The following is a 71886-nucleotide window of genomic DNA, read 5'->3' on the forward strand; positions in this document are numbered from 1 at the left end:
CACACAAGCATATAGGGAATGCTATAGGGATGTAAGCTCAGGCAGGAGAGTGCTGTAATGCCCTCTGCAACCCATTTTAGGTGAGCAAACGTACAGCTGCTGCAAGACAATAAAACAGATGCTGTTAGGGAGCAGGTTCAGCTTTCCATCTCCAAAGATGTCAGGAGCTGGCATGAAGGCAGGCCTACCTCCATAGAGGCATACATTCATAATTAAGGCAGACCCATAAAGTCTTTTAAGACATCTTTTCTCTTCCAATACTGTGCTCATATCACTTATATGACCACACAGAACTTTCTGGTTATTGCACAAAGAGAGGGCAGCTGCTCTGGAAAAGAAAACTTGCAGGTGCTGTATCCAACTGGAGGCTGGGTCTTGTTTTGTACTCAAAATCTGTAGTACTACAGCCTGCATGGAAGAATCTCCCATCCTAAAGGGATGCAACAAAAGGTCTTTGCTTGTAGTATCTCCCCAGGGACATTAAAGGAAAGGACAGATTTGAACTAACTAGTCTTGTTTCACCATCTGATGGGAATCCCAAACAAATAATGTATTCTCTGATATTTCCTCCAAGTTTGCAATCTGCAATGGGACTAATAATACCCCTTGTAGCAAAATACTGGGAGATTCTGAGGTGAAAAACACTGTGTAAGTTCAAAGTACTTATACAATCAGTAATTCTATACTATGATAGACTCCTTACTTCAATCAAGTGCACGTTAAAAAATAATTATGTTCTCTAAAGATAATTTCCCAGAGACTATCCTTGAAATCAGAGGATTCAGATACAGAGTACTTAACTAGATTGCAGGAATGCATGCCATTTCTAGTCCCGTAATTAGGCAACAGAGCAGATATAATCGCTTCATCACTGTAATGACAGCTGCTATATGAAGCCCAAAAGCATAGAAAGAAATAGGTTACTGCACTGGTACCTCAGAATACTTTCAAGCATGACTGCTGGTAGAGCTGTATACTTTGACTTTTTTGTCTGCTATTTAGATTTTTCCCTTATTTGCAGCTTGAGCTCAATAACATGTCAAGGAGGTGTGACTGCTGCTGGCCAGACCCGTGCTGGGAGGGGAAAGCAGCCACACCAGCAGTGCTGGAGACTTCCTTGTCTCAAGCAGAATGGGAAGCTTTGCTGTATTTATAACATGAGGTTCCAGTTAGCTTAATTTTATCAGTTGAATGGTTTTTCTACAGAACTTGACTCCTCCATAAACACATTATTAAATGCATGCACATTTAATAACCACGGAACATGCAGGCACAGAGCATGGCTTTGGCCTACAGCACTGTCACAGTCTCTAGGGAAGGACTTCCACAGAATACACAATACCCACAGCCTTGTAAATTATGGATTAAATTTTGCTTTCGCTGATTTAATTTAGGTTTAATGAAAACGGAATTTGTTTGCATTTGAAAGAATGGCAAAAGCTAATGTAAATACCAGAGGAACAATGGGATGGGTACCAGGCCCCACGTGAGGCACCTGCCCAGCCTTACAGATCTGTTAACAACCTCAGCTTTTAAATAAGCTTGTATTTCTGCTGTATTTCAGCCATGCTTCCCGACGTGCCCTTGGGCATGCCAAGAGCTTTACTTTGGTTTATTCTGTCAAAAAATATTAACCATCAAGATGTCCTTAAAGGAATTCATTTTAACCCATGAGTTAGGCTCTTGAGTATGAACTTCTTGTGTACAAAGCTAACCTTTACCGGTTGGTTGTTTCCTGTGGTGATTTACAGAGTTCATTATTTTACCACCGTCCTGACAAGCTTGTGCCAACTTATTAGATGTGAGTTGTCAAAACTAAGGATCCACTCATTTTTTAGAATTCACCCATTTCATGATGTTTCATAGAATCATAGAATAGTTAGGGTTGGAAAGGACCTTAAGATCATCTAGTTCCAAGCCCCCTGCCATGGGCAGGGACACCTCACACTAAACCATGTCACCCAAGGCTCTGTCCAACCTGGCCTTGAACACCACCAGGGATGGAGGATTCACAACTGCCCTGGGCAACCCATTCCAGGGCCTCACCACCCTTACAGTAAAGAACTTCTTCCTTATATTCAATCTAAACTTCCCCTGTTTAAGTTTTAACCCATTACCCCTTGTCCTGTCACTGCAGTCCCTAATGAAGAGTCCCTCCCCAGCATCCTTATAGGTCCCCTTCACGATTCCACTTTTCCTCCAGGATACATTATTGTTGGATTACAATAAGGTCAGTATGTGTAACCTGGATACTTGCAGGTTAGCGTCTAATTTCATATACAGTCAGGTGAATGAGCACATTGATTTTTAGAGGTACTGAGTTTCCTCATCTCCCATGGATTTAAGCAGCAATGAGAGATGCTCATCTCAACTTTGAATGCTTCTAATTAATGATATGGACTTAGATATATAATATTTGGAACCCAAACTGTGAATTAAGCTTTCATATTATTTTCTTTTATATATGTATCTTTCAATCTATCCGTTTTAACAGAGGAGAATTCAATTACTGGGCTCTGCACTAGCAGGCCAGTCCAGGATCAAATAAATTATCTTCAGTATAATTCAATTCAGAAAACTTATCAATTATTTCATGTTCCTAGACACTTCCCATCTTCCATAGCTATACCTTCTGCTGGGAGTAGGAGTTGCAAGTTGCCAGGACAATTTCTGGCAACCCAACATAACAGGTACTATCCTTCAAAACGCTGAGCAAGCCTCTAAAGTTACTCTATACAAATGGAATAGCGAAAGAATACCCTTTTCTGGGGAGAAGAAGAGAGGATCTTCTCTGTGTTGCAACACAACTCTGCACCATGGTTATGACAAAGTCTGAATTTACTCATTTCAGAAAGATTAAAGTTTTATGATCTCCTCAGACCACATAAATTAATCTATAACACTATAAACTGATGGCAACAGCAACGCCTTAGAAGCAATTAAACAAAAGAGCACTTTGTTACACATACTTCTAAAGTGTGTTAAATGAAGCTTTTACAATCACTACAGGCATCTATCATACTTGCAAATCATCTTGTTTTAGTCACTGCTATTTCCTTAGCCTCATGCAAGAAGTCTGAAACCTTTGTATTGCAGTAAAACAGTTGTTCTGACTGAAGAAAAGGGTTAGAGCAGATGATCAGAAGGTAAGGAGAAAGGGCACAACTACCTGGTTCATTGCATGAATTCTGAATGTAAAAGAGGAAGAGCAGAGGAGAACTCCTTTTAGTAAACCAGTATTAGTTATCGTAGTTGTGCACCCCTTTTTGGCCAGGAAACTAACATCTCATGATCACAGAGTCACAGACATGCACACAGGATTTCACAGCCCTCAAGAACCAATTGTCTCAACATGCAGAGTTGGAGGCGGCCGAACACGTTTAAACACAGTTACTGCTATCAGCGTTCACGAAATCTGTGACAAGTGTGGGCAGTTCTATTCAGAGTATCGTGCAAGACCAGTCATGTACACATCATACATTACGCGTCGTACTCAGTGATGTTTCTTCTTGCTCAGCTGCTAGGCAAAATATCCTTAGCTAGTGTCACAGAATGAACGTCAGGACTCTGCTAGCAGCAGCAGCAGGCTTTTAACATGGCAGTAGATTTCCAATAAGCCTTTATTATTGTCTGATAGCAAATGCTGGCATGGCAGGGTAGAGAAACCACAGATACTTGTTGAAATCTTTATTTCCAAGAAGAAAGTTGCAGTGGGAATTGCAATAGCTCATTGCACCACCCTGGAAGAGTCCATCCACCTCTGTGGGGCCCATGGTATGTTTGGGTTTGAACCACCCTCAGCCCAAGTAGGCACCAGCACTGTCTTCGTGCTTGCAAAACCAGTGCAATACTTCTTGAGCCCCCAGTCTCTGAGAAGCCTTGGTGGGAAGAGAAACTCGCTGCCTGCTTCCTAAAAAAGGGCCGGTACTGCCCCCTCCTGTGAGCACTCCCATAGGTTAGGCACTGCCTCATCAACACTAAGCTACCGGGCCCTATGCAGCAAAGGGACACAAAGTCTTCTTTGAAAAAAACCAAACCAGGATAAAAATAACAGCCCCAAAGTCTATGTGCATTTGTCCTGGCATTGTAGTTCAACTAGGACAAGATTTAGATGTAGTACTGAGGTGCAAAAATAGCCATTGCCTACACCCAGTGCTTTCTCATCACTCTTGGCCATTCTTGAAGGGCTGTCAGAGACTTCAAAGATGCTCAAGGTCACTCTCTGGCAGCAAGAATCTTCTTTGCAGAACACAGGTTTTTTCTCCTTCAGCTGGCTTTCCGCTCCTGCTCTCTTTTATTCTCCTCTCTTCACACAAGCACTAACACGTAAGTTCAAACATGCCAGTGACGGATGTACTAAAATAGAGGTGAAGAGAACTCTGAGCACCTCCAGCTCCTCCTGTCAGGCTTGTCACGTCAGCCATGAATCCCCCCACCACAGGCACAGCTACCTCTGACTGCAGAGACTGCTTTCCCCTGGGCGGTAGCCACATATTTGCCCAAGGGTAAAATATTTGAGTGAGTAATCATCCAAATTTAATGACCCTGTCATCAGCTTCGTGCCAGGTGCAAGACTTGTGCTTGGAATCTCTCATAGGCTTCACTGAGATTTGGAAGCAAAAGACAACAGTCAAGCCAACCAAGCCCCACTTCCAATAAAGTGCCCCCCAAACCAAACAGCATTCAGAAACTATGCACGCAGGAGCTTGCCAAATGCTCACGCACGTGATAATTTAGTCAAACAAAGAAGTATTTGGTATCTTTTTGATCGAAGCTCACTTTTATTATGTAGGTACCTTTTTTTGTTGCATACCCACAGTTTCCATCAGACAGTGTAAGTTAGTCAATAAACGTAACATTTTGAAAGGCAGCTGAGAAGAGAATTTTACAGACGCTGGAAGAACATTGCACTTCAGAGTGTAGTTCTGAAAATGAATGTGGCTGTGGACACATTTTCGGCAGCTGGAATGTAAGCTAAAGAACATTTGGAAGTTGCAAGTCTGAACAAAAGAAGGATGGGAACGGTGTTACCACAAACAGAGAAAGGCACAGGGCTGTTTCAGAGGAAAGAGGATCCATTTTGACTAGATAAAACTGCATTGAAAGGCATCCAAGAAGAGAACTCGCCAGTTCTAGATAGACAAGAGGAAGAAAATTAATGGATCTGAAATGCAAAAGCAAATTCCTGATTCTTTGCTATATCTGAAACTAGATAAAGGAATGAGATTGTAAGTGAAAAGGATAAAGAGTAAGGCCTAGGAGGAGTAAATAAGGTAAACTTACAAGAAATCATAAAAACTAGAAGATGCTGGCCACAAACATTCAAGGTTTCACAGCATAACACGGCAAACAGAACCAACAGTGCTAAAAAATCAGACAGATACTAAGACAGAGAGTGGAGAAAGCTGAAACACTGAAAGTGCAAACTAAAACATTTGTGAGAGGTGCTATTCTTTTTGTGGAGCTGTGTTAACATATGCTAATTTATTCATTTTTTTCCCCAAAATTCTATAAAAATAATTACCTTGGTTTTAAGAATGTGCATGACAAGGTCAGAATAAAATTATCTGTACAGCAGGAAAGGCCTGTCTTTGAAGAGGTAAAATGAATGGTGCAACAGAATGTGTTGAATGAATGACCATTAACTGTCAGTCAGCCTGACATGTTTTGTCTTAAAGACACAAAATAGTTTCTTCTTATTCCCTACAACAGTATCATCTGACCACATGCACTATGTAACACACTTTATTTAGTGATTTGGGGGAAGGTTGATCGTCAGTTTAACAGAAATCACAGAATCATAGAATAGTTAGGGTTGGAAAGGACCTTAAGATCATCTAGTTCCAACCCCCCTGCCATGGGCAGGGACACCTCACACTAAACCATATCACCCCAGGCTCTGTCCAACCTGGCCTTGAACACCACCAGGGATGGAGCATTCACAACTGCCCTGGGCAACCCATTCCAGTGCCTCACCGCCCTTACAGTAAAGAACTTCTTCCTTATATCCAATCCAAATTTCCCCTGTTTAAAACCCATTACCCCTTGTCCTATCACTACAGTCCCTAATGAAGAGTCCCTCCCCAGCATCCCTATAGGCCCCCTTCAGATCCTGGAAGGCTGCTATGAGGTCTCCACGCAGCCTTCTCTTCTCCAGGCTGAACAGCCCCAACTTTCTCAGCCTATCTTCATACGGGAGGTGCTCCAGTCCCCTGATCATCCTCATGGCCCTCCTCTGGACTTGTTCCAACAGTTCCATGTCCTTTTTATGTTGAGGACACCAGAACTGCACACAATACTCCAGGTGAGGTCTCACAAGAGCAGAGGGGCAGGATCACCTCCTTCAGCCTGCTGGTCACGCTCCTTTTGATGCAGCCCAGGATACGGTTGGCTTTCTGGGCTGCGAGCGCAGACTGAAGCCGGCTCATGTTCATTTTCTCATCAACCAGCACCCCCTGGGACTGCTCTGACCCAGGTGCAGGACCTTGCACCTAGCCTTGCTGAACTTCATAAGGTTGGCATTGGCCTACCTCACAAGCATTTCAAGTCCCTCTGGATGGCATCCCTTCCCTACAGCATGTCGACTGTACCACACAGCTTGGCATCATCAGCAAACTCACTGAGTGCACATTCCCTCTCACAGACATGTCTAACCGAGTAGAAGTGAATTGCAAATATTTGTTTTTCTGCTTTGGGGTATGATGCCTTGCACATGGGGCTGGATGGGGAGTCAAGCTCCTGACTTGGAATCCAACCCCACATCCTGTGTCCATCTGAAATGTCTGTGGGGCTGCACATGAGGCTCTGCAAGGTTTATTCACAGGAGGAAGTATTGAAAGAGAAGCCCTTGGCTTAATGATCTTGGGCAGCTAGCTCTTTCCATGGCTTCACTCTCATACTGGGATGATATGGCTCTCATCCTAGCAGGGTGTGAGGATGCAATTAAATTACTGTTTGCACAGTGCTTCACATTAGAACAACCCTAGTGAAAAGGAAAAGGTGGTACAAGCACCAAAACAGGAATCTTGTGCATGCAAAGATGGTAATTTGAAAACCACAGCTCTACATCTGTGTCATCTGCTTGTTTGGCCTGACATTTAGGAGATCCAGTAGAGGAACTTAGAGAGCGAACACCTGAAGAAGCTGGTGGCAGAGTTACTATGAGAGCTTCCCAGCAGCCATTCCCACTCAGTGGATGGCCAGGCAAACTGCCACCAGGCCTGCACACTCCAGCATCCTCACTCTTGTCATACCCCATGCTAGTTGTGCATTGTGCGGGGTGGAACCAAGGACTGCGGTCTCCAATTGTCAGCTGCAATGCCGTCTTGCTTCTGGTTTGCTCTTTATTAAGAGCTGGGGTCTTTTCCAAGCCAATAAGCTCATACAATGCTTTCTAGAGATCAGCATGGAAACAACAAGCTGCAGCAAACCACCTGTGCATCGAACTGCCCTTTGCATCTGAAAAGCGTGTCTTGCCCCAGCTGGAAACGCTGCAACCTCCGGCACGAACGGCAGCATTTTCAGCATATACATTCTGAATGACGAAACAGGAAATTGGGTAACATGATGATGCCAGACTTTCCGTGGCCATTTCGGGGGAAACGTCACCAAAATGCGGCCCGTCTGCCAGGATGGGTTCTCCCATGGGCAAGCGGTAGCATAAAGAGGGACAGAAAAAACGGTGGGTTTGTTGTAAAACGAGTAAACCCCTGGTTGCGATAAAAGGTGCTGAACCGGGCAGGGACGGGAGCCGGGGGTCCCCTGCCCGGGCCACGTCCTTCCGGGCGCCCGTACGGAGGCGGCTCCGTGGCCCTCTGCTCCCCGGGGGGCACCGGGCGGCCTCAGCCCCAGCCGCGGCCCCGCCACGGCGGCGCGCCCCGCATGCTCCCGCCTGCCCGCCTGCCCACCTCCACATGCACACACCCGCGGCGGGAGGAGGAGCCGCATCCTCCTCGCTGTCTCCGTTTCGCCAGTTTAATTCCCCCTCGTCCTCGCCCCTTTTTCTTTAATTTTTATCTATATTTCCTTTTATTTCACTTCATTCTTACCATTGAAATTATTTGCCGGGCTCTCCGGCCGGCTCCTCCCGAGAGGGTGGATTATTCCTCGGGGGATCCCCGCTGCTCCAGAGGAAGGTAAGAAGCAGCTGATGCAATCGTAGGGGGGAAACGGTGCCGCGGCTCCCCGCGCAGCCTTTGTCTGCGCGCCGCGGCCGCGCAGCGCCGACCGAGCTCGCCGCGGCCGCGCTTTGTCTCCGCCGTGTGCGCAGTTTCGTGTGTCCACCGGCCCCCTAAAACGTGCTTCCGAGCCCCCGGGCGCTGCCTATTTCAGACCTAAAAATGCGCGCAGCGGGACGGGGAAGGGACAGGACCGGACGGGACGGGGAGCGCAGCGGCAGCGCTGCGGCGGGGCGGGAGCGGGCGGTGGGACGGCGCCGGCCATGCGGCATCTCGCCGCGGCGGAGGATTTGGGGGCCCGCCGGGATGCTGCCGTAGCCAGGCGCTGCGGCTGGAAAACCCAACGGCAAAGCCCAAACCACGGCACCCGGCAGCTGCGGGCTTTCGGTGGCAGCGCCGAAATACCCTGATAGTAATAAACGCGGTGCAAGCGCCGGGCCTCGTGTGCCGCAGCCTCTGCAAGATGTGCGGCCGCGGGCGCAGCCCTGGCTCGCTGGGAAACGGTCCTGCCTCCCGCGGCAATCGAGCGCTGCCATAGGGACAGGGGAAGTTCTACGGTATTCAGAAAATGCAGGCTGGGCCCACGGCGCGCAGGCGTGTGTGTGTGTGTGTCCGTCTGTCTGTCCGTCTGTCTGTCTGTCTGTCTCGTGTGTCTGCGTGTGTGTGCGTTTGCCCGTAAACGCATAGTAGCAGCTGAACCGCCCGGTTTTGGTGAGCCGAAGGCGAGAACAAAAAGGCGCAGGTTCGGGTGCCTGGGGAGGCATTCGCTCACGTGTACGTGCGCCCAGCTTGCTCTCTGGCCGAGGGCTTGTCCCGCTGTTTTGCAGAGTTTGTAGTACAACCTGTAGCAAGGATGTACGTCCTTGTGAGAGGAGGACATGTGTAAACCCGTGCTTTGTTGACGTGACATTGGGAGGACCCAAATAAACCCCGTGTTTGGCAGCTGGTTTTGTGGAAGGCAAAGCTACTGTCTGTTTGAGCCTGCACACGCATGTCCTTCAGCTATTCATGGACTGCTTTGAGGCCTTTCTGCTAACCTCTGTTCCTAATGGTAGTAACCTGTGCTTTGTGGTGCTTCATTCACCATTAGGTTTGTTTGGGTTTTACATGTGCTTGAAAGGCAAAATAACGCAGAGCAGCTGTTCTTCTAAAAGTAAAGTATTAGAAAAAGATCCCTGTTGATAGAGAAAATACGTTCTGGAAAGGAAATGAAAAAAGACATTCTGAGTCTAAGTGTCTTAAATCAGAAGTAAAAACAGCTACAGGGGGAGAAAGAAAGCATCCTTCCATCTAACTTACTTCACTTGCCACCAAAGCACCAACTTTGTTTAAAAAGCCTGTAAAAGGAAATTCCATCTGTTGCTGAAGGACACAGAGTATCAATGGTCAGAGCCCCCTGAATTTGTGCTGAAATCCACTGGCAAAACCTGTTTGAAAAGTGGGAATTGCCATATTGCTGGTGAGCAGAGGCCTTCTGCCACGGCTCAGTGGAAATTCACTGACAAAAATGGGATCTGCTTCGCTGTTGTGCAGAATGACTCTTATTTGACTTTGACTTTTTGGAAGGCTTTTTTTCTCTTTGAGAGGCACCATAGGGAGAGCACTTCACTGAAGCACGCTGCAGCATGCTCTGCCTTGTCACTTCAGACTCTTTGTGCTGTGGTTGGACCAATGGGGCTCTCTGGCCCAGGTGAAGACAGGAGACATGTTGGCAGCGAGCACCATGCTCCACATACCCCTGTGCAGAGGATTATGCTCCAAGTTGTTCGAGGCTTTTTGCAGGATGCTGTAGAACACGGAGGATCCATTGTCCTTCGTATCCAAACCCTGCTTTTTACAAGGGTTTTAAAGGATGGAAGGGGAGTCAGGGTTCTCTCAGCTGCTCTGCTTGCAGGATGCTCATCCTGGGTCTCTGTTTTACATTTTCTTGGTGTTTTCTGGTTTTGGGGTTTGTTCTTTACCAGGGGAAGAGTGGTGACTGAGCAGAACTAGGACCGTCCTTCCTCTCTTGCTCTCCCCCATCTTCTTCTCAGCTTGCCTATTCCTGTAGAAACATGCTTAGCGCATAGTCTAACAATAACTACTGCTTTAAAAGTGTGTATTATGAAGGCAGAAGAGATTTTGTGGGAATATTTAAATATTCTAAGCCAGAATTCCGTTTCCTTTCAGATAGGTATTTATTGTTGTGACCAGTCCAAGAAGCTTAAGCAGCAGATCTTGGGAAAAATGGCAGCTTTTTCCATGTTATAAGTGTTTCAGGGCCCTTTTGCAATTAACTCTCATAATACTTGTGTAATCTTATCAAGTAAATATCACTCTGAGTCTCTTAAGGTCAAGAAAACTGAAGCAAAGAAATTACTTGTAAACTGGGGCAGAAGAAGTGAGATACATATGAACTTGTGCAAAGGGTTCTTCCTCCTGTAGTACAAACTTTGTTTTAAATAAGGGTTTCAGAGCTGCTATTTAGCCCATACACATCTGGACAGTCTGTTCCATTGCTGTAACCTATAAGCCCGACTCATGGCACTTCCACTTTCTCTGGAAGACAAGAGTTCGTTCATTTGTGGCTCTGTATTCCGGAATCTCTTCAGCAAAACCAAGACTGTTGAGAGGATTTCACAGAGAAACATAATTAGGAAAAAATGTGACTATATTCTTGTGCCAAATGCCTTCCCTAAATTGACTGGGATGGGCTCAAAACAAAAATGTACTTAAAACCATTTTCCTTTATGGCTCATCTTTATGTGTTTTGCCTAAAGTAATGAATCACTGGGTGAATCAGGCTGGGATTTTATGGTTTCTTATTTGCCTGCCTTTGATCAGCTGAGTAGCCTGTCGAGACTTAATTTGGGACTGTCTTCCCTTTCTTTGTCAGCATGGAAGGGCAGCGTGGATGGGGAGTAATGGGACAGAGCATTTTTCCTGTTGCAGCGCAAGGTCACGCAGTACCTAGAGAAAGGTTGAGAATTTGTGCTCATGGCTTATTTTTCACAGCATCCTTTTCTAAGCTTCCTTCTCAAGACTTGTGCCACTTGGTTGTTTCCCCCCTTCCTTATCCCTTAACTGTTTCCATCCCATGGGAGCTATGTGTGAGGAGCCTGGAAATGAACAGTAATGGCTTGCAGCCACCAAGCACACAGCTGCAGCAGCTGGAAGGAAGGCTCACATTGCCAGCGGGCAGCATGGGTGCATGCCAGCACCTCGGTGGTTCCCCATGACCCCCTGGAGCCCACCGGTGGCCGTGGGGCCAGGGTGAATCCGCTTCCTTCCACCACTTCCTTCCACCATCAGTCGGCTGCAGCCTGCTGCAGAGGGACAGCACCGGGGAGCTGGAGGCAATGACATTTCAAACACTGCAGATGTTTGCTCAGGGGATGTGAGTCAGTCTTTAATTTCCAAGCTTTTTGTTATCTCAGTGGCTCTTCTCTAATCTCTCCATTTTGTCCTTCCTGTAGATGGGGAGTAAATCGGGAGGTTTACATTCCAGATGTCAGGTGTCACTAAATGCTGAACAAAAAGGAGGTAGTTGCATCCCTGCCTCCAACGTGATACTGTTACATATAAAGCCTGTTACTGCTTTTTATCATTTAAGTGAATAGCCTGTACACAGAGTTTCAGGCTCAGCGTTTCATTATTTATATCCATACTCTCTTACTGGCCATATTGCTCTTCTTTGGAAGAACTTTCAAAAGTATAAGCAAAGAAAGGCGTATCACACCTCAGGCTTTGCAGGAATAAAATCAGCTTGTGTGAAACTCAAGCGCTGGATTCTGATGACTCGTAACAGACCAGGAGGAATTCTTGGCAAAACTCCCTTGGAGATAAAGTTGAGTCATATTTCAACTTTTAAGCAAATTATCTTGAATTCCATAGTTAAAATTGCGTAGCGTGTCTTGGATATTTGCCATCCCCGTGACTGTTCGACTGCAGGAAGAACATAGTGAATGAAATGCCTGGTTAGTGTGCAAGGGCACATGACAGAAAACGTACCCAGAGACAGGTGAGGTGGTGTCCAACCCAGTCACTTATCCAGGTGCCTCTCACATACTGGGTCAGCTTTTGGGCCGCCATGTGTCTTCGTATGGCACTTTTTTAACGATGTCATTTACAGGATATGGAAAAGGCTGGCCTGTGAATTAAGCCATCACCATTACCACCAGGAGTGATGATGTTACTATTAAAAACGCAACTTCTAGCAAAGTGTTTGCTGAGATTACACCTCTTCTGGGTACTGCCCAAAAGGGATTTGTGCTTGAGCCAGCAGAAAACATGAAGTTAGATTGTCTGTATTGCTGTGTTTTCTTGAATACAAACTTTTTGAGCCCCTTAAACTGCTGGCATAGAATTTTAACAGTCCAGAAAACTGGAGTTGCAGAGATTTATTGGTTTTGTTGATGTTTCAGTCAGCAACAGAGAAAATTACCCCAGTTCTTGGAATGTGTTTTAATGGCTTGTGAAGGTCTCAGTGTCCTTGAGAAAACTAAACTCTTTTTATCTTCTTGTGTCATCTCACAGTCTTCCTCCTGAAGTCAGTGACCAGTTGTGATCTTTCCCATATTCCGTAAGAAGCACACAATGAATAAATTATCCATAATGGGTTTTACAAGACATGTCATGGGATGTTTAAAGCCAAGCTCCTAGGCCAGAGCAGTGCTTTTTTTACTAAACAGAGGGGCTGGATCAGCTACCAAACACAGACCTCTGGGGTTCCTTTAGAAGGATCACTAGCACTTTCCTGGTTTTCTGTCAGGGTGATCCCTGCTTCAGGAAGGAATGTTTGCTCATCCAAGTAGAAGTGTTTGAAATAAGAGCAAGATTCTTATTCATTTACTGTTTATGTGTCTGGAGGGAAAGGTTTGATGGCAGGTCTCTGGAAGTTTTCATTTTAGGAGGTTTAAAGCTGGGCAGAGTAGCAGGCACAGTGACTGGGAGTGATTGGGATTGTTGCAGTCACTCCTCAGATGATTATTTACTTCTTTTCAATGTGAATTAGGAATAAAGCTCAGCCTGGGAACTTTTGCCAACATAGCACTTTTATTTTCGTTTATTTCATGACATTTCTTGAATGAAAAGGCCTTAAAAGTGCAAGTATTACCTTGCTGCTTCCAATATAGCTCAGCAGCAGCATATGATGAATCTTTATTAGTTGAAGCAATTTTTTTTCCTTCCCACAGTATTAGCAGTGCTTACACTTGATATGGTGACTTCCTTAGCTCAGCTATCCCAGGGTGGAAGCTCCCTTTTGGGAGCAAGGCCAGGACAGATTGCCCTCTGGCAGCACCATGCTCCTCTGTAAAGGCCGGATGATGAGCTTGAAGTGGATACTTCACTTGTAGGGGATAAAGCTGGTTGACATGAACCTTACCCTTTTGGACCATGAATTTTATGTAGATGCTGAGATTTGTCTCACCCAGGAACTTCAAATTTAAAACAGGTAATTTGGTATGAAATTTGTGTAACCACCTGTATTCCACTGACTATGGAGGGGGCTTGGTGTGATCAGCCATGACAAAGGGTTTGCTGTCTGTATATCTAAGGTAAAGTTACCTTTGCAAAAATAAAAGAGATTTGCATAGTGGGTTTTTTCCAGGTATCACACTTCTATCACCCTTTCCCTCTGAATCTGCAAGCACTTCACAAACTGAGTGCTATTGTCACTGTTTCATCTTAATTTTACAGATAGAGGTGCTAAGGACAAGTTTATTATCTTTTGCCAAAGATTTGCAATGAGTTTGTGCCATGACAGTAAAAGTTTCAGTCCCAAGCCCCACTGCTCTCTCTGTTCACCCTCCTCATGTTTTGACACTGAGATCAGCTTTGCTTATGCTTGGAAATACAATGCATTATTTCACTCAATTTTTTTTTTTGTTGTTCCAGGGTTTTGGTTGGTGTTTTTTTAGTAAATCACTTAACCTGAGGCAGATTGAAAGATGTGTTCGCTTCAGGAGGAACTTGTCTGCCTGAAACCCAGAATTTGATGGAATGATTGCTGATGCTTCAGCTGGCACTGCTAGCACCAACATTTCACTCTGTCTTACAGAATCATAGACTGGTTTGGATTGGAAGGGACCTTAAAGATCATGTAGTTCAAACCCCCTGCCAAGGGCAGGGTCGCCTTCCACTAGACCAGGTTGCTCAAACCCCTGTCCAACCTGGCCTTGAGCACTGCCAGGGATGGAGCAGCCACAGCTTCTCTGGGTAACATCTTCCAGTGTTCCACCATCCTCACAGTAATGAACTTCTTCCTAATATCTAATGTAAATCTACCCTCTTCAAGTATAAAGCCGCTCCCCTTGTCACTACTTGCCCATGTAAAAAGTCTCCATTCAGTCAGTTTTCTGTGGGATCAGAGTTTGGGTTAAAACAGAAGAAGGTTGTCACTTTTGCACAGCAAAGATTCCTTGTGAACAAAGCAGCGAGCCGTTTTCCTGCCAGTCCGGCCTTGCAGCATTACAGCTTCAGAGGGGCAGAATGGCAGAGCAGGATCTGCACGTCAGTGAGCTGTGAAGTTTGCTCTCCAGCACCCTGTTTACCTCACAAGAGGGCTCATTTCAGCACTTGCTTTTGAAACACTTAATGGGGAATTTATTAAGCACAGGCAATGTCAGGGCAGTTCTGAAAACGCTCCTGGGGGACCAGGGGGGAAGCTTCTCTGCTTGGATCTTAGACGACCCTTTCCTTGGGTGTTTAAATGCAGGGGGATACAGATCTCGGAGCAGAGATTGTTAAGGAATTGTTTATTTTAGGAACTCATGGTCACAAAAACCGTAAGGATTCAGCAGACTCAGTTCTTCCCACCTCAGCAGTCGCCATCTCCTGTGGCTTTATCCTTTTATAAGAAGATCGTGCTTCTCTTCCAAAATAGGTAGACTATTTTATCCCTGCAGCCTCTGGGAAGACTGTTCCAGAATGTCACTGCTAAGGCCACCCTCTGCTTGCCAGTCTGCTTTTATTTATCAGCGGCCTGGATCCTTTTTGTTTCTCTTGTGCTGACATTTTAATACCCGAGCAGTCGCTCCCCTGGTATCTGTAGTGGAAATCTCTTCCGTAGAGCAGCTGAAAAGGTCCCAGCTCACATCCCCCCCAACACCATCCTCTCACCAGGCCAGACCAGCCCCTGTCTGCCGCTGTAACCACATGCTTACTTGCTCCTTCAGTAGAAAAGAGCAGGTCCTGCCGTACTGTAAGCCTCGAGGCTAGCTTTTAAACCTGAAATTTGGCCACTTAGGGCTCTTGAGGAGATGTTAAGAGCGCATGTAAACTTTAAAACTGCATTTCTGAGACAGTGTTTGAGGGAAAAAACTGCTCATTTGCAAAGCCCTTTTCTGTGCAGTGGGGATGCGGTATAAACCAGAAGTATTGGGTCCCGTAAACTTCATTTGAAACAGGCAAGATAGCATAACTGAACAAGTGAGCTGCTTCCCTTTGCCTTGACATAAGACCTGCAAGAGCTGGGGATGCTCCTGCTTCTCTGGTTCCATGTGAGCAGTCTGATGCGTTTGAGGTAGCCCTGAGAATTAAAAGATATTCCCAGATTAATCTGGCATCTGAGCGCTCACCACGTACCCCAGGGTGAATAGCTGTTTGGCAGTATTGCAGGAATTCATTCTCAACATGGGAACCGGGAGAGTTGTGGTGCAGGAGCTTGGTTGTGAATAACAGCCTGTTGCCTCAGCACCACGCTGGAGTTGTAGCTCAGCTGAGGGTGGTTGGGCTCTGGAAAATACTGTTTTTCAGTTGATTTGCATTGCTGATGAGGAAGTATGTCACCATAGCAGGCTTGCCTGATCTCCCTTTGGTGGTGTTCCTGGTGATTTATGAAACACATCAATCAGAGGAGAGATCGCCTGATCTCCAGGTAATAACTGCTGGACACTAGATACACATTACTCTCTATTCCTGTGATACACGAGCTTAGGGATTTGCTTTGGTTTGGTCTGTTTCCACCCTTGTTCAGGATAAGCTTCACCATACGCAAAGCATCCTACGCACATCCTCTTTACCAAAACCCTTAACATATTCAAATACCTGGAATACAGATATTAGTAGAACAGAGTACTGGGACAACTCTCTCGTTCTGTTCCATCCACTTAGAACAGCATGGACACAATATATTTGATATTTTTAAGTAAGAATGGAGAATATACAGAAGACAAATACCAAATACCGAAATGGGACTTAGACAATCAAATCATTTTTATTCCTTAATTTGTAGGCGGTTGATCTTTTTTTCCTGAAACAAAGAGGACTCATTTGCTCATTAGTTTATAAATACAAGTACCCCCTTCAGCAGCAGGTTGTGGGACCATGTGAAATTGTAAGGTTAGTGAAGTTGATCTCATTGAGTATAAGGTTACTACTGTTCCGCAATGCGTTTAGGTTATAAGCTGAAGTCCATCTAATGATAAAAATTGGTTGGTGAGGATGGTCCCTCTTGTCCAGTTTTCACTGCCTTATTCTGGTAACACTGCCTGCTGTTGGTGGTATACATCTCGTGGGTTTTCTTCTTGTGTCTTATATAGGTTGTTGACGCTGTGGCTGCAGTTTACTCACCAGATACCAACCAAACACTAATATTTGGAGAAACACTTGGATCGGTACAGTTACTCACTCAGGATGCCTTTCAAAGCTGGATTAGAGCTGACTGAATTGCAGAACATGACTGTTCCCGAAGATGATAACATCAGCAACGATTCAAATGATTTCACAGAGGTGGAAAATGGCCAGATAAATAGGTGAGTATTTTTCCATGGACACTGCCTGTGCTAAGAAACACACTGTTTAAAAACAGCATTCTAATATATATGTCTTGAATTATTCATTACCAAGTCATGCTCTGTTTGAAGATGTAATTTGAATTTCATATGTGACATCTGTTGGGCATAGGCTGCAACAGCAGATAAAGCAAACAGAGTGGCAATTTATTCATCGTTTTGAATCTCTCAAATTAGTCTTAATAAAATGCACAAACATATAGTGTAGCAAAAAGCCAACATTTTGAAATGTCTGCTTGCACACAGCAAAGGACTGATAATAATTAGTATAATTAGACCCATGGCACAATCTGGGGCAAATCTCTTTTGTTGACCTTTGATCTCCGATATGACAGTTTTGACCTGCCTGGCCACCTCCATGCATCCAAGCTCCTGTAGATTTTACAAGCTCCTGGCTGGCAGCACATGTAGTCCTGGTCCATGTTTGCAGTTTGGCAAGTTAAACTGGGCAGTGGCTGCCGCTCCCTGGGGCAGGGATGGCAAGAAGATGGTAAAACAGAGACTTGCACCTAACTCATGTCAAGTTTAAAAAACGCACCTATTTGTCAGTATTGGTGAAAATCACTAGGTTTGTTTAAATTACTGGGATGTTGACTTTTCCTATAAGCTGTACAGTCATTTCCAACAAGCAGCCTGTTCCACCCATGGGTCATTCTTCAGGCCTTTCCACCAGCCACCAGCAGGTGCTGAAGTGTCCTGTTTACAGCAGAGACCTGCTGGCAGACCCTGATTGGGTTTTGCAAGCCGTAAAATGAGAAGATGTTTTTCGATCAAACTTCCTATTCAGTTATTGCAAACCAAGGTGGAGCCTGTGCCTGCATGGGGACCCAGCCATGCCCAGCACTGGTGCTGCTGAGAAGCCTCTGCTGGCACATCCCCCTGCTCCTTTACTGCTGGGCTGCCACTGCCTGGCTTTATGGTCTTTAAAAATCTCTTCTTTGGCCTTTTGTTCCTTTTGGCAGCACCTCTTCTGGATAAACTCACTTTATGATGTAAGAACAAAGTTAAGAGCTGTTTTTTCCCAAGTGAGGGTAGAGTCATAGGACTCTTGTGGCCATACAGGTGGATAGGGAGCAGCAATAAGCACCTGCTTATTCCTTATGTCCATACCATGCATGCAGCAAAACCAGTTGGCCATACCCTGGGACTGAGTGGGGGGCCCTGGCTGGTGACATGGGTGACCCCCCCAGCAAGAGGGTGCCAGCCTGTGTTCCCCATTGCCTGCTATGGGGAAGTGCTGAGGCGGCCGCCAGCCGTGTGGTGTGGCAGTGGGACCACAGCGCAGCTGCACTAGTGCAGATTAGAGCTGGTCAGGAATTTTCTGATGCAACTGCTTTGATGGAAAGTGCCAAAGTGAAACGCAAACCACTTCTATTAAAGAAAAAAATACCCTTCAACTTTGCCAAAACAAAACAGTTCCAGTACGAACCTGCTCGCTTCCCTGCTGGCTCACTTCACAAAGCGAGATGCTCAGGGGCTGACAGTGGTGAATTCTCTCCCTGGAGCCTGCCGAGGATTTATATCCTCGAGAGAAGGAGTGGCTGCAGCGGGCTGGCTGCACCTCGCCTCCCCAGCTTGTTGGCTGGTGCCACCAGTAACTGTTATGGGGAAAAACCCTGCTAACACTTCATCTCTCAGTGAATGTTTATGGAGGGTGGGGAGGGAGCGTGCCGTGTGTGCCTGATCCTCTGTGGTCACAATGAACTTTGTGGAGTTAGGGCGTAGTAAGCGTGGTAAGGTCTGGGTTGGGTCCACACTGCCTACAAAGGGAAGAAGAAAAGTGGGTGAGGAAAGGGTGTCAGAAACTCATAGGGAGAATTTCTGACTACTGCTGTGGCTATTAGGGCAGATGAATATATTCCAGAGTTTTCCATTCCTTTCTGGGTAACTTTTTTCCTCTGCAGAGCATCATTTGGTTGTAGGATGTAGTCCATTAAGGTTGCCTGTTATCCCTCTGCCAGGGTGCTCACTGGGCAGCTACTTACTCCTGCATCCCGCGCATGAGTATTTTGCCCTATATACATTCTGGTGTCTCCATATTCCCCTCCATGTCTAAAACAAGAGTTTCAAGGCAGCTCACACTGACCACAGCTTTCAGCACAGCATCACATTGGCACTGAAGCAGCCCCATCAGCATTCCCTGGGTCTGAGCCACCCATGGCAACCGCCCTGTGCAAGCACCTTCTCACCAGTATGGATGATGAGCAGGCAGACAGACCCTGCTCTGTACTCCATGCCAAATGCATCCTGAAAGGGTGTGGTTATTCCCTTTCCATAACTACTTTGGCAAACACCTTATCTCCATGGAATAAGAGGTTAATGGATGTATGGAAGAACACATTTTGGCATATGGTGCAAGGTCTTGTGAAACTTCGAAGTCCATCACGATCCATGGGAATTTTTCCGTTGATTTCACTTGAGCTTTAGATTAGATCTGTAATTTTCAACCAACTTTTTGTGGTTGTTGTTTCGACCTGTTTGATTTTACACTCCCTATGCCATTTTAAACATCCTTTTTTTTCTCACAGTGCATCATTTTTCAAGCTCAATATAGAGCAGATCTTTTGGAGAGGAAATATCAGGTAGAGGCTGATTTCAGGTCTGGTTGTAAATTCCAAATATTTCTTGATTTTGGAAAAGAAGTCTCTATATTTGTTTGGATTTACATCCTTTTCTGGGCCTAAATATGCAGTTATATATGCAGTTGTATGTAGGAAGGGGATGTAGATTGGAAGGGGCTATACTGGGGGGGGGGATGTTGGTTCTTTGTATGAAGATACTAATTTCTTCTGAGGATGTCAATAAAGAGACTTGCAACAAATCCGGGCACGGATTTGGTGACTTTTAACCATGTATCCTGGCTATAAAACTTTGCCATCTTTGCACATAACTGTAAACCAGCATTTAGATGACCTGCTCCTTATCCGTAACTATGCTGATGCCTTTCAGGAAGCTGATGGCTGAATGCCTGTCTTGGTTTATAGCTGCTAGTAAGTTTTCAGCCCTCCTTGTTCAGTTAACAAAGTTGTTAGACCAGATATGGTCCAGATTTCATGGTGTAAATTAGGCCAAGGCTTCTGCATTTCTTGTTCCTGCCTGCCCCGGAAATCTTTGCTGTTGCTCAGGTTAGCGCTCAGTTAAGAAGCTGCCTAAGGGTGAAGTCCTGTCATCTTGGCAAAACTAGCTTTCCCTGACAAATGTTGAATGCATTGTCAAATATCACTTTAATTTATTATCTTTAAACATATCTGAGATGGCTGAATGGCTTTTGGCTAACTCTGCTTTGCCAAAATGGTTAGCTTGGGGATATCCCTTTAATGAAACATTTCTCATTTAAGTCCTCTAATACATTAATCTTGGAAACCGTAGTTAAGCGTGCTCCTATTAAAACCGCTTTATCAGTAAGACTAAGTTTCTGGTTTGCACTAAATCAAGCCAGGAGAAGAATTAGATGAAGAAATTCTTTCCAAGCCAACCATGGGGCTTCCTGCATCGCAAGGATGAGCTAGGGTGTTCTATTAATGTCTCCGAAAAGTTTTGTGTAAGTTGTTCATACTCAACTGTGATGTGGGAAAGCAGAAACATATAAGAACAGGTTATATCTTACAATGCTGATGAGTAAAGCGTGTGAAATGAAGACAACAAACAGCACAAATGGATTTCATGCTTGTCGGGGAGCCACAAGGCTTTGATGGCGCAGACAATCCTACTGTGCATTTCCACAGCACCTGTCACAGTGGCCTCTGGTCCTCGGGAAGGCCAGGAGAGGCTGGAGTAAACAGTCATTTCACTTCATTTGTGTCATATTTATAAAGATCAAATGTACAATGTTCTGTGACAGTGAATAGCTTGTTTCCTAAGCACATCTATTGAGCAGAGCAAATGCGTGTCATGGTTTAAGTAGAAATTCCAGTATTCCAACATGTGTTACTTTTCATATGCTATAGGGGGGAAAAACCCACCCTGAAATGAAAAAAAAAAGTTTCTAAAAAAGCAAAATCTTGGGAAAAATTGTTTCAGATGAATCCATTGGATTACCTTTGCCCTGTTTTATTTAACTTCAGTAATACATTCTGTTTATGGAAAACTTAGTCTGTCATTCGCTGCATGTGTGCCACCTACCAAGCATAGTCCCGAGGCAACCTTCTTGTCCAGACTTGCAGGTTAAGTTGCCTGCAGTAGCAAATGCAGCACAGACTTCAGACCAGGCAGACCCCACATCGTGCACCTCTGCAGCACTGCAGTGAGCAAGCACCCTGGGGCTGGGAAACAAACCATGCAAAAGCTGGGTGCAATGCTATGTACCTCATGATTTGGGAGCAGAGTAGCCACATTTGTGTGTCTAACTTTGCTCTCCCATACGCATCACACAGCATAGGTAGAGAAAAATGTGCAGTGTGGCATGGTAAATGTGGGGTGGATGGAGAGCCCCGCTTGGAATAGAGGATGAGATGCTGGACAACAAGACCAGTCTATTTTAATGTAGGACTAACACAGAAGAAGGTACTTTGGATCGATCTATCAAATCAAACTGGTTTCCTTAAAATCCCATCCAGAAGGTAAAAATGTGTTTGCTGGCCACAGAAGATACCAATTCTGTCTACTGGGTCAAAAGTCTTCTAATGGGAAGTCCCACAGTTGCTTTATATTCAGTCAGTATTACTCAGTTGTCTTGTATCATGTGTTAACAATAATTTTCATCAAACTTTAATACCAGGAGACATTATATAATAATAGTATTTACAAATGTGTTATTTCTGTAATTATTAAGGGGGCTGGAGAGGGATGAGGAGAAGGGGGGGAGGGAGGCAGACAAGTTACTTCTCTCTGAAGTCTGACAAAATCTAAAATGACACATGGTCTCTGTAAATGACAGAAGAAGTCCACAGATGTTCCCAGCAGCCCTTACAGATCCAAAAGAGACAAAACTCTTCTCTGTGCTCCTGCCTGTACAAATTGCCTGCGGGGTGTTTCGAGAGAGTTGGAATGTCTGTTTCAAACCTTTCACACTCTGCTGCCCGCGTTCAAGAGATGGGCTTTAAACAGACATGAAATAGGAAAGCACATGCTCTGAATCAGGTTGAGATTTTATTCTGTGAGGATGAAATACCTACACAGTGAGCTTTGGAAAGTTAATTTTGGATCAGTGTTAGAAGTGGTTGGTTTTCACTTCTTAAAACCCTGGGGGAGGTTCAGCCATCTATTCCAACTGTGTTAGGGCTGGTAAATGTGGCACAGTGTCTACATTTTGTAGCAAATTAGTTGCTGAATTTAGTGGTTTAAAAAATACAGGGGAATCCTGTAGTTGTTTTTATTGCTATGAAGGAAGTCAAAGCAGACCAGTGGCCAGGAGTCAAAGTTACAACCAACCCATCAGAGATAGTCCATACATTTTGCCACCTGTGCCTGGATTTAAGGGATAAACTCAAAATGCATGTGGAGTATACAAAATGGTGAAGACACAGAGCCCAGTGTGTCAGCTGTGGAAGCTAAGTCAGCAGCATTACAACTGCAGCATACACTTGGAAGCTGTGCTAGTATTCATCACTAGTAACTAGGTCACAGCTGGGGTAGTAGGGAAGCTTGGTAGAGCTCTCTCTGTATGAGTTTGCAGTTACATTACGAGGCTGAATACTGCTGGATGTACTCAGTGATGCAGAGTCTTGAGTCACAGTTTGAACTGTTCACCCCTGGCCAGTAGATATTCCCAGCGGAGGGAAAGGACCAGTGGAGCTGCTCTTTGTGTTCAGCGTATTGTTTGTCTGTTTTAATTTAAGAGCCACCTCAATTCACCTACAGCAAGAAAGGTCTCCGACACTTGGTGACAGCCCCTGGTTAGGTATGAAACATGTACAATGGCTGACGCATTAGCCAGTGCAGCCTAAAACCATCTGTGGATTAGCAAAGATGCCAGGGACTTAATTGTACATAAACATTCAAAAGATGAAAAGCTGAAAGAATGCTTTATACAAACTAAAATATTTGCTGAGAAAAGATCTGTGAGAAAGTAACAGCTCATCCAAACCAGTATTGTCATAAATCCCAAAGATACCAACAGAGTCGCAGGAGGCAAATCTTGTTCTGGTGACAGTAAGTCCCTGATTGTGGATAAATCAAGGACACAGGACAAGAAAAGGGTGCAGAGAAAAAAAAACCCTGTTTATTCCATGTTTCCATCACAGAAGTGTATCGTTTTGCAGTATAGTGAATTCAATCAAGTAGCCCTGAGCTGGGCACCGGCAGAGCACATTGCCTGGTTCAGGATGGTCCAGGCAGTGCTGGCTGCGTGCGGCACCTCTTCCTCCTCTTAACTCCAGCCACACTGACCCTGCGGTGGCAATTCAGGTATTCGCAGGGTGCTGCAGTGCCACCCAATACAGAGGGAACATTTAGGGTCTGTCAGGGATCCTTGGCAGCATGATGATAGCACTAAATGGTAGTTACAATTAAAGCTTTATTTCCTCAGGATATTATGATTTCTGTAGCTCAGAAATTATTATTAGAATGGCACAGGATTCTACCAGCAGAATCAATTAACTTAAATGGTTTCTAATCACCTGGATTCTATGCAGATCAGATCAAATCTTAATACATGGTTTGCTGTATCACTGTAACAACCATAACCTGGACTTGTAAAACGTACAGAAGGATACAAGTCACTCCCTCAGTCCTCTGAGTAGCCAGAGGACGGTGGTGGTGTACCTGACCACTGCGGGTCCTGGGTGTCACTGCCCAGCAGCAGCTCCCATCCAAGTTCCCCACGCAGGACTTGTACCTGCTTGGTTTTACAGACAGTATAGAATCTGGGTGCTGTTACAGTCCCCTGTTCTGTGAGGGGGTCATCACCACTGCCCAGTGGGGTTGCCTTGGGACATTCAAGGCTGGCAAGGAAGGAAGTTATCAGACTGGAGCCCAGGAGTTTTGAGGCTGATAGGGAGGGGAAGAAGACATCTGTTTGGTTTGTCTGCTTGGTTCACAGGACCTTCAGGGACTGATTATGAGGGAAAGGGAGTGAATACATGACCCACTCGGTCACAGAATGGCTGTTTGCCTTATGAAATGGCGTTAGTAATGCTAAGCACATGAGCAGGGGTTGGGAGCAGGGGATACCTGTCATGCACACCTCTGCAGGACACTTGGAGAAGTATCTCCTATTAATGTCTCTGCAAGTAGATTTCTTTCCCATCCACAAAGCTGGTGCTGTTGCTTTGCTGAACCTTCTAAAAGACTTACTCTGTATATATATATTTATTCTGATCTTATGCTCATGTTACCTTTATTGATGCCCAACATACACTGGTATCAGTGAAGCCTAATCTGGCTCATTAAATAATTATGAGTCTGACCTCCTTTCACATACAGTTTTTATATGTTGCGTATTTTGGAATCACATGCTGCTCACGGAATTAATGTGTTCACATTTCCTAAACACTTGCTGGAAATAAATCCTCTGGCTTCTTTCAGCAAGTTTATTTCGGATCGCGAAAGCAGAAGAAGTCTCACAAACAGCCACTTGGAGAAGAAGAAATGTGATGAATATGTAAGTCTTGCTGTTCTTTTCCCTGTCAAAGTGAACTCTATGTTGTGTGTATGAAGGGCCTTTAGACGCGGTCTTCGGAAGCTCTGGGCACACACAATTATAACAAACTCAAGTTCCTGTAGGAGCAGTCTGTGCTCAGCACTTTTAAATAGATAAATAAATAAGTAAAAATAACCCAAACAAACATTTTGGTCAAGTTGAGGCAAGGGAATCCCTCTGGCCTGTGTTAGGCAGAAATCCTAGTGGGTCCTTATGGCCTTACAATATATAAATCAAGCACCTAAGATGTTTCACAGGCATAGCAAAAGATGGGGTTTAAAACTGAAACTGTAGTATGAGTTGTATATTGCCTCCACCATTTATGTCAGCTTTCAGCAGTCAGAGTGCAGCTGTGACGGTGTTCAGAGTTGCTTTTTCCACTTTCAAACCAATTTTTATTAAGTCATTTCCGTAGCAGTAGTTACTTGTATCTGATACACTGCAATATATGTGGAGTTTGAAGCACAGATGCATTTATTTCCCTGCTCCATTCCAAGCTGTTGCTGACATGTCGGTCTTTACTTCTCCAGATTCCAGGAACTACTTCTCTGGGGATGTCTGTCTTCAACCTCAGCAACGCGATTATGGGCAGTGGGATTTTGGGTCTCTCTTTTGCCTTGGCCAACACAGGAATTCTCCTTTTTCTGTAAGTATTTACTTGGTGAGTAGCTGATCTCTGTGCAGTTTCACTGCATTCAAAGAACATGTGTGCTGCCATCAAGTGGAGGGATTTACACTCCATCTGTAATCAAATACAACATTCAAGCCTGCAAGGGTTAGCTACAAGCTTTGGACTTTTTTTAGTCAAATCTTTTTTGGGGAAAAGCTACTACTTGTAATGCTGGAGCAAATCAAGTCCATGTTATTTTCTACCTGACCCTAGCCAGGGATTTTTCCTATGATCCATAAGCTACGCGTACATCAGAAATATTCAGTAGCAATACTTGCAATTGGATAGTACCTAGTTCTTAGTCATGTCACAGGTTCTCCAGAGCTTTCATCAAAGCATGATGCAATAACTAATTTTTTGAAACCAAGAAAAAGAATGAAAGAATGTTTATATTCGTTTATATGTTCCGTATAATATTTTCATCTCACTCCCACGGTTTCTTCAGTTTCTTATGTGAGAGTCTTTGAGAGCAAGCATAAACATAGCCAAGATTTTAGTATAAAAAAGAATTGAGATGGAGTACTTAACTCCAGCAAAAAAGAGGCATTCTGTAAAGGAGAATTGTATAGTTTAAGAATGAAATGTTGCCAGTGGATGAGTAAGATGGTGTTTGTGTTATTCTGGATCGCGGTATGATACGCTTCATTGTGAAAAGTGATTGTTAAGAAATCAGTTGGGAATTGTGTGCAGGTTTCCATGATAAATGTTCATTGAGGGAAGAAATGCAGCTATTTACAATCTTTGAGAAGTGTTCAACACAGTTATGGAGTTTACAGCTTACTTTTACGAGGTGTCATTTCTTGAATGGCAAATCTAAAAACCTAGAACTTTTGCTTTCTTCAGGGTTTGGGAAATATGAGCCCTGTCTATAGCAGAGTAGATGGCCAAAGTGGTACATATAGCCATCTGCTCTGGGGTTTTGTGCCCGGACAGCTACATCCGTGCTGCTAGTTTACAGTTTGCTGTGGTTGGGTGACATCCAGGAATAATCCAAGGCCTTAATCCATTTACATTAAGAATGTACAAAGTCTCATAATCATGGTGTCACTAAGCTAGGCTATAAAGTAGCTGGACTCTAATTTAGGTCTTTCTCATGCAAAGCAGCTGAGTTGATTTTATTTTTGCTGCTTTTTCTTACCCAGTGCACTAACCTGTATGTGATATTCCCTATGATGCTCTTGACAAGCACACACAGACCGATGGTGGCAAAAACTGCTGTAACCAGGAAATAAAAGTTCTTTCTTTTCAGCCATGTTACCTCTTCTGTGATAATAGTGTCTCAGCCAAGGAGCACCCTCAGCTTCTCCTTCCTGCTTCAGTTTTCTATAATCTCACCCTCATCTCATTCTTCCAGCAGTTTTTCATGAGAGTGAAGTGAAATGTGTTTGCTCTAAACAATGTAAAAGGCAGTTTCTTTCAAGTGAAATAGATCAGACCAGTGATGCGAACACCAGAGGAACTTCTAGCATTGTGTGATGGTGACTGGGCTTCTCTTGGGCTGAGTAGTGAGTGTGTAGATCTGTACCACCACATTGTTCAAAAAACTGCCAACCCTGAATGTAGAGATTTTATACAGTAAACAACAGCATTATTCTCTACATAATTAACTGTGTGTATTAAAAAATGCATAATTGTTTTTGTTAGCTTTGTAATGCCTTTAGATCTGTTGGCCTGGAGGTAGACCAGCCTGCTGAGATCAAAGGTAAGGAAGCTAGCAGGACCTAACTGACCATTGTAGCAGAGCTTTCCCCTTTGAAGCCTGGGGATACAGGATCCCAATGTGGTGTCTGCAGTTACGCATGAAAGTTGAACTCCTTCAAATGTTCTTTTATCATGTGACAATCTCAAGAGTTAAAACTAGTCCATTGGTGGTACATTTTTTCTCACACACATTTAGTGTATCTTTCTCATAAATGTATAGTTCTGTTGTCGCTATCACAGGTAGATCTTAGAACCATTTCTGCATTACAGGTGATTAGATTCCTAGCAATACTTTCATTTCTGCACATTAGAAAGCACTTAAATGCATTGTTCTTGAGTAGCACAGATGGGGAAGGTTTCTGTGTTGCTTTGTCTAGTATTGGCTTGCACCATCCGTGACAAGCAGAGGTGGAAAAATTAAAGGAGCATTTTCAGCACTAACAAAGCATACGCAGCCTGATTTCCTCTCACACTTTTTAGGCTCCTGCAGTGTGAATTATGTGCTGCCATGCATACCTGGATCGGATCAGATCCTATACTCTTGGCATAAGATATGCAAAATAAATATGGCAATGAGTATATACTCTCATATCCTATTTGCATAACTTGGTGCCATAGCAAAGTGTCATGATTTCAAGGCAAAACAAACGTGGTAGGAACTTGATCCCAGTACTGTTGATATCTACACCCTAGCCAAAGAAGAGCATCATTTCCTGTATGCAAAAGGAGAGAACACTTCGCTGCAGAACGATGGCACGAAAGGCTTGGGAAGTTGGGGATAGGCCAGGCCAGGCAGCGATGGCAGGAGCACTCCTTGCTGCCTGTGGTTTCATCTTGGAGAGCTAGGACCAGAGTGGTGGATTGTGCTGCAGAGACATATGGGCCAGCCGAGTGCAAGATCAGCTTGCCATGCCATGGCACTGCACATGGTCTGAAAAGCCCTGCTGAGGTACAGGACCTTGTTAGATGAGGTGCAGTATGAGACTACAATCAAAGTTTCACACTGCATTCTGCAGCTGCTTCTGCTAGGGTTGGCTGGAAGCAGCCATAAAGCCACAGCCAACTCCTCCAGAGGTGTAGGGCAGACCAGACCCTCTAGGAGGTTGTACAGTGGCAAACGCCGTGCTCTTCCACACTGTTCTGCACCCCATACCTTGTGTGGTTCAGAGCTGTTCTGTGCAATAGGGCAGGTGACTGCACAAGCCTCACAGGTCTTCTGCCTCTAAAGCCTGGGACTGGACAAGAAGGCTGGGGACAGCACAACCAGTTTCAGCTGAGCTGGTAATAGGGCAGCTGGGAGCAAACAACAGTGCCATTGCAGAACAGTTTGTTCTTCACAGCACTGTATGAATCCCCTGCCCTATACTGTTTATTCTGGATCTGCTGGGAGGAGGTGAGTTTTGCATGTGCTGTTCTCTTGCATAGCTGCCAGCACTTCTTTAAAAGTGGGCAGAATGAAAAGTACAGGAGTGCTTTGGGGCCTGCAGTGCGAGCTCCCCTGCTTCTGTTTTGAATTTGTGCAGAGCGAGTGGCATGGACATTATCATTCCTTTCCAAGGGGCAGTTCTGGCGAGAACATTCCTGTCCATACCACAGCCCTAACACAAACAAGGTTTTTATACAGCGCTAATGGAAATGCCAAGTGTCCCTGCAAGAACCCTATGGGGAGCTAAGGACAACAGATCAGATAAATACCTGGCTGCTTGGGAGTGTTATTTTTACCGCTGCAGAAGCTCCATGAGCTCAGTGCCTGAAAAACGGGAGCTTTTAACATGGAAGTAAACTCGGTGCTGGCATGCGGAGCAGGAGCCATTTGGGGCTGGGGTGAGTCAGCCCAGCCCAGAGCATAGGGGAGCTGTGAGCACCATGCCTGCAGGCAGGCAGGCAGGGGTGTAACAGCTCTGCAGGGAACACAAAAAATGAAGCAGAGTGACCTCAGCCAGTGCAATCTCCCTTCCCTTCTCCACCTTCTGCAGGAGAAACACCCTTTGGGCTGTACAAAGAGTTGTTGTTACTGTCAACCATCGCTCTTTGTTGGCAAAAGAGCAGTTCCTCCTATCGCCTCTTTATGTTTCTCCCTTCTCTGGCCCCACGAAACTTGTGGGTCATTATTTGGCTCTAAAGTATTTCTAGTCTAAGCTAATAAAAAAGTGGGGGGAGGAGGCTTCTTATCCTGTTCTTTCCTATGAAAAAGATGTGTTGCTGCCTATCTATAGCAGCAGCTTGTTTTCTGTTAAATCTTAGGCTTGTTTTTCTTGGTGTCCTGAGAGTAGTTGTCATAATAAAGGGAGGAATTGCCAGCAGATTGTCTGAATGCTCTTCACACACATCATGAAAACATCATCAGGTCTTTGTGTGTCAGAGTGTAGGAGAGGAAAACACACATGGTGCTTGGCTCCAAGACACAGAGCGATGAGCAAATGTGGTTTCATGCACTTAGCCCCCGGCTCTGACTAATTATCATTTGTGCCAGCAAGTTCCCTACACAAACAATTTGGTCATTACTTCCTCCAGTTCTTCTACATGAAGTCAGTTTGTGGATCACAGCAGACCAGGAGTGGCATTAGTGAGGGAACACCAGTTGCCACCTGGACAAAGGATAAGCCTTTGGTTTCTGCCTTTATTCCCAAGGGAAGCCAGATGAGCCTTAACTCCCCTCTTCTTCCCCCTGCTTGTGCACTGGGAGGCACTAAAAAGCTATTTAGGCACCCTTTTGATAACACATGAAACATGCCCTGGGAACAGATGCTTCCATTTGGTATGGAAGTTCTTAAATAGACAACTTTCCTTCTAAATTTTTACCTGCTTCCAGAAAAAAAAAGCTTTAGAGTAGGTGGTGAGGGACATACCTGGCTCATCGCTGCTCTGACTGAATCTTAATTCCTATCTGATAATACATCTTTATTTCTGCTTCTTTCAGTATAGGGAGATATAACTCACTGACAGGCTGCTCTGCTGTCTGACATGTGTGCAGGGCTTTCTGCTTGCACTGTGCTGTGGTGAAACTGCGAACAGTATGTGAATCACGTGTATTTTTAGGGCTTTTTGCATTGTCAGAAGAGTGAAAAAAAGTATCTTGGAATCAACGGGAATGTGACCTGACGTGAAATACTGCAGTGTTAGGGCTCAGCTCTTAGAGTAAGCTTTATTTTCTATTCTTTTGTAGGCTGCTCTTGGTTTCAGTGACACTGCTGTCTATTTATTCAATACATCTCCTGTTGGTGTGTTCAAAGGAAACAGGTAATTTAAGATGTTATTATACTATTTCAGTAGACTTGTAAAGAACAAGAGATAAAAAGTGCTCATATAAGGCCGGGTGCTTTGTGTAAGATGGAATTTCCATCGCTTTGCTGACACAGTGGAAAAGCCTAACACATTTTGTGTCAGAAGTCCAGAATTAACAAGAATTTATGACATGTCAATGGAGAACAGCATGTGACCGTCACTACAGAGGGAAGAACTTACTACAAGTGAATTTTGCTACCATGAAATGTTGTCTTCAGTGAGCTAGAAAGAACAGCTCACAGTTTCTTTGCATTACAAAACCAATTGCAAATGAAATGTTATGAATTTTTGCCTATGGTGAAGCTTACTGGAAATACAGTTTGTCCTTAATGGTTAGCATGAAATTCCTGATAAGCCTTTGTGGTATAGTGGGAGGTTTCCTACAACATAAAAGGGAACTGTTCCTCCAGAGAGAAGTGTATCTGTAGGCAAAATACATTCTAAACACAGAAATAGGAAGTAACCTACGGTGTTGCGTGTCACTGTGCTCAGAAATCTGGGAGACTCTTCCCTTGTGAAACAGTATCTGAAGCTAGACTTTTAAAATTATCTGTGCACAAGAGCACTGTAATATTTTACTATGTAATTTGGACACACATGAGTTACTGTAATAGCAGGTATTATGCAGCATAGGTTGCAACAGCCTGTTTAAATTAGGTGCCTATGCCTAATCGTGGACATTAGTGCCCTCTTAGTTCTCAGAATCTAAACCCTGTTTCTATGCTGCTGTTACATTTAAGCTCGAACCTTCTGTTTATACAAGTTTCAAAGCAGAAATGTCAGCTGTAAGGAAATACGGAGAAAACCAAACAATGGGATGCATTTTAGAAATCATCGTTACAGCGCAGCATCTGCAGTATTTCTCTCTTTCTGTTCTCATCTTCACAGTGTCCAGTTGTTTTCTCAGCCTAAATCACAGCGAAGCAGGAAAACATTTAAGACAAACTAATTAATAGAGTGGTTTCTCAAGCTTGACAGATACTGAAAAGTTTTAGTTATAATTTACACCTCTCCCTGCTCTTACCAAAAACATACCACACTGAGAATTTGCAAGTTAAGGCTTCCTCATTAGAAGTTGTAAATCATCCTGTAAACAGTGGCTGCCCTCATTTGGATCATTTAGTCAAAGCAAGCAAATTGCAGAATTGCAGTTACTGTGCCTGCTTTGGCCAGGCTACCAGTGCTGACTTGTGGATCTTACTGTACCAAGTTCTGTCTGGAGAGGAGGCTTTCTGCGTCACTGTCACTGGGGGCACAAACCTAATATCCCCACATGGGGATACCAGAACTTAACATGTTACTGAGGTATAGACAGACTCATTAAAGAGGTGTAAAAGCTTCGCTAAGAGCTTCAGTTTCAGAAGTGCCTGGTAGCCAATGATAACATTTACAGACGTCAAGACAACATTCCTACATAAGTTTCAGCCCTAGTAATTACGAGAGAGCTCTATTTACTTGCAAAAGGCAGATATGGCTGCACAGATGGATGGTTTTTTGAAGAGGAAGCAAAAGAGTTTCAACCGAGCAGTTGTCACCAGTGTATTTGTTACCTTTCTCCTTCATTCTTTAAATGCAGGCTGCATGGTGTATGAAAAGCTGGGTGAGCAAGTCTTCGGTACCCCAGGGAAAATGCTTGTCTTTGGATCTACATCTCTCCAGAACATTGGAGGTAAAGGAGATGAGGGACATTGAAAAACAAAACCCAGAAATGTCTTAATTTTACAGCTACCAACCAGTCAGGTTCCTCCTTCTCTCGGCGATGTCTTGGGATCTTCATGCTCCTCAATATCGCTGTGGCTAATGCTTTGCATGCAGCCTTTTCAATATGCTGTATTAGTGGATGATCAGTAGTTTATGGTCAGTTATAGTTTGGGGTCTTCTGTCATCAGACACGGATATGGGAAAAGGTTCAGGATGCTTCTCTGTACTTGTTCCACAAAATACCTTACCTGTTTTCTAAACTGACTTTCTTCTTCCTCCAGCAATGTTGAGCTATCTCTTCATAGTCAAAAATGAGCTGTCTTCTGCCATAAACTTTCTAATGGGAAAAGAAGAAAATTTTTCGTAAGTTGAATTAATTTCGGTGGTTAGATTATAGGATTTAATGCTGTGTAGATAAGTTGAAGCATATGTTTATAAAAGCTTTTAAGTGTGGGATACTTTAGATTTGTCCAAGTAGATTTTCATAGGAATATCTCAGGGGGTTAATAAAAACCAAAACAACTCTGGGAAGGAAAAGAGGATGAATAGGAAATGGAACGTGAAGTCATCAGTAGTCACTCTCTTTGCACACCAGATATTGTGTAGAATTGTGGTCTATACAATCCTGTTTTCATAGGATCCAATCTTTCAGAGTTAGGCATCACCTTAAGATATTGGAAACAATGAATGTTTAAGAAATCTTGTATTTCCCTGTGTCCTTAGCATCTTACAGAATTTTGCCTCGGAAGCATTGTCTGCAGTATGAAATTCTCAGTACTAACATATGACAACAGTAGAATATTATACATAGGTTTCTGGCACTTACCACTCCATGACATTTACCAGCTTCTTTGATAAGAGGGGTGGTAAATATTCTTTTCACTGGGTTATATGGTGTGCTGTAGTACACAAGAAGAAAGCAGAGATCCCATTCCTCAGGCTTCCATGCTAAATTGGACCAAGTGAAATTCCAAGCAGTGGAAATAGGTCATACAGAATGTCACTGACACTGTCCCTTCTCCACTTTCTTGCTTTCCAGCAGGATTCAAAGCACTTGGCTAGAAGGAGATACATGCTTGGGCTGGCTAATGCATGCCAGCCTGAAGGAGCCTGGTTTGCTGCTCCAAACACATGCTCAGGTGGTTTAGCAAACAAATCTGGTGCCCCCCCCCAGCCCCACTGAGCTGTATGTGTTGTCCTTTGCATGATCTTTCCTCATCCTGGCAGGGTGGCTTGTATCAGGTTAGGGAGGGTGGTAAGGTCAGCAGTAGGGTCACATTTTCCCTGCTGACTATGAAAATCTGCCGTACCTGAGTCAGAGCAGTGCCATGCTTTAAGGCCTGGATACTTAATGAGTCTACAGAGCTTAGATGTAGCCCCCCCATCTCTCCTTTTGTAGGAGCTTGTAGAGTAAGGAGACCAGAGGTAGTTCTGTAACTGCAGCAAAGAGGCTGACTGAGTGTGAGGAAAACTGAAGAAGATTTAAGTTGTGCTCATGGGTTCTTTCAATTCTTTTATACAGGGCATGGTATGTGGATGGGCGGATTCTTGTTGTCACAGTGACGTTTGGTATAATCCTCCCTTTATGTCTCCTTAAGAACTTAGGTAAGATGAAAATGTCATTGTGGGAATAAAATAAAGGAGCCCAAACATCATGCCACTGGGCAGCCACACTGGCAACTCAACTATAATGAAAAATAAATGCTCTCATTGTAATCTTAGCAGCCATCCTGGTCCAGGAATAAGCTGTGTTTAAGCATCTTGGAACAAGTAAGCCTGAATTGAACTCGGTATAGACCAGCTTTCTCCATACAGCTGTGGACATTTATTTCTAAAGTTACAGTTAAGAGGGTCTTCATTTTATAAAGCAATTCTGTTTTATGTGTGCCCTGTAAAAATAAGTTCACAAAGCATCAAAATTTTTAGTGGTGAGGTTAGTTGGAGGCACTGGGCTTTGAAGATAAGTATTAAGGATTGCATTTTCAGATGTGTTTGAGTTCACAGAGATGCCAGGAGGTACACAATGTACTTTTTAAGACCGTGTAATAAGTTTTGGCACTGAAGTCCTGTTGGGATCTTCCTCCCCAGAAAATAACCCACATTCAGCTGACGTGGCTCGTATCAGGGAAGCTGGGTCACATTCTGATTGCAGTTGCCCATTTTCAGGTTTCTTTCAATTATCACAGGCCCTTTCAAAAGTAAAAGTAGTTAAACTGACGTAAAGGTGACCCTCAGGAGGTCAAACCAGTCAGAGAAAAGCTCGGGTCTGTCTGAAAGCCACAAGGCTTGAGATACGGGAGACTCCCACCCTGACAGGACATGGGTTAGTCCTCCCCAGAAGCTCACGATACATATTAAATGTATAACAGATTCAGACTTCATGAAGCAGTAAAAAGAATTAAAACCCGAGATACGGGTAAAGAAAATAATTTTGATGAGATTTCCTTTTAATTTCTTTCAGGGTATCTTGGCTATACCAGTGGGTTTTCATTAAGCTGCATGGTATTTTTCCTGGTAGTGGTAAGTTCAGCTTGCTTTCTTCATTGGATGACGGTCACTTGATAGGGTACTCACAGTTCCCTCATGTTTTGATTTTAGTTTGCTTTTTATTAGTTTTTCTTAGCAATTAACTGTCTTCCACTCTTATTCTAGGTTATTTACAAGAAGTTTCAAATTCCCTGTGGTGGAGTGGAGCTAAATGCAACATCATCTATCCTATCAAATAGCTCAGCATATGACAATATGTGTAAGCCAAAGTATGTTATCTTTAATTCCAAGGTATGTTTCTTTTTATAATACTTATTCTTAATTCACATAACATATGCACCTATACCTCGTGTTCTTAGTCTGCTCAGCATCACGCTGGGCCTGATTCTCCATGCTTCCACTCGTGCTTCTTGCCCAGTCTTAAGGCGATGCCATGTTGAACGTCCCTCCTTGCCGTCTAGCTCTCCTCCAGTAGTAGATTTGCCAAGGCTTGAGCCCAAGCTACCACCAGACAACTAATGCTTTCTTTGGGAGAGTTTTCCTTTCCACTGCTTCTCACTCTCCCTGCTGGAATTGCGCCTTTAGGCTGTAGTAGAGCAGAGGCTGAGTAAGCCATTCCTGCGTCCAAAGCCCAGAAGTAATCCCTCTGTCCTTCTGCAGACAAACCGCTCCTTTGTGACAGGGTACATGTTTCTGTAGACATACAGTGAACTGGATTGCAAAAAGGATATAATTGAAAGCTAATCCAGCAGAAATTTGATTGCCTTTCAGCTGGATGCTTTCCTCCATCACCGCACAGCTGCAGGAAAAGCTGTGCCAAGAGAATGTGAAACAGCAACTGGCTGTAGCTGTGGGAGCAGGAAGGTTGCTCCTGCCAGCTGTGCCAGGGCGCAGTGCTCATTAAACAGCACCTTATCCAGCAGGGCAGGTCCCCATGGTGCTGCAGGCACATCCATAGGGAATGCACACATACAGCATATGCATGCAAAGTTTAATATTTTCTAAATTAATCCTACCAGCTTCAGCTGAGGAAGCCAACCCAAGCACTTTTCTTTAGTTAGGGATAGCAGTGAGCCCAGATGCAGCATTATGGACTGAGAATTAGTTAACCTGGAGTGCAATAGCAGCTTAGGTGTAGGTATATACCTACATTGCCTACATATGTATATACAGTCTATACTGTATACTATATATGTATACATAGTCTTCTCCTGCAGTGTTAGCATTTGACTTGGAGTCAATGGAGGCACATGGGAAGTACCAGTTCACCTGAACTGGGCGTGCTTGAGCTGAACTCTAGAGATTTGCCCCTGGGGCCAACAGTTTGCCAATCTTTGAGCGACTTTGGTGTCTGAAAGGAGACAGTTTCACAGAATCAGAAGGTGGCTGATGTTAGCAGGGACCTCTGGAGGGCCATCATCTGGTCCAAACACCCTGCTCAAGTAGTACTGCCTTGAGCCGGTTGTCCAGTACCACATCCAGGCAACTTCTGAGCATCCTCACGGAGCATGCAATGAGTGAGGAAGAGGAGACAGCACAGGCCTGGATGAGGCAGGACAGCTGGAAAGCGACCGGCGTATTTACTGGATGTTTCAGGCCAGGGGCATACCCCAGGATGGCTTCTGTGGGAAGGGGATGCCTGTGACCAGCACGAGTAGATCTCAGAGGGCTGGGTGGAGCTGCATGTAGGTATGGACTCATTTTGTCCTTGCAGGAGGACCTGTTTTTCATGCGATCTGTGTTCATACCCATTCCTAGGGGAGAATGGAAGTGCTTGGGCACTGAGATCATTTGTGAAACTTGGCTGTGTGCTGAGGACTGAAACCCACTCAGGTTTTTGGTGGAGAAGGGGGTGAGGTCCCCCCCAGAGGCCTCCTGCACTTCCTGGTGACGTAACGGTCTCTCTCTTTCCCCAAGGAAAAGCATGCTCCCTCCACAGCCCTCCTAGCCCTTTTGTTGGCCTGGGAAATGAAGGGACTCAGTCTGGTACCTTGAAATATCCATTTATTTGTAAGTTCTGCATTCCTGTTCTCTTTTCTTACAGTCTGGATATGGGCTTCCTCTTCAGGACTTCAGCCTTAGCACCACGGGTGCGCGCCCCTCTCCATGCCAAGGCAGGGTAGCGTGGCGGTGACCCGCCATACGTCCCTTGGACGCGTGACACTGTTCTAGTAGTGCTGGCAGTAGCTGGGCAGGGAAACCCATCCCAGGGAGCAAAGCCAGCGGCTGCGTGGCATCCAGCGCTGCGCTCTGCGAGCAGACTCAGCACTGTGCTGGCGCGACCAAGGAGAAGGCTTTGTCCTCCCGTTGAGAGCGCGCTGCTTTCCATGCTTCATTAAACACGCGCCAATTGACAGGTCTTCTGCCTCCTCTGAAGGCTCTCAGCGTTGGGTTGAAGAGTCCAGAGAGGCAGGAGCTGAGGTAGTTGAACACGGATTGTGTCTTCACGCCACTGGGGGAAATGCTTCTTAACTTTTCTCTGAAATTCTCTCTGAACAGACCGTGTACGCTTTGCCTACCATTGCTTTTGCGTTTGTGTGCCACCCATCAGTCCTCCCGATTTACAGCGAACTTAAAGAGTAAGCCTTCCTCTTCTTTTCTTTTCCCCACTTAATTGTTTTGAACTGCTTTACATGGAAAACTTAAGCGCAGAGGTGCTCTGAGTCATTCCTGCCATTCACAGGAGATGTGCTTTAATAACACCCGACAAGCCAACAAGCGTGGCTGTCAGATAGGAAATCTGGCCCCCAGGCGTGCCGCTGAGGCGGCAGGGAGGGAGCCTGGGGATAATGCAATACTTTGGGAGTTTTCTCTGGAAGTACACGGCAGCCTGGTGGGGAGAGCCAAGTCATGCCGGTTGTTACTTGGCACTGGAGAGAGGCGTGTGTTCAGCTGATGGTGTTTGTTCCAGTGCAACTAAAAATGTGTTGTGGTAGCAGGAAAAACAAAGTGCTTTCAGCCTCCCCTGTACTAAAAGACCTTTGCCAGCACGGCTGTCTCACTGACCTGCACTAGGCAGGGCTGTGGGAACCTGGTGGCTAGCCCTGCTGTGACACTGCTGGTGGCACCAGGGGAGCGGTTGGGTCAGTCAGACCCATGGATGCCCTCAGGTCCCAGCCACTTGCTGGGTGCTTGGAGTATCAGGTGTCTTCAGCAGGTTCCCAGGTGCCTATTTAGGGCATCCCTGTGGGAATTTAAGTCAAGTTTAGGTACTGGAGTGTGAATATTTCAGAACAAATATCTAAAAATGAAATGTTTGCATTTAACCTATTTTAGGGGTCCACAGTGGTCTGTATACATTCATGATTTGCTACCCATAGGGACACAGATGTTGCTCTGCAAACATTCAGAGTGTATTTCAATCCCCTCTGTATAATTTTACTTCTACTTGATTTTGACCTGTTTATTTAATTACTGAAGTGTTTAAGGGCCATCCCTCTCTAATCAGCTTCACTCTTCACTGTTTAAGTGGGTATGGTCTGGGAGCAGAGACACAGAGTGGACTCCCCATCTCTTGACTTTAGCCCCAGGGAGGGTCCATTTCCCCAGTACTTCTCTTTCTTGTGCAGCTGTCAGTGAATTCCTGTTTTAAATGAAAATGCATTCACAAGTCTCTCCAGAATTACTACGTTTATGCAGAGGCTTAATAAATTTTTAAACAGCTATTGAAAAATCCAGCCTAGCCATTTTTATGTGTTCTCTTTCTTTTCTTGTTTCTCCAGCCGTTCGCAGAAAAAAATGCAGTTGGTTTCAAATATCTCATTTTTTGCCATGTTTGTGATGTACTTTATGACTGCCATATTTGGCTATTTGACTTTCTACGGTAAGTATGCAGTTCTTTACTGATCCAAGTAGAAAGGGAATACATGTGAAATCAATAGCGTATCCCAGCTGGAAAGAAAAGTCCCATCTACTTGCATTAAAATACTCACTCATAGTTTTCCTTAAGGTTTTTATATTGGAGGTACAAATCTTTTCCTCCTTTTTCCCTATAGATGAAAAGCACAAGTGAAAGTATTATTTGCAAAAGTCATATTCAGAACATGAGGGAGAGATTGGTTTAACAGCACTGGGGATTAGCTGGGCCCCACTAAGATTTTCATTCTGAGGTCCTCACCTGAATGTTGTGTACACTGGAAGTGATTGAAGCGTGGCATATCTGCGTAAAATGAGACAGATTGGAGAGCAGGTCCTAGGAAATGAGCATCAAATCAGCCATCACAGCTTTTTTATGTCCTTATTGATGCTTTTATCATAGAGGTGAAGAACCAAATGTTTTCCCTGCGTCCCTAGAGCTGACCCCTCCAAGCCTTGATTAAATAAACTGGCAGTGAAGATGAGGAAGCTTTGAGAGTTGTCCCAGCTCAGCTGCCATAGGATGGTTATTTCAGTGTCTGAGACTTGTGCCCTGTCTCTTTTCATGCATATCAAGTCATAAATTACGTTGTATCACTAAAGGATACAACATGTATGCCCTAAAGGCAAAAGTCTTAAGTAAAGCAGGATAAAATATGAGTGTTGCCCAGGAAGCTACTCCCATGTCCCAGTATAACAGGAATGTCGTAAAGTAGTGTCTGTTTTCCATGAGCCATTAAGGGGTTACAAGACAGATGACAAAGCTGATGTTTGCCTTTTACCTCAGAATCACCAACAGGTCATCAGTCTTCTCCACCCTATTCCAAGTAACCTTTTTGTTACGATCTCCTCATTCATGATACCCTTCCTTGTGAGCCACGTATTGCAAGAGAAAGAAAATAAGCAAATATGAAATGTGGCATTTTTTTCTCCCCAAAGGTGTACCTATCTCATCTTTGTTTTCTCTCATTCTGACGATGAGGCCTTGAGTCTGCATGCGTTGAAGTAACTCGAGGTCACCTGTTCTAACTTTCCCAATACAACCGCAAACCCTCTGCAAGTGACAACCACAACAGCCGTTCTCATCCAACTGCTCCCATCTAACACGTTTTTGTAGAACCGCATCAAATTAGCAGCCCCGGGGAGCAAGTGGGTGTAAATCAGCACGGACCCCTTCGCTTTGGCAGGGAGGAGATTCTGATGTGATTGCCCCAGGGATCTGAGGAGGCAGATCCGTGGCGCTCCTCTCTGGGAATCTCCCACACCCCTCAAGGACGAGGGTCTGGAGTCCATGGAGGAGGTAGGGGCTGCGTCCTTCTGGCCCTCCCGAGGGGGAATGGCGGAGGAATCCCTGGGTGTCTCGTGTGCCTCTCCCCATGTCAGGCGTCCCCGCTTCCCAGCACCAAGAGCCTGCGGGTGGAAGCTGTGCGGCTCTGGTGCAGCTTCTGCAATGGTCAGTGCCATGGCAGGCAGCGAAGAACACACTGAGGGAATACAGAATTCCTCCACTTTGATCCTTCTTCCCCTTCAGACTGACGAGACCTTACCTTTCATATGTTCACTTACAGTTTTCTAACCCTCTGCTCTACCCTTACCTGGGTAAGAACATTTTTTATTGTGGCCATTTCTTCTTTACACCAATAGTACTTGTCTGTTTGCTGTGTTCTCGAAAGTGTTGCAGTGATGACTATATTTACATTGCAGAATTACAGAAAAGAGGTGTTTTTCTTCCCCTAAAAGGTCACAGTGTGGTTGGGCTCTGTGGTGTATCTAGCTGAAAGGAAAACAGACCTTCAACTGTAAGCCTTGCCCTTCACTTCCTACCTGGCTGCAGTCCGTGAGCGGTACAGAAGTTGCAGTCTGTGCTTACAGGAGCAGAGTAAGCTCTGTGTTGCAGAAGCTGTGCATGTGCCCGGCTTGAAAACCCCACTCCTAATCTGCAGGGAGGTGGGAGAGTGTTTTCTTTCTCCTGGTGGGGATTCAAGCACTGTGTAGGTGGTGTTGACCTGTGTAGGTGGTGTTGACCTCTCACCAGAAGGGTGTCCTGGGGGGAGCGCAGGCATTTCACCGCAGGACAGATCCCTCTGCCTCCAGGAATACATGAGGTTTGCCAAGTGCCAAAGATTTTAAATCAGACGTGGCTGCCGAGTTCACTTTAAGGACTTTGCTTTAAGAGCTGTTACGTTTTACCAGCAGCTTTCTAAGATTAGCAGTCAGAAACAAAACATGAGCCTAAAACGGGGCAGCGAGTATGTTTTGTGGTGTGCTTAACAGCCTCCCCCCTTAGGTTATTGCTCCTAGATACCTGAAAGTTGCAAAGCAAACACATAGGTCCCTCAGCAACTTGGTTTTCCTGTTGGTTAGCACACACAGAACCGTTCTGTGCTATTTACCGCAGCTGCAAGGAACCATTTTTGCAGGAGGTTGTGTTAAAACACTGCCAGTGCCTGCACATTAGGCACCCCCCGTGATTTGTCTTGGCTGCTGGGGCCGAGCTGCAGGCACTGCTGGGGGGTGGCAGGTTCAAGCGAAGAAACCATCAGGGCAGCCCTCACAGGAGCTGCTGAGGGATTTGAGTGCAAATGTCAGAGCATCCCACTGAGAGCTGACCCCAGATAGGCTTTGTTCTTGGCTGAGAACAGGGGCACTGCTTTTCACTGGAGGTTTATTTGCTGTTTAGATTAATTTAGCTCAAAACCTTGTGGTTTATATTAAGTTCAGCAGTTGCAGTGCATGTGGTTATTTTTATATCATTTGAAACTTAAAAAGAAAAAAAGCCCACAGAACTAATTAGAAATAGCTTATTTCACTTTACTTATTTTTTCATATATGTATATATGTAAGCAAGCTTTTGTGTACGTCTCACTGTTGTCTTTCCTACAGTGAAAATTACCTTAGGCTTAGGCATGTGCTGTCTTGAATTAAGATGCATTCCTAAATCAGGCCTCCAAAGGATTAATCTGGAATAATGGGATCATTGGGATTTGGTTCAAAGCGCTGTTTTAACTCAAGAATGTTTCATTCCATACTCTTTTTGTTCGCAGATAAATCACTTGTTTTTCAAGAAGGCTGTTGTTAAGCAATGAATTTTGTGAGCAGATTGCCTGTTTGCTAGCACACACTTACCTTACTGTCTTTCCCATAGACACTGTGCAGTCAGATCTGCTTCACAAGTACCAGAGCAAAGATGACATCCTCATCCTGACCGTGCGCTTGGCTGTGATCGTTGCGGTGATCCTCACGGTGCCGGTGCTGTTTTTCACTGTGAGTAAAGAAGCTCCACACGGCTTGGCGGTCGGTAACAGCTGTGCGCGGTGCGTTACTTCAAACCACAGATCAGCAGTTGCTGAGACAGTGATGTGACAGCTGCAGAAGGAGCTTCAGCCTGGATCAGTCTTTTCCCACACCAGACTCCCAGCAGCTTCTGGAGAAGTTCTCCCTGCAGGAAACAAATTAATCGCTTTTTGGTCTTAAATCTGTTTTAAATTGAATCCACAAGTGCCTTCTTTTACTCCACATGACTTCACTGGAGCAGGCTCAGAGGTGAAGTTCATTTTTAAGAGCAGAAGGATCCCAAAGGCATGTTGGAAAGGGAGTAATATCCTGCTGCAGATGCATGTATACCTACAGTTTGAAATACCAGGATGTTAAGGATTTTTTCAAAGGATGTTACATCAGAGACCCCAGAATTTCTGACAGGTCTATGCAGCACTTGTTGGCACATGAACCTGTTAAAATAAACGCAGCAAGCTTTGAATTGACTTGTAGAATATTCCTGACAGAGAACTGTTTCTCTCTTCCTACAGGTGCGTTCATCATTATTTGAGCTGGCTAGAAAAACAAAATTTGACTTATGCCGCCATGTTCTGGTTACTGTTGTTCTTTTGGTTATCATCAACCTGCTAGTCATTTTTATCCCAACCATGAAGGATATTTTTGGAGTTGTAGGTACAGTATCCTGGTTTTGTACTACTACTAAAGGTCTGTTGCTAATCAGCAACACAATAATTAGCTGTGGCTGACAGCTAACAAGACTCATGTATTTGAATTTTGCAGGGGTCACTTCTGCCAACATGCTGATCTTCATTCTTCCTTCATCGTTGTATTTAAAAATTAAACAGCAGGATGGATCAAAGTTGACTCAGAGGATTTGGGTATGCATTCCTTTCCCATCAGCGCAACTCCTTCGTCTTGTCATTGCTTGTAATGTGCTAGATGAAAAGCGTGGTTGATGTTGCTTTCCCTCCTTACTTCAGTCAGTTGGCACCTGTGCCTCTTGCCCTTCCCCTTTGCTCACCCTGCAGGTCTCCCTGTGAAGGGGCCATACGACACCATGTTCTGGGGGACCATACCTTGTGTTCTGGGGGACCCTTCCCTGTGCAGCGAGGGGCTCTCTCCCTAGCTGGCAAGCAGCAGCTCTAGCTGTCAGCGGGGTGCAGATACCCTTCCAGCTGGGCTTCAGCAAACCTTTCAGCCCAGCAAGCTTCCTCCGTTTGTGTGTGCTGATCCAGAAAGCGTGCAAAGCACTCTCTGGTATTCCACGTGGTTTTAATGGACCTCAGTCAGACCTGCGGTGCTTCCAGCAGAAGCAGCCAGCTGAAATGCTAGCCCTCTGGCATGCATGAGCAAATGGGAATGGCCTTGGAAAGATTTCTTATGCTGTAGCTGAAAAGATGCACCACTCGTGTGTATTCCCAGTCTAACAGTATGCACTGGAAACATTGTAAGGTCAGACCTTCCTGCTCTGAGCAGACAGTCATGTCTCACTTGTGGATCCATCCACAGACTCCAAGACAGAAGGGATGAACTTCAGTGGACACATACTGGACACGTATTGGATTCTTCCAATGGGAAGAGTATATGTATTTCTGTGAGGCTTTGCAAAGAGGAGAACAATCTCACTTAATTCTCTTCAGGGATGATCAGTGTTTAAGAAGTGAATTGAAGGGAGAAAAAAGTTGGGTTTAGTGTTCAGCGAGTAATTATTAATGATGCTAATCTCTTTAATTATCTAGGGGTCTTGTCTCTACCAGAAGTGCCATCCCCTTTTAGCTGATAGCTTTGATACCACACCTTGTAAATCTCCTTAAGTTAGTATAGTTGAATTAATTGTCTTTTCTTGTAATTCATTAATTTTCTCTCCTTTTTGTTGCAGGCTGCTCTTTTCTTGGCACTGGGGATATTGTTTTCCCTAGTGAGCATTCCCTTGGTCATCTATGACTGGGTGCAATCACGAGGCACTGAAGGCCACTGAAGTTCACCTCCTGAGGACACCCCTGTTTGCTACACACCAAAATCGCAACCATCCGTTCTGTTATCTATCCCACCTTTTGTGAGTTCACTCAAATCAAATCCAAATAATGATTATCCAGTACTGAAAATACTGTTAGAAAACAGACATGTTTTCCTATCACTCTGTCCCCTAGTACTGCATTATCAGATCAGCACTGAGTCTGTGCTAATTGTCTGTACCAGAGCACTGCTTATAGGAATTCACAAGTAATTTGTTTCCCCTGTTCCACCCATGAACTGCATTGTTCCTTGATTATCCTTAGCCTTTCAGCCATGAGCTCTGCTCTTTTAGAGCAGCAGTGCCTGTTGTTATCAATCCCAACTGGAGTGATGTCCGTTCACACCCTTTCCCTCCCATCTTTTAGCCAGAGCTCTGCTCTCCAACTGTACCCATCCAGTTTTTCAGTTTGTTGGTTTGTTCTGTTGCTGTTTCATGCTGTTTCAACCCTCACTGGATAAAGTGTAGCATTCTGGATATGTGCACAAAAAACATTATGAGAGCATAAATGAGTGTTTTATAAGCGTAGGTCCTAAATTTGGTGCTTCTCTCTGATGTTCTGGTGGGGAAACCAGCCCCAGGGCTTGGCCCCTTTGTGGTTTTGGGGAGCAGACCTGTATGTGTGTATGTGTCTTGTAATGGGGTGCGGGGAGCAGAAGAAAGATGGCCAGCAAGGTGTTCCCTTGGCACACTTCAGTTGAAGCCTGACCAGAACTAGACTTTACCCCAAACCAGGAGTACTTGAGCCGAATGAGAAGCAGATGCTCGTATATTTCCATAAGAAGTCTGTGCTTTCTTCAGCAATAAGCTGTTTACTGATGCCCCACATCCCTCAGAAAAAAAGAGACAAGCTCCAGTTTTATCAAAACCTACGCATTTAATCATACCTCATGTCTTTTCCATTCTGGGATTCATGTGTACATACCTTATTGAGATAGGCTCCTCCATTGTGTCTTACCCTCCTCCCACTGAAGTCACAGGGGATTTTGACAGCAATGGGAGCAGGTTTTGACTCACCCTGCCAAACTGCTGGATTTCTAATGGAAATCTGTAACATTTCTTTAAAAAAAAAACAAACAAACACTTTTTATACTTAAAATGTTTCATTTACATTTCTCATTGATTCTCCATAACAGTTAAAGACAAGACATTAAAATTACTACTAGCAGGAACACTGTAACTTGCATCTGTCGTCCACAAAATAAGCGTTTGCCTAATGCCTTATAGCTGGTGTAGAGAACTACTTGTAGAGACTCAAATGCTAAGCAGGTGATTGTTACCCATCCTGAGCAGACATCTTCTGTTAGTGCACTGCCAGCAGCATAAACGTGTTCATTTTGTGTCATTCACCACGTGAGCTAAAAAGCGTCTCAAAATATGAACCCAGCTCCCACTGAAAGAACCGATGGCTAAAGGGAGCCCTGCTTCGTGCCTGAAGGCAGAGTGATGCCCTCGGAATGCTCGAGCCATACCTGCCAGTATGCAGTGACCCTCTTGATCCCAGTAGCTGGTTCATTGCCGACTCCCATTGTTAACTGTGGAAGGAGACTGTCATCAGGTGTGGGGAACCTGTCATTGCAGCTTGCTCTTTTGAAGGTTAGGGATGAAGAATCTGGGATCTTGGGATTTCTGTGAGCTGTTGAATTGCCTCAGTTGCCATGCCTTGTTCTGCATGGCCTGAAGTCACTGAGAGACCACAGAGCACTTCTCAGGACCTTAAAAGTTGGCTTCTAAGGGTAACATCCAGAGAGGTTAGTTTGGGCCTTCTTTGGAATTTGGGCATTGAGATGCAGAGCATTCATGCTGCCGAAACTAAACCTAATAAACCCAACTTGTAGATCTGTACCTCAGCTTAGGCAGCGAGGTGCCCAGCTCTGCCAGTACTCCACTGTGATCCAGAAATAAGGCAGAGCGGACTCCACAGGCTGACCAAGTCCTTGGGAGTAGCCCAGCAGCAAGAACAAAACTCGAATTCTCCTTCTTTGGAGCAAAGTGACCTGGTAGACTCCAAAGTGCAGGTTCTCCCTCCTGGCATTCAGACTTTCACTGGCAGGCTCCCAGCAAGGTCTCCAGTGCAGCATCCTTCCTCCCAGGTATCCCACAGCCCAGTATTTATCACACAAACCACTGGGCTACATGGGACCCCTGAGCTAAGGTCCTGAGCTTTCCTGCAGCTGGTTTCCAATTGCCTGTGGTGGTGCATGTCATCAGTTCTCTGTGCTGACTCTTTATGAGACTATCCCTGCCCTTATTCACGGAGAGGTCCATGCCACAGCCTATGAGGCCAGATATTCAAGCTCTGGAGAGAAGAACCTGTGCTTGGTTCCCATCTCCTTGCAGCTCATTCCAGACATCTTCCGAGCTCAGGATGTAAGTTTGTGGCTCCCCTCTTGCAGGCATCCAACACTGGTCACTGCAGCAGGAGCCCAGCATCTCACTCTGTTCTCTGACTCAGCTTGCTGGGGTCGCATTTCAGGTTTTGAGGTGCCTTATAATCTCTCTGGATCTTACCCTGAAAAACCTAACTCAGACCTGAGAAGGCTTTACAATGTTATCCTCAAGATGCTCCAGGCTTTCCTGCTTTCTCCCCTCTTCATCCTTCTGCTACTGATTTATGAGCAAAACAGCTCTGTGCATCAGGGGGTTGTGAGAGAGAAGATCCTGGGAGCTTCAAGTAGCCTGGGTATGAGCTAGAGGTCTGATCTGCTGCACGGGGTCCCAGCAAGGTCACAACTGCAACATCTCCGTCCCACAGTCCCCCAGGCGGTCCATAGACCCTGTTTAAAATACCAACCATTGAGTTTTGGCACCCAGCTTCCTTCGACTTGAAGGGCTGTTTGGTGACTGATTGCTCCTTGCATCTTCCCAAATTTCCTCAATCACTATCCCTCTCTCTCTTTGCTATTCTGCATTCTCCTTTTTCCACGTTTATTTGTATATGGGAGTTTTACTGGATAAATAGGGAGACGAATGAGCTGGGTGTGTGCATAGAGTGAAATTACCCAAGTTACTGGACTATCAAAGTATATCTTAGATACTGAAAAACAGACACCCAAAATATTGAGTCTTTAAACAGACTTTGTTTCTGGGTCTCTGAAAAAAAAAAATCAAAAAAAAAAAAAGAGGGAATTTTGCTGAGACTGATTTACTGGCATCATATTTATAGATATTTATGGAAAAGAATCATGTGTTTATTGATGTCTGTGGTAATGAACGTGAAATAACGTGCTTTTTGTTTTCTCATCAGGTTTATACATTCTTAACAGAATGCAATAGACCCTGCTGTAACTGTCAACATCAGTGATGGATGACAATATTTGTATGAGGTTATCTGTAAAATGTACTGCTGTTATTCAGTTCATTTGGAATAGTGAACTTGTAGCCAACGATGTACGAGTCCCACATTTTAGCTAGGATTTTAAGAGCACAGTGAAATGCTGTAGGAGTTTCTCTGTTGTTAAATTAATAGGATCCAGAGTACCGTATCTACTTAGTAGGTGGTAGCATGCTTTCTTTTCATAGAGAGTTTATCACTATTGTGAGCACTGCAAATGTCATAGACTGGATGGAAAATTGCTCCTAATAACTACAACAAAATAGTTTTTAATTCTCGTTTGCGTAATAGCAGCAATTCAGTGGTAAGGAACAAGGAAGGACTAATTAGAAGCAGGGGCTCCTAATAAGATCACAGGTGTTAATCCTACACTTAAAAGACAGCCTTGCTGCCTCTCCTAGTCCACAGCACATTGCAAAGAAAATAGTCATGAGCTTAAAGCACCTTGACGGTTGCAGAATACAGTTGCCCTTCTCTGTCCAATGACAAACACACCTAGTAAGTAAAACACAGTAAATGGTTATTTGGGAACAACATCTCGGGAGCAGTGACCTTTCTGGGTGATGCTTGCTGCTGGTCTGAGGGGCCAGTGCCAAATCCATGTGCTGGCACAGACCTGTTAGGGCTGACATGGCCTGAGTGGTGCCCGGCACAGGGCAGAGAGGCCAGTCTCACCCTGAAAGGTCAGGGATTGGGATGCCCATCCACTCCCGAGGGCTGCTTTCCTGAGCCACATACCACCCCACAGCTTCTGCTCCGTTTGCAACAGGTCATGTGCAAATGCAGGTTGGATGATAACATAGGTTGAGTCTGTACATCTGCCTTACAATGCATAAGCACCACAGCTCTCTCTGATATCAAGTATTAACAGTAACAATTAATAGTATCTGTAGCTTATCTTTAAAAGAATAAATTTCTTTGCTTGAACCTTACATTAAGGCTAAAGAGCATCTTGTTCAAAACAAAACTCTTTCCATGTGGTGGTATCCCACCTCCAGTCCTACCGTCCCACCCCAGTGCCTGTAGGAGAAAGGCACAGCAGAATGTACTCAGCTCTGTCAGCAGCTCCACGAGATGCTTTATTGCCTGGTGCCAAGGTGCTTTCTTAAACAATTCCCCAGAGCCCTTGGCATCAGGAAGATCCTTATTTCCTATAACGTACACAAAGAATGTTTTATTTGTATCTAATGTAAGGATTTCTGTAACAAACTGTGAAAAAAAAAATAAGAAAATGAATTAATGAAAAGTACAGGGCTGGAAAGGTCTAGAATTCACAAATTGTACACATGCCTGTGTTACTGAAGACAAATCTATGCAGTTGTGTTGTATTGTAGGAAGTTTCATTTTTATGTACATATATATATTGTAAATAAATAGGATGCTGTATATTTTTGCAGTTGTTTATCCCCTATGATATACAAGTGTTGAGATAGGCTCTGCATATTACAAATAATTTTAATAGAAATACAAATACTTTAGCTTCTGAATTAGCAAAATGTGTATCCTTTCCTTTTCCCAAGAGATCACACGTTAAATCGTAAACTTGAAGTTATAATTACATCACTAATGTAACAAGAAAAGAGAAATAAAAGCTCCAATGAAATTGTTAGGATTAATTCCAGTGCACGACTCCCTGTTTTCTCAACAGCAAGTTAGCCAGTCTTCCTGCTGGGTAAAATATCTCCCTTGTAAAGGGCCCCTTTGGTACCCAGATACCTTTTACCTCCTCAGATGAGGTTAATTGGTAGTAAAGTACTGAAAAGGCTTTATGAAGAAGCCAGACCAAACTGCAGCCAGCAGTTTGACCCAGCATTATGCCGTGTTGTATCCAGGCATGTATTTAACGGACTCGTACAAACAGAAGTCAGGGCAGGACTTCTGCATTTCCATTTTCAGCCACCAGAAATGCCTGTAGTCCAGGAAACAAAGTACTACAAGCCAGGGGTGGACAGCGGCTGGGGAAGTTTGTGCCGTTTCTAGCCCACTCCCTTCCTGCAGAGTCCTGTGGCTGCTCCTCTGCTGCGGACCCAGGCACGTGGCTATCACACAACCACAACACCAGCACCTGAGGATGACAAGAGCATCCCCAGCCAGGGATTGCTGGAGCATCCTACCCTATGAACAGGCAGAGGCCAGTATTTTGGCTGTGGGATAGCTGCGTGTCCAGGGATGAGTATGATGGGAGGGGATGGTTGTGTATGTCCTGAGAGTGCCTCTGTCAAGAGCCTTGCATAGACTTCCTCGCTGGCAAAGCACAGAAACATGTTTTTTTTAGGATTGCTGAAATACAGAGGTTGAGAAACGCATCTTAAAATAATTGTATGTTTTTTCCATGTTTATATTATGGTCTTTGATGAAAATGAAACTTGAAATACTGTTTGCTTTTACTGTGAGCACAAATTTGAGGAAAAAAAAAAACCCATATGTGGTCAGTTCGACAGAGCTTTTCAAATGAATACAAGTGTACGTTTTGTTTTCAGTGTTATAGCCAACAAAATATAAACTGTAAAGGTATTTTTCCACAAGATTTGAACTTTGACTTGTTTATAGAAATCTGTTTTTAGTGTCCCAAGGTATGTTAAGGCTCACCCAGATTCAATATAAACAGTACTGTTTGAATGATGTATGCTTGATGCGAGCTCATCTCTAATAGATTGTTGAAGTGAGTCATTGGTAATATTTTGCTCCTGCTAACATCACCATACTTTGTGCTGCTCATATCCAAATAAACGATGCAGTTTTTCAGTTTCTGTGTGTAAATAAAAAATAAAATTAAAAAAAAAGTATTCAGGTCTGTGATCTCTCTGTTACCTCTATAGTTTTAAGCATTAAAACTGTGATCTAAACTAATGTTGGGGCCATACTCATTCTTTCAAAGGGATGACTGTATATTATAATGCCTTAAACAGCATGAGTTCCCTGCTGTTATGCAAGTATTGAGGGCATGCAGCTCTTGCAGAGGCAAATAATAGACCTGGTGCGGTATATAGTGCAAATCATCCATAGGTGGCTATGAAGCATTAATGTAGAGTTTCTGAAACGGTTTAGAGGGACCTGAAGCTGGCGTGTGTGGTCACCACAGACTGGGGATGCTGAAGATGACAGCGTTTCTCAAACCCAGCGCTTGTTTCTGCCTGCTCCTTGAAGACTGTCCCAGTGCTTGCCAGTCTGTTTCAGGGTCAAGACAGACAGGGCCCCTGTTAGAGTTGAGTTTGAATTCAGATGCCAAAATGGTACCTGGAGCAGCTAAACCTCTGCCACGCTTTCTCAGCTACAGAAGCAGAAGCTGTTAGCGGATGGATGAGAAGGATAAAAAGACAGTAATGTCTGAAGCATTCCCAGCTAGACCTGCCAAAGTGCCTCTATAAAAGCCTTAGAGGGTCTGGAAAATGCATACTTTTTGCCTTTGACCACTAGTTTGCTAGTGTTCAGCTTGAGGTGACTTAGAAGAAGACCCCTTGGCTAGAGTCCTAGCCATACAACTGAAGAGCTTAGTTGGCTGAACAGGATGACAGCAGCCAACACCTCTGGCACAGCTCCCTGGGCCCCTCCACAGGAGAAGCAATGGGAGGATTTATGTACCAGAGGATCCTTGGCAGGCCTTTGCCCTGTCCCCAAAGCCAGGGAAATGTCTCAAAGCCATAATGCTGGGAGCACAGAGATACAAGCTTCTGCACTGACCTGGTCTAATAGCCTTTCCTGTTTGATGTACCATTTGCACCCACTTCTCTACACAGCCAAGCTTGTATCCACATAGCCGTATCTCACATCCAACCTCCTTTCCAGCCACGCACTTCTACCCTTGTTTTGGTATGATCCTGTATCCCCCAAACCAGCCAGATTTCTGAGTTCATCTGACCAGTCCTTACTTAAGGGTGGGGAGAAAAAAAGGAAAATTGCTATTTCCTAAGGCAAGGGATGCAGCTCTGTCTGGAGGAAGAGATTCCTCCATATGGTTCAAGTGGAGTCTTAGACTTCAGTTCATGTGAAACTGCAGTTAGCCTTCAGGCTGAAGCCCAAATACAGGCCACTGTTAAAATGTCTCATTCTCCACTATGCCAAGAGCTGGAAGCAAGCACTCACACCACTTTGTGTGGAGAAAGTGGAGATGGCAGGAGCAGGAGCAAGTGATAAGTACATTTCCAAGCCTTTCTAACCACAAACCCACCATAAACCCACCCTGTACTCCTCAAATGTCCCCATGCAGGACAGCAGCACCATTTGTAGTCAGTTGTGTTAACAATCTCTGACTGACATACTGACTCCTTAACACAGATCCCAGTGAGCTTAGACAAATTTTAGGCAGCCTGGCATCAGCATTCTTGCAAAATCCTGAGTGCCATGCATTTCTCTTTCAAGTTATGGAAAAGTGAGACTTTTAAAGCTGTAGGTGTTACACTGCTAAATGCCACAGCACTGGCAAGGGACAGTGCTGCTGGCTTGGTGTGCCTCAGCCTTACCACGGCTTACTGCTTGAAAAACATGGGGCTATTGGGATTCCTGGAAAAAGGTGCAGTTCAGCCGAGGCTTAGACAATAGGCCTAGGAAAGTAAACTGCAATGAGCTGGGTTGGCACAGGCCATCCCTGTCTGAGGGCCAATCTGCAGAGCAAAGCCTCCTTTATGAGGCTGATGTTGGTGCCTGGCCGACTGCTGCCCTCATTGAGATCCCTGTGCTGTGGGCCTGTAGAGGCTGCTGCCCTGGAAAAATGGAAGGAAGTGTATTATCACAGGAGTCAGAACAGACAATAATCACATCTCCTCCTTGGAAAATGCCACCTGGCTTAAAGTCTCAGGTCCTTTCCTCCTCCTTCTGCCTACTACGACCCCTTGGGAGAGTGTCCAGTGGTCAGCAGATGTTGAGCACTGCCCTCTTGCAGTGAAATTCACCTAGTTTTTGGTGGTGATCATTACTTCAGGCTACACACTTTGAATGCACCAGCCACTGACCCATGCCACTGACATGCTCCTATGACCTCTTCTTTCCTGGACACCTTCTGTGACCCATGCTCAAATAAGGTCCCAAAAGCGATTCTTTCCAAACCTCATTGTTTTTCCAGCAGTGCTCACTTCACATGAGCTTTACAACATCTGGACCATCCCCGTTACTGCCTGTTATAGACCTGCCCCACAGCTCAGGCAAAGCTGCCAGCTTCCCTCATCTCACTTATGAGGGGTTTTCTCAACCATTCCCTTTGCTCAGCACTGGATGGCAACAACCCTTGTTCAGAGGTGTCTGACAGTGATTAGAGGGGTGAAAACCAAATACTAGATGCAGGAGCACCCTTGGCTGCCATTTCCCCTCTTCAGGCTCATGGTGCCATGAGCTCGTGCTGGTGAGCAGCCGATGAGGATGACAGAAGGTCTGCTTCCCACAGCCACTGGGACCAGCCCTATGGAGCTCCTGCCACAGAGATGCGGCAAGTGCGGAGCTCGGCAGCCCCTCCATAGGAGCTAAATATATTGAGCATAAAAAAAGCAGTTGTTCTACCCCAGGTAATTATAAGGGAATGTAGCAGAGTTAAGCGCCAAGGTATTGGGAAGTGTTATGATAACAAAGAAACTCATGAAGAGGGTGGAGAAATTTTTACAACGTGAAATCGGATTAATGACCTGTACCACGGCTGCAGTAAAAACAGCAGCATACAGATGCTACAACATTTGCAGAACACATCTCTTCGAACCATAACCAAAGCCTGCAATTTACTAGGATGTTAAAAAAAAAAAAAAGAAAAAAAAAAGAAAGAAAATTATACGTTCACTGACAAAGCCAGTTCTTGCAGACTCTGAAGTCTGCTTGGGTTTGGTGCAGGCAACAGCTCCCGATAGCATTTCCTACAGGAAAGTTGGATCTCCTGGTAATTTTCAGATATCGTTTTAGATAATCAGAGAAGTACCAGCCGCTGGAGAGGCAACTTCCCTGACATAACAAGGAATTATATATCTCCTGCAATTAGATCATCATAAAATGAAAGGAAACAGGCATCAGTCTGTCATTCTCACATCCAGTGGCATCTAAACAATGAGCACAGTCTCTTTTACTACTACTGGCAGGCCTCCAGCACCACTTTGAAAAGGCAGCGTGGCTTCCCTGTAAATTGATAAACAATATCTTGTTGAGCAACAGGCACAGGAACATTCAAGCCTTTGTTAAATTCTGACTCGAGTAGAGCACTAATTGGCATCTTTCTGGGCAGAACAAACAGGGTCAACTTCTCCACTTTCCAGAGGCACATTATTTGAACCAAAACCCACAGTCCCTGCAGCCAGTGGAACAAAATCCAGGAATGTGGGTACTGAGCAACGCAGAAATTGTTTTCTTAAAGCATTCTGGTAGTGAAACAATCAAATTTAGCTGACAAAAAAGCCTGAAAAACTGAGTCCTAGCTGTGCTGATGGCTTCGATACACACTCAGTATGACAAAAGCAGACATGTCATCTTCACATCGCATGCTGATTTCCTAGAGTAGGATGTGATCACTGGCTGTACCGTTCAGGACCAGTCTAATCCAGAGAGGGGGTAATATTATCACCTCTGCACTGGGCCAAGGAATAAAGACTCACCTGAGATTCCTTTTACACAGCTGCCAGTGCCCATCAAGACGCAGAGTATTCTCTAGGAAGTGAGAAGCATGCTCAGACACACACATGCTACCTAATCATCTTCCTTTGCCCAATGCTCTGGCATGTCCCTGCCCTCTCCAGATTGCACTGGGGCAAAGTCAGCTCTCGGTGGAACTCATGCTGTTGCCAGACACATGGAGGAAGATGGGCATCTTGAAGCTTGCAGAGGCCATGCAGGAAGCTAAAGCACTGAGCAAGTGGGGTGGCACTACAAACACATCACCAGCACCTTGTCTGCTTTTGGGACAATCTGACTATCCTAAAAAAGGATGATTATAAATCAGTTCATTCAAGTAAAAACATGTCTATATTTACATTACAGCCCTCTACCAAGCACAAGAGACCATTAGTCCTGTTTACTGCAGAACTAACCCATACTTCCTCCTCTGAGGGTGTCTGAACACCACTCTGACTGCTCAGGACTAAAACTGGAAAGCTTTTTTCTTTTTATTTTGGTATTCACAAACAGTCCAGAGGCCAGTAAACAAAATAGGTCAAAACCAATAGCTAGAAAACACCTCTTGCAACACAATCTTTACCTACCCACCTACCTCTGAGGAAACACAGAGGTTAGCACAGCTGAGCAATGAAAACAACACCCACAAAGAGCAGGATTCATTGAAGCCAGCTCTGAGAGGCGTACATTTAGAATCATAGAATAGTTAGGGTTGGAAAGGACCTTAAGTTCATCTAGTTCCAACCCCCCTGCCATGGGGGGGCAGACAGGATGAAGGCATTTACCCACAAGAAGAGCATGCAGTGTTTCCAACCCCGCTACTTTATAGGTGCTGTCTCAGTGGGCCTCCATAATTGGTCCACCAAAAGCAATACTGTCCCAGTACATACCTGGCAACACCTCCGCTACCTTTCTGGGGAAGTACTAACTTTGGGATGTCTTACAGGAGATTTTGTGTGTCCTTGCCATGGATCTCCTGAGCAAGTTTTCAATCCTTGGGATCTTCCAGGAAGATCTGGATGAGAGAAGGTAGAAAGCCAACAGCCTAACTACAATAGACCAGGGACCTCGACACACTTGTGAGGTGGGCTGATGCCAACCTTATGAAGTTTAACCATGCCAAGTGTAAGGTTCTGCACCTGGGTCGGAGCAATCCCAGGCACAGCTACAGGTTGGGCAGAGAAGAGATTCAGAGCAGCCCTGTGGAGAAGGACTTGGGGGTGTTGGTCAATGAGAAAATGAACATGAGCAGACAGTGTGCACTCGCAGCCCAGAAAGCCAACTGTATCCTGGGCTGCATCAAAAGGAACGTGACCAGCAGGTTGAAGGAGGTGATCCTGCCCCTCTACTCTGCTCTTGTGAGACCTCACCTGGAGTATTGTGTGCAGTTCTGGTGTCCTCAACATAAAAAGGACATGGAACTGTTGGAACAAGTCCAGAGGAGGGCCACGAGGATGATCAGGGGACTGGAGCACCTCCTGTATGAAGACAGGCTGAGGAAGTTGGGGCTGTTCATCCTAGAGAAGAGAAGGCTGCGTGGAGACCTCATAGCAGCCTGCCAGTATCTGAAGGGGGCCTATAGGGATGCTGGGGAGGGACTCTTCATTAGGGACTGTAGAGATAGGACAAGGGGTAACGGGTTAAAACTTAAACAGGGGAAGTTTCGATTGTATATAGGGAGGAAATTCTTTCCTGTTAGGGTGGTGAGGTACTGGAATAGGTTGCCCAGGGAGGTTGTGAATGCTCCATCCCTGGCAGTGTTCAAGACCAGGTTGGATGAGGCCTTGGGTGATATGGTTTAGTGTGAGGTGTCCCTGCCCATGAAGGGGGGTTGGAACTAGATGATCTTAAGGTCCTTTCCAACCCTAACTATTCTATGATTCTATGATTCTATGATTCTAACTATATAGCACCCATATATAAATGCTATACAATTTTGATTAATTAATGGCTCAGAAGGCTGCCATTTAGAGTGCCAAGTTTTATGAGCAAAGAAATTTAGCCACAAAGAATCAGGGTCAGTACAGAACTTATTTCACACAGGTCACTAGCAGCCACCGCTAAGTGGTAGGAACACGACTGAAAAGGGCCGGACCAATGTACTTACTAGATACATAGAGCCATTCCCAAGCATTACTTCCTCAGACTTTCCAAGGTTCACTGCCTGTTGTGAAATGGTTGAGGTCTACTGTGGTCGGTGGAATTAGCCTTAGATTTATATATCTGAAGAACTGTCTTAACGGGTTTTTACTAAGTTAACATTAATTACTTCGGGGCAATGGAGGAGCCAAGAGAAATGTTAGTTAGGGTTCAAGCCTTTGTATCTTTAATTGCTGATTCAGTTTTTTATATTTTCTTGGTTCCAACCTTGATAAGAAATGAAAAATTATCTAAACCAGCTCTGTGAAAGATTCAGAGAATCACCAAAACCCCAGGAAAATAAACATCAAAGGATGCCGGTGTCACGCTGCAAGGAAAACATTTTAAGGAATTAAACCCACCACAATGGAGTTGTAGGAGCTCCAGGTCTTTTAGGGCAACACCATTGCAAAACTCAACTAAGAATAAAAAAATCAAAGGCAAGTGCAAGTGTAGGTGTAAAGCTCAGTGAAACCCCATCTAATGTGTGAGGCCCAAGCTGTGAGAAGGTAGCCAACATGGCTCGTGATGGCTACTGAGAATTGCACAACGGGGCACCAGGATCTTCTCTGTTCTTGTAGCAACATTACTGTGCATATGCACTCATCTTTCTAAGCGTGTCTTTAGCTGTTGCTGCTCTTTTTCCTCACTTCCACAGTGTGTTAAGCAAAAACATCATTAGCTGTATGATTTCTACTTCTGGGCTACACATGCAGACTAATCCCTGACACAATTATCATTCTTACCCAAGTCAAGAGGTAAATCAGCAAAGACACCAGGAGTTTAGCTCTAAACCAACAGGCTTTGTAGCAGTACTGCATGCTATGGAATATACATCTGCACTCAACTTCAGTGAAACTGGGTCACCAAAAGTGTTTCCTCCTGCACGGTTGTTTTATCTCTGAATACACAGGAACGGAAGTGTTACTCCAGTGTACAAGCTCCTGATGACCCATGGAACAAATCCACCTCACATAGCAAGGAAACAAAGGCCAACCACAAGCCTCTCTGGGACTCACGGCATTTTTCACAGGGTTAGGTCTGGAATAAGACAGATACGTCATTCACTGCTTCAGCACCTGAACAAAAGATAGTCATAGCACAACACTAATGTGTGCCTGACGTTTAGCAGCACAGCTCATGATGCTTGCGATGGCCTCACCCTATCTGCAAGACGCTGGGTGCCTGCTGCTTTTTCTGTTTCGTCAGCAGATGGTGCTTTTAGAAGAACTGTCTTCTTCCTGATCTGCTTTACAGCCAAAGGAGTTTGGTAGACCCTTTAAAGAGATGCTCCTCCAAGCCGCACATCACCTGGGAAGACTCAAAGGAGAGAATCTGGAAAATAGGAAAAGGTTGCACACATAACCTAATTCTGATTGAAGTCAAGGAAGACTGACGGGGTCAGAAAGCTTTGTGTGAAAATACAGTCCCTTGGTAAGCAATGCTTTCATTTTTAGTAATGTGCTACTCTCTCGTCTCAGCATTTCATACCGCTGTTTCTCAGGAAAGAGTCTCAAACTGCCCCAGTGCACGACCAGTCAAGGCAGTGAAGTCTCTGCTCAGTGTGTTCTGCCAAGACACAAAACAAGCTGCAAAGGAAGAAAGCTCCCCCAGGAGACACAACACCTACTCAGAGCTGGTCAGACGAGGAGTGTTGTGTTCACTTGCCATCCTGCATTTGAGGGCCTTGAAGAAGACAGGGGAGGAGAGTAAGGCAGCTAAGTTTATTTCTAACTCTCTTTTTGATGCTCCTGTGCTTTCTGTCTGACTCAGCCTCTGCCCCGTGGCTGCAATTTCAGTGCCAAAACAAGAGCAATTTGAATGTATTTTAATAATATTAGTAATAGTAATAATAGTAATATTATTCATTATATTATTCATAATATTGTTACATTATTGCAATAACAATAATTCAGAAAATGTGCTGTTTATATTCTTAAAATGTGCATTCCCTCTGCCTTTCTATTGAAAATTATCTTTTCCTTGAGTTTTTTTATAGAGTCCCTGACATTTTCAAGCACCTCCCCTTTCCCCCTGCCCAGGCAGTGTAGCCTCAGCTGGATTTTCATGGGGACAGCTCGGACCTGAGGCTCTCCTTCCCCATGCCCCAGCACAACCCAGGGACACTCTCTTTCTACCTGCCTGGTCTCAGGGGCTGGGCAGGAAGGGTAGAGCCAGCTTCTTGGCCCCCAGCCGAGTTCCCAAACCATGTGAGAGCAAAGGTAACTCACTACATGCGCCAGGCAGGCTCACTGAACCGTTCCTAAACTCATGCGGTCAGGGCTAGGACTGACTGTCCTGCCTGTCATTCTTTTCTTGCCATGACAAACCTTAGTTTTTCAATCATTGCCTTTTGCTTTTGAGGGACCACCAGCAGCCTGGCTCCTGTAACACTGAACTGAGCAAAGCACAAGGACAATGTGCTCACACCTACACTGCCCTTGTGCTGGTTCTGAGCTACCGGCTCCCTGCAGAGCCAGTAACACATTTAAGGGTTCATGCTCCTGTGCCGTAATCCAAGTGGCATCAGCAATGCTCCCATTTGGCACTTGTACCCATGGCATCCCGATATTACAATAACAATAATAAAAAAATCTATCTCTGCAGAGATAGATGCTTCTTTGTAATAACAGAGAACTAATACAAACATCATTCTAACATTGTCCAAGCAAATCAGAAGTATTTCAGTCCTGTATGGCAAACATCTCAATAAATGAGACGTTCTGCATCAGTTTTCTTGCTGTTTCACAGAATAAACCTTGTCAGAAGCATTTTAGCTGTAGCCCATTTGATTGGTGATACTTAATGTGTTTCATAAACCTAGCAAAACTCAAAGCAATTCAAATCAAATTAAGAGGTGTTCACTGCATAGTCATACTGTTGGAATGGAAGGTTACAGGCTCTTTAGGAAAGACGGGCCTGGCAGGTGGGGAGGGGGAATTGCCCTTTATGTTAGGGATAGGCTGGAACTCTGTCTGGGGACAGGTGAGCAGTCAACAGAGAGTTTGTGGGTCAGGGTTAAAGGCAAAACAGCTATAGGAGACATTACTGTGGGGATCTGTTACAGAGCGCCTGATCAAGGAGAACCTGTGGATGAAGCACTCCACAGACAGATAGGAAAAGCCTCACGCTCACAGGCCCTTGTTCTCATGGGTGACTTCAACCACCCTGACATCTGCTGGAAGGACGGTACGGCCCGGCACAAGCAATCCAGAAGGTTCCTCAATTGTGTGGAAGACAACTTCCTTCTGCAAGTAATAGAGGAGCCGACAAGGAGAGGTGCCATGCTTGACCTCATGATCACCAACAGGGAAGGGCTTGTTGGAAATGTGACGCGCCAGGGCAGCCTTGGATGCAGTGATCACGAGATGGTTGAATTTGAGATCCTCAGGACAGTGAGAAGAGCGTGCAGCAAGCTCACTGCCCGGGACTTCAAAAGAGCAGACTTTGGCCTCTTCAGGAACCTGCTTCGGAAGTTTCCATGGGATACAGCCCTAGAGGGCAGGGGGGCCCAAGACTGTTGGTTGATATTCAAGGATCACCTGCTGAAAGCTCAGGAGTGTTGCATCCCAACCAGAAGGAAGTGCAGCAGGAGGGCCAGGAGACCTCCTTGGATGGATAAGGAGCTCCTGAGGAAAATTCAAATGAAAAAAGAGGCTTATAATAAGTGGAAGCAAGGACAGGTGGCATGGGAAGAATACAGGGATGTTGTCTGGGAAGCTAGGGACCAGGTTAGGAAAGCTAAGGCCCAGTTAGAATTAAACTTAGCTAGAGGTATTAAAGATAACATGAAGGGATTCTACAGGTACATAACAAACAAAAAACAGACTAGGGAGAATGTAGGCCCCCTCAGGAAGCTCTCGGGAGAACTGGTTACACGGGATTTGGAGAAGGCTGAGGTTCTGAATGACTTCTTTGCCTCGGTCTTCACTGGCAAAGGCTCTGACCAAACCACCCAAGTCTTGGAAGGCAGATGCGGGGACTGTGAGAATGAAGACCTTGGGCCCACTGTAGGAGAGGAGCTGGTTCGAGACCATCTTAAAAATCTGAACATGCACAAGTCCATGGGTCCTGATGAGATCCATCCGCGGGTCCTGAAGGAGCTGGGGAATGAAGTTGCGAAGCCACTGGCCATCATATTTGAGAAATCATGGCAGCCAGGTGAAGTTCCTGACAACTGGAAAAAGGGAAATATAACCCCCATTTTCAAGAAGGGGAAAATGGATGACCTGGGGAATTACAGAGCAGTCAGTCTCACCTCTGTGCCTGGCAAAATCTCGGAGCAGACTCTCCTGGAAGGCATGCTAAGGCACATGAAAATCAACAAGGTGCTTGGTGACAGCCAGCATGGCTTCACTAAGGGGAAATCCTGCCTGACCAATTTGGTGGCCTTCTATGATGGGGCTACAGAACTGATGGACAGGGGTAGAGCTCTGTTAGGGTGGTGAGGCACTGGAATGGGTTGCCCAGGGAGGTTGTGAATGCTCCATCCCTGCCGGTGTTCAAGACCAGGTTGGACGAGGCCTTGGGTGATATGATTTAGCGTAAGGTGTCCCTGCCCAAGGCAGGGGGGCTGGAACTAGATGATCTTAAGGTCCTTTCCAACCCTAACTATTCTATGATTCTATGATTCTATATGCAGGGGAAACCAGAGGGTTGTTACTCCCAAGCATGTAGAAGTTAGCCAATATGGCTTTCCTGGTGTACTGCAACAGCAAATGACAATACAAAATTGATACTAGGCAGAAGACCAGCAGAAAATCTGCAAACACCACAAAGGAGCTGGTTCTCTACAGTTGTCTTAGCTGTGCCTCCTGCAGTTCGTTACAACATCACTTGCACATGGAAGCAGATGGTATGCTACGTATAAATTTACTATGCTGCTCTTTCACAGATTTTTTTTCATCTCCGTCTGTGCATTTTTATTCAAAAGGGGACCATATGGTCTCTGTGAGGTAGTTTATAAATAATTGTATATTTACAGTAGCAATCGAAACCAGAGTCACATGCTTACCTTCAGGACGGCAGCTGAAAGTAGCTGGGCACTATAGGGTTTGGAATGATTTCCTCAGTACAGCATAGAGATATGTAATGAATAATTAAACAGAAATTGATTTCACGTGGCCCTCCTGACTGCATTTGTTCTGCTACTGTTGTGAAACACAAGGTTCCTAACCAGAGCGGGTCAAAGAGAAACGGCCATGCACACTCCAGCAGCATTGCCTCCATCCATCATTTGCAGGCTGGAGCAATTGTCTCATGCCCCTACTCTGCCAGGGCCTGGATCAAGCTCTCCATGAAGGATGGCCTAAGAAAGATGGTGCTGTCTCACCAGTTTACCCTCCTTTACTTCACCCTTGCAGTCTGCAGGGGCTGGTTTGAACACTTACCTCAGCCCTTACCCAGGAGAGCAGTTTTCCAGGTGCAGATGGTTGGAGCACAGCAGGTATCAGTTCTCCTGACAGCTAGCACCACTTCCACAACGCTCTAAGGAATAAAGGTTCCTGCAAATGACTGTCATGCTTGTGCATCCTTCTGCTTGCCTTCCCCCTACCTCCCCATGCACTAACTGACCCTACTTTATTTTGGTCTCGGCAAAGAGCAAGTTTACCTTAGGAAAAAACCCAACTGTGTCAAGAAACAAAACCAGTTATTCATGTAAAACCCCAACCTTTTGCAAGGGGACCACCCCACCCCCCTGAATATTTTCATCTCTGCCTTTGTTTTCGCACATAAAGAATGAAAGACAAAACTGTACCTCCCCGTACCAAGGGAAGTACCAAGGGAGGGTGTGCAAGGTCAGATGTCCCACATGCTCGGTCTCCCCACTGGGGATAAACTGAAGAGCTCAGCTCCTGCTTAGGTCAATAAATAAGAGCATATTTTTAAGAAATGCTTCACATTGCTATTACTGGCCAGGATATGTCAGTGAGAGCACTCTTCCGGAGAGGTCAATATCTCTTTGTAAATCCTAACTACTCATTTGAGGGCTTAACTGGAGACGCTGGAATAAACATGACCCCTGACTCTCTAATCCCATACCTTCAGCACAAGATCCAGGCTCCTCTGGTCACAGACAATCCTGTACTCCAGTTCCTACCTCATTCCCCACACCCTGGCACAATGTGTTTTGTGTGTCTAAGAATTAATACTGGATGAAAATGAAGATCAAAATTATTCCATCTAAGAGGCAACATTATAATTCCCTTTACTTTCTGTTCTCTATCGCTTGCACTGCTGATGGGTAATGAGATTTGCTTTTCATCATGATCCTCTGGGTTGATGCCTAAGAGGGCTGCGAGCTGTGATTTACCAAGCAGGGAGGCAGGATTAGGTGAGTTATGTAAGCAGGAGAGCAGTATCAGTCACAAACAAAATTTAGGCTCATTCCAGTGTTGTGTTGAACCCTGCCCTCTCCCCTTCAGCTTGAGGAGAATAATTGCAATGGTTTGAGAAGCGGCTTTCAGGCACTGTCCCTCCTACTCCTTTCCAGCTTGGCTGTTCACACTGCCAGATGCCGCCAGCATCTTTTGCTTCAGTTATCCAGCACGTTCATCAGTACCACATGCAGCAACATGTGCCAATGCGTTTCTCTTACACAAATATGGAATAAAAGTATAACATATACTTGCAACCCCTGCCAATTAAGCCTGTTCGTGGTGCCTGGGCTCAGGCAAGGCACTGGTTTGCCCACTGAGCACACAGTGATCATGGGAATGAGCACAGCCAGCCCTGAGCTCTGCCATCAGGATGGCACATAGTGGGAAGTGGAGCAGGCTGGATTCACAGCGTCATCCTTCGGAGATGTTGGGCCTCGGTGGCGCTCCCGTTGCTTGCTTCAAGAAAGCTAGAAGAAGCATTGCCTGGAATTGTCTTTGTGTCACCACTTGGTGAGGTGGTTACAGCATGGTCCTCTGGCTGAAGAGGGCTGCCCACCTGAGCCCCCACTGCAGCTGCTGGCCATTCTGCATTCCCCATGCCCTGGGTAGGTCACCCTGTGAAAGCATCTGCAGCAGTGGGAGCTGCCCCAGTGAAAGCCACCCACTGGGGACTCAGCTGGTATCTTTCCCAGTGCCGTATATAAGCTTTCTGCCTGCTTTCCTTATGTAAGGAGTGAGAGGGAGTTTTGTTTTTCATTGTTTTTCTTTCTGAGCTTGACAACCAGACTGTTCACAGTAACAAGAGTTAGGTACAGATGAATTTGTTTCCATTATCAGGTCTAATGTCTGACTTCACAAAGTTATTTAGGCTCCTAATAATAAACACAAGCACCAGCTTGCCCTAGATTTCCAAACTGAAATGCCTCTAAAGATCTGGGTCTAAGTGGCTGTAAAACCATGAAAGTAATTATACACAGAGGGCTATCAAGTGCATACACTAAACAGCTAAAAAATGGAGATTGTTTTTTGCTAATTGCTTTCATTAATAGTTCTTTTGCCGCTATTGGTGATAATAGTTCAAACTCCTTTTCTCCTGATGGTATTCCCTTCAGTGTTCCAATGGAATGCTCGATACCAATACAGTGCACCAGTTCTGTGCTTCTGCAAAAGCTCCAGAGGGTAAAACTGACATAAAAATGAGAAATACAGTTTTTTGTCTAACCGAGTTCACTGCGATAAAACAATCAATCAGAATACCTAAAAATACTGGATTTTTTAAAGTGTGAATTGCTTCATATGATTTACAGCATTATTGGTTTAGCCACCCTACCTCTAAAGGTACAGACACGTTTTAAATACACAGGACCAGATAATACACTGATGCAAATAATCATTTTGCTGATTTCATCAAAATGACGTTAAGTTTTGCTAAGGGACAGCAGATCCAATAGTATCTGTCATCTATTTTTAGCTTTACTCCAGAACCGCCACATTGTCCCTGGCATAGTAAAATGACACCTTCCACAAAGAGAAGAAATTCATTGACTTCACATTCTAAACAAGCCATTGTTAAAATAAATGGAAGTCTCTTAACTTTTAACAATAGTGAGCCAGATGGATCTGACCTCTGCGGGTGGGGCTTTAATGAGGTCCGTTGTGTTTAAGAAAGTACAGTATTGTAATAATATTATTCATTGCATACCAAGAGTTCCATTAAAGGCTTGACAATCCCAGGAAACGATGCACATCCTCACTTACAGTACTGCTAAAATGCTAAATATGTCCGGTCATATAAAGCCTGATCCTGTGGAGTTTTGGCATTGCCACTTAATAGGAACTAAAAACATCTCCGGCCGTTCCCTTTCCCTAAGGGACAGTCATTGTGCTCAATCACAGCTTGCTGCCTTCTCAAAAAAAAGGATAACTGGGATAAAACCACAGCAAAAAACAAGTGGTATTGCTGCTGTACAATGAAGTGCTTGTGAGGGGTGGGAAGGAAGGGAGTGTATAAGTGGTTATCTGGTGAGGAAAGCCAGGAATAGGTGATTTATAGCCTGTAGAAGACAGAAGGACTGCTGTAAGGAGCGATATTTTAACATGACATAAAAGCAGTGTCACTGCAGAGCCCATGATTTCTCTTAGCCAGTCTGGTTGTGACTTGGAGCTCCTGGCCACCAAACCACCATCTCAAAGGGTGACGTGCTGCCACCTCTTCAGGGTGCAGCACGAAGCAGGGGACAGTTCACCAGGCCCTCCTGCCCTGCTGGTGGAAACACCCATTGCGAGAGAGAAATCCCGGCATCTCCTCCAAACGATGAGGCTAATTGATACTTGCCTGATCAATACTTTTGAATCAATTTCTTTGCAGTGAACAGAAACCTTGACTGAACTGAGTTACTGCAGCAAGCCTTTATTGTTTTTTCTGGAAATACGGGATGCTGTCATAGAATAGTTAGGGTTGGAAAGGACCTTAAGATCATCTAGTTCCAACCCCCCTGCCATGGGCAGGGACACCACACACTAAACCATGTCACCCAAGGCTCTGTCCAACCTGGTCTTGAACACTGCCAGGGACGGAGCATTCACAACTTCCCTGGGCAACCCATTCCAGTGCCTCACCACCCTCACAGTAAAGAATTTCCTCCTTATATCCAATCTAAAAGTCACTCAGTTATACTTCTCATTCACAGAGAGTAGCGTCTGCACAAATAATCACAGCTTTATTCTGAGCCACAGGCTGTGTTTTACATCCTGACAAAATACTTTTTCAGGTGGGAACACGCCACAATGTTCAAGCATCTAGAAAAGCAAACTTTTCCCCTAATCTTATGTTTTCATTGCAGCAGTTAGGTCTGCAGCTGGGGTCCTGTGCCCGCTGGTATTAGATCCTGCTATTTAGCCTTGCTGAAACCACTTGCTAAATCTCTTCCCTGTTGAGAGCTGCTTTTTTGTTTATGTTTAGTCTCTATTTGCAGGCCTACTGATCACGTAGGTCTGGGAGATACCAAGCAGGAAGCCTGCCAGCAATCTGGGAGGCAGCATCCCTTGTCCCAAAGCCAGGAGGAGCACCTCCTGTTTTGACCTTAGCTCCACCATGTGGCTGGTTGAGTTACTTCGCATCTTCTGCAACTCCAATTGTGCAGTAATCGCTTGGTGGCTGCTTTGCAGAAGCTGCCGTAGGAAGTTTGCCTGAAGAGGCTTTCCAACTGATCAGTCTGACTCTCATTTGGAGAAGAAGCCCTATTCAAAGAGGATTTTGTACTGTTTCCCACACGTATCTAAGTATTTAAACCCTGATAAAATAAGGGCACTTGTAGCCAGCATGCACAGTTTTTGTTTCCATTTGAAATTTTCAAGAATTATTAGCCAGAGTAAACTGAAAATGCACATTTTTCCCTCTAAAAAAAAAAAAAAAGAAATCTGCTTTACTAAAATCAGTGTGGAAATCCACACAAACTACCGCAGCAGGCAGTGTTCCCAGCAGCTCTGGGGCTCATGCACAAGCTGGATGACGGCAGTCGTCCCCCTGCCACATGCAAGTCCAAGGGCCCAGTTAGTCCCAGTGACACTCAGGGACAGGACAGCCCTTCCAGGGAGCAAGCTGCACAGCTCCAAAGAGCAGCATGTGGAGGCTGTCCCACCACAAAAGCCGGAGCACCCAGAAGCTGGCAGCTGCTACCTGATTAAATTCATCACACCCATAAAACACTTCCCTACCCATTCTTGAAGTCCTTTTGGAAAGGTGGTCAGCAAGCGGGCAGAGCAGAGTAATTGCTCATGGGCAGCAGTGCCCTCCAGGCTACCACACCACCAGCCAAGCAAGACCAAGGAAACACTTCCTTTGCAGGGCTATAAAATGTTTAACAAACATACAAAGTTTTATTTGGAGTCTCTTTAGCACTTCTATTACAGACTTTGAAGCATCTGGAAGAGGCTGGTAGGCACAAATACACACTTTTATACTATGTGCTTAAAATGTTCCATTTGAGCAGTATACCCTGATATGTGAAACATAAGGTCTGTCACACCTCAGGGATGGACTCAGCCATGCTCTTAATGTCTAATTGAGCAGGTCGTTACTGATTCCCCATAACAGCTTAATGTTATTCAGAGCTATGAACATAGATAATGTGCTCCCTCAGCAGAAATGTGGCTTTCTGTTTTATTAAAACTTTATAACATTTCCACCTCGCTAACCTGGGAGGATGACATTTATATGATCAACTTAGCTTTCCAGTCTACCAGTCTGGGAATTTATAAAGCAGCTCATCTAACTTGATAGCATTTTCTTTTCTTCTTTTCCCTTACTTGCTGAAAACCAGCTTAGCAGAAAAGGTCTCTGGTGGACACCCAGTTGAACATGAGCCAGCAAAGCGCCCTTGCCACAAAGAAGGCAGCCTGAGGGAGGCGATCCTTCACCTCTGCTCAGCAGTAGGGAGGCCCATCCTAGAGTGATGGATGAAGTTCTGGGCTCCCCAGTACAAAAGAGAGATGATAGAGCTACTGAAGAGAGCCCAGTGAAGGGCCACATGGATATTGAAGGGACTGGAACACTTCACGTATGAGGAGAGTGTGAGAGAGCTGGGGCACAGGGGGATCTCATCAGTGTGTACAAATATTTGAAGGGAGGGTGCAAGGAGGACAGAGCCAGGCTCTTTTCACTGGTGCCCAAAGACATGACCTGAGGCAATAGGCACAACCTGAAACACAGGTTCCCTCTGAATGTCAGGAAATACTTTCTCCACTGTGAGAGGCAACCGAGCACTGACACAGGTTGCCCAGGCAGGTTGTGGTTTCCATCCTTGGAAACATTCAAAAGCCATCTGAACATGGTCCTGGGCAACTGGCTGTGGGTGGCCTTGCCTGAGCAAGGCAGGGCTGGACCAGATGACCTCCAGAGGTGACTCCCAACCCCAACCGTTCTGTGATTCTGTGAATTCTGACAAACAAATCGATACACAATGGGTCACAAAGACATATCCAATGTGACAAGCACATGCAGACTATGAAGTGCAGTGGTTCACTGAGGAGCTGCTGTGGGCAACAAGGGCAGTTACCTGTAGTCATTCCACCTAAACAGATCTGCAGTAACAGCAGGCTGTTAGGGGAAGAAGATAACTATGATGGCGTTGGTTCCTTTGATAGCTGGTCAATTGGGTTTGACAGCTCAGATCCCTTCTTATGTCTGACATTACATGATAGTCACAACCCAGACACTCTTTTTATCTCCCGAGTCCATTGAAGGGATAACAAACAGCTTTTCCTTTCAGACACTACTCCAATGTTTGTCTTTCACCTCTGTGTCCCATGAGGCTTGCTTGGGTGACATGTTCATACCATGGCAGTCCTGCTATTCCCACACACAGAGCTGAGAGCAGCAGGGATGGAAACCCCAGAGTACCCAGTGTGCCCCACGGCTCAGGGGCCTTGAGACTGCAGTCAGAAGGTGTCCAACTCACTGACTTCCTATTAGGAAGGTTACTTCATTCTTTTTAATTATTATTTACAGGTGTGCAGGTGCTTACAGCTTTGGTTAGATTTTCTTTTAACATTTTAAACTCAAAGGACTAAGAAACTTTGGGTGGAAAAAGCCCTGCTGGAAAAAAAAATCCTACATTAACTATTGAAATGTAACCATAGGAGAAAAAAACATAAACCAAAACAGCCAAAGAAAAACCCGAGGCATGTGATGATGGACCTAGGAAACAATTCCATTTGTGCTTAATTTCATATCCCACGAGTAATCTCAGCGACTCAACAAAACTCTTCAAAGTGCATGAAGCTCAGCACCTCCTCCAGTCCAGCCCTGACAGAGGCTGCATTAGCTTGAGCACCATAACATTAACAACTCCTCCACCTAGCTGCCTTTTCTATAATATCAACCCGAGCAGATGCAGACAGGCAGAGGCTCGTTGAAGCGTTATTTTGGGGGAAGTGCCAGAAATTATTTATTTCAACAGACTTTTGAACATGCTGTACTATTATTCTTAGAGTATATTAAATGAGGTGTACTTTTAGTAGAGTGGCTGCTTAATTTTTTGCTTTGGGTAAAAAGATTGTTTATTATGCACTAAAAATATACCAGCAGTATTATATATCATTTAGGGATGTTCTTTATAGTGATGCCTGTATTAGCAAGTCTGCTATGAAAAATGTGTTTATCAGATAGCTAGCAGCACTTCAGTTTGTACTGGACCATTAGCCAGCAACCTCATGGGTGACTCTATTGCTGTTTCTGGGTGATCAGCTGGGGATTACTGCTTAGGGACTGTAATAACATAGCCCAGTTTGGGTGCAGTAAATCACTAACGTCCAAATTATGTTATCAACGTAAAGTATTTGATAATAATACAAAGCTAAATGACTGTTTGGAAAAGCTGATGTCAGCGGTGTTGGCACTGATGTAATTCATGTGAGCTATACAGCAAATAGTCTGAAGTCTGAAATGATTTTTTTACAGGTTACGGCCAAATTTTATTCTTATTTTAGTCACTTGGATTATTGCCTGTGGTGTTCAGGACATGACATTTGCTGAATGCATTTAAAGAATGCATTTAAGGAAACACACACAACTATAAAACTAGTTAATAGAAGTTAATAGATGAAATGGTCTGGAAGTGCCCCGAGAAGGTGCCCAGCCCCTGAGCGCTGCCTCACAGCAACTCCTCTTCCAACTTGTGTGACACTGAACTACATTTCTGTTTCCTGCTTTCTCTGAAGAAATCCCATGCAGCCAACACAGGGGATCAACAAACGGACTTGGCAGACTTAGACTTACCGAAAAGATGAAATAAGCTATCTCAAAATAGAAACAATCAAGTAGAATCACCTTTCCTTGTTACTACCTCATCAACTCTACCAGCACTACCTAAAGTGAATGTGGACCATCTCCTCCCCACTCTGAGTATTTCCAGACAAGCCTGGTTAACTCAAGTGAAGCAACCCAATAGGGTATTACTATCTCTAGTTATCTGCTTTTCCCTTTTGCTGATGGGTAGTGCCTTACAGCAGGCAGCAGAATTAATGTCTCAAATCACACAATGTACTGACATCCAGAACCATCAGTTTGGGATTTATTTGTTATTTGTTGTGATTTGTTATTTGTTTTTCCTGAAATGCAAACCTTCAGGAGAAAGACAGCTTAGACAGAAGGGGAAGGTAATTTCTCTTGGTATGAACAGAAGACAGATGTTTCCTGGGAGACACTGTTCTGCATCATATTCTTTAACTTCTCTTGGATCACAATTAGATGGCATGGTAAGTTCCATTTCAGAGACTCCTGTTCATCCTCCAGTTGCCACCATTGCTAAACCAGAGTTACAGAATTCCTCAACAGGGGGAACAGCAACTAGAGGGAATTTTGAGAAGTCTGGTGTATTCAAAAACTCAAGGAAGGGCAAATGGCGCTGCAAGTCTCAAAATGTTGGGTAACTAAGGAAGAAAAAAATTTCAAGACAGATTTTTATTGTTTTTTATTGATTCACTGTAATAGTTTTAGTCAATACTTTGGAGAAAGTAAGTCTGCGCCAAAGATTCAGCATTTTAAATTAAATATATGGGGCTCTTCCATAGCAGAACCAGCAAAGGCCAAAGAATGCTCCTAACCTTTCCAGGTCAAATAAGGAAGATCAGACGAATCATTCTGCCCTTATCTAGCACGTAAAAAATCAACTAATGGACCTTTTGCGTCTGCTTAAAAACTAAAAACTTTTAGATATTCATAGGAGTACAAAAGTATTGATTCCCATGAAACAAATCTATTAAAATGCAGTTTTATAGTATTCCCCAGTATGATTCAGATTTCATAAGCTCTTGATAGATGAGAGGTTTTCACCCCTCAGGGTAAACAGAAAGAATTAAAAAAGATAGGGAAGGAACACTGTTTCGTAAGTTCATTGATGTAAGAGAGTTGTGGCATGCAATAGGGGCAGCAGTACCTCCATCTACAGAGTCCAGCTGCATGGTACAAATTAGGAGTCAACACGCAAATAACAAAACACCAATCAATGCTCCTTTGTGACAGGCCTTAGAAAGGTTCCTTTTTGTAGGGTTCTTTCAGTTCTTCAGTACAACCCGGTATGCCTATTTTATTACCTGTTCAAAATAAAGACAGGAAGAATTTGCAGTTAACAATTCCTTTAGCTGAAACACTGTAAACTAACCAGAAAGGTGCAATTTATCCGCCTCCTCATTAATCAGAGAATTACAGGATAGTTTGGGTTGGAAGGTACTTTAAATATCACTTAGTTCCAACTCCCCTGCCATGGGCAGGGACACCTTACACTAGACCAGGTTGTTCAAAGCCCCTTTGAGCCTTTGAACACTGCCAGAGATGGGACATCACTTCCAAGGATGGCACATTAAATCAAGAATATTAATAGGTTTATTCCTACATCAAAAAGAAAGGAAAGATATCATTTTAAATGTTCTTCTTCCTATTGCTACATGGGAAAAGTATACATTATTTTAATGTATATGCTTTCTATATCGAGAGGATTGAAGAGTTTCAAAAATAGATGGCTGAATCTACAGCAGGCATGGGCTTGAGACTGAGAAGCAGAAACCCTTTCAGTGTTGGCTGAGAAGGAGGTATCAAAAGCTGAGTCTTGCCAAGCTGCCTATTTATGTAATATTAAATTATAACCATAAGGGCATTATGTAGCTTGAAAACACTAATCACACATTAATTAAGCAAATAATGCAGAGATTAATGCTAAAAAAAAAATCAAGAAATTAGAAATACAAAACATAAACTAGTACATTTAGAAAGGAGAGTATGAAAGAGCAGAAATGGATACTGGGTTCTCTGCCATTCCTTGGTCATTTGAGACTGCAGGGTTTCTTGAAGAGTGACCTATGCAGCTGCAATCATGTAGCACATTCCTGGGCAATATCTGAAAGCAATCATTATCACAATTACAGCCTGAAATACCCAATCCCCAGCTATAGTTCACAGTGCCACCAGCACCTAGTACACACTGCACCTTTACAGTGTATGGCTTGTGTAAGTGTTTCATGCCAGGTTTGTCCTAGGCGTTCGTGAAGCACATGTATGTCTGACTCAGATATGTTATGCACCATTACACCACTTGATAGAACCAGGTGGCTAGCAGCAATCCAACAGCTCAGTGTGAGAAGAGGTTGATAGAGGAATTAGGAATGTTTCATTGTCTTTTTCTTTATTCTGGTTATTTGCACAAATATAAACGACTCGGCTCCCCTCACTATTTCAGCTGTACTCTTGAGTTTGCTCTTGGTGTTACTGGTTAACCCTGCCCCCTTCCATCCTCCTCTCACTCTCTCACACAAACAGCCCCACAGCAAAACCCTTTTGCTCAAAGAGTTCAAGCCCGCATGTGCCTTTGATTTGAGATTAACTTGGCTTTTTAGCTATCTATCTCCTATAGTTCCTCTGAGACAAAGGGCGGTAGTTACACCCAACACTTTCAATCTTATTTATCACAACCTGTGCAGCAAGTTTGAGGAAACCAGTAAGTCTCTTCAGGGTCGTGAAGAGGACCATTGCATAGTGCGGTTCAGCTTAAGGCCAATGTGCTAAATTGGTTAGGCAGGTCACCGTGCCACAAATGCGAACACGTAAGTTGGAACATGAAAAGAATGTGGGCCGTTTTTGCTAAGGAGTGCACTGTTGGGTTTTGTTAGAAATTGCAAGGTATGCACATATTACATGCTGGTGTGAAAAGCTCCAAGCGTTTTTTTGTCTTAAGACTGTGAATAAATGTGGTTGGTCACAGCTCACTGCTAGGATATTTGAAAATGCTCAGGGGAACTCTTGTAATAATTGAAGAATGGTGTCTCCATGGCAGGATAACACCCATTCCATTTCTTGCTGAGGAAACAATATGGTTATATATTGTAAATTATAGATAATTATCTCACATCCTGTTTCCTCATAGCCCTAAACATAGGAAGCC

General features: G+C 44.6%; 1 protein-coding gene across 2 annotated transcripts; it reads left to right on the forward strand.

The window, feature by feature from the left end:
* The first annotated feature begins 7813 nt into the window (after positions 1-7813).
* Positions 7814-48769, forward strand: SLC38A1 (solute carrier family 38 member 1). 2 transcript variants are annotated; one of them, XR_008974397.1, is made up of 17 exons: positions 7814-8135; positions 16700-16912; positions 24416-24491; positions 25061-25176; positions 30068-30141; positions 31763-31855; positions 32169-32250; positions 33410-33492; positions 34349-34407; positions 34540-34665; positions 36874-36953; positions 38097-38197; positions 41375-41493; positions 42036-42177; positions 42286-42383; positions 43385-43561; positions 46767-48769. XR_008974397.1 is itself a non-coding variant. In XM_057425497.1 (16 exons), the coding sequence occupies exons 2-16, from the start codon at positions 16794-16796 to the stop codon at positions 43481-43483; spliced, it is 1467 nt and encodes a 488-aa protein (XP_057281480.1). In that variant the 5' UTR covers positions 7815-8135; positions 16700-16793; the 3' UTR covers positions 43484-43694. The 2 variants fall into 2 exon arrangements, 1 of the variants encoding a protein (XP_057281480.1); XM_057425497.1 differs by lacking the exon at positions 46767-48769 and having other exon boundaries at positions 7815-8135; positions 43385-43694.
* The last annotated feature ends 23117 nt before the right edge of the window (positions 48770-71886 follow it).

The sequence above is a fragment of the Pezoporus wallicus genome, unplaced genomic scaffold (genome assembly GCF_028554395.1).
Source record: "Pezoporus wallicus isolate ANWC-B61680 ecotype Strahan unplaced genomic scaffold, APGP_CSIRO_Pwel_v1 contig_4722, whole genome shotgun sequence".
NCBI lineage: Eukaryota > Metazoa > Chordata > Aves > Psittaciformes > Psittacidae > Pezoporus > Pezoporus wallicus.

Excerpts from the sequence above, each read along its gene's own strand:
- SLC38A1 (XM_057425497.1), top strand. The coding sequence starts at position 16,794 with ATGCCTTTCAAAGCTGGATTAGAGCTGACTGAATTGCAGAACATGACT. Across the intron at positions 16,913-24,415 it reads GAAAATGGCCAGATAAATAG|CAAGTTTATTTCGGATCGCG; the intron begins GTGAGTATTTTT and ends GGCTTCTTTCAG. Across the intron at positions 34,408-34,539 it reads TGGTATTTTTCCTGGTAGTG|GTTATTTACAAGAAGTTTCA; the intron begins GTAAGTTCAGCT and ends CTCTTATTCTAG.